The 72,089-nt window shown below is 43.9% G+C and overlaps 1 protein-coding gene across 3 annotated transcripts; it reads left to right on the forward strand.

Moving 5' to 3' along the window:
- Positions 1-17,912: 17,912 nt before the first annotated feature.
- On the forward strand, positions 17,913-53,664 carry LOC142483966 (Golgi phosphoprotein 3-like). Of its 3 annotated transcripts, XM_075583886.1 has the most exons (5): positions 17,913-18,452; positions 48,147-48,248; positions 49,395-49,526; positions 50,619-50,733; positions 51,741-53,664. In XM_075583886.1, exons 1-5 carry the CDS (start codon positions 18,270-18,272, stop codon positions 52,163-52,165), a joined length of 957 nt encoding a protein of 318 aa, XP_075440001.1. In that variant the 5' UTR covers positions 17,913-18,269; the 3' UTR covers positions 52,166-53,664. The 3 variants fall into 3 exon arrangements, with proteins under 3 accessions (XP_075440001.1, XP_075440003.1, XP_075440002.1); XM_075583887.1 differs by lacking the exon at positions 48,147-48,248 and having other exon boundaries at positions 17,915-18,452; XM_075583888.1 differs by lacking the exons at positions 48,147-48,248; positions 49,395-49,526 and having other exon boundaries at positions 17,914-18,452.
- The last annotated feature ends 18,425 nt before the right edge of the window (positions 53,665-72,089 follow it).

The raw sequence follows: 72,089 nt of genomic DNA on the forward strand, positions 1-72,089 counted from the left end.
ACTGCAGTCTAAAGACCTTATTCTACACACAGTATGCTAAGGTGGCCAAAAACGGGTGAAAATGGCCCAAACAGCCGAAATCGGAATGTATAGAATTACCCCCTAAGTGTCATCTATCTTTCTTCCTAAATCCTTGTGACGGTAGGGGCTAACCAGGCTATCTAATAAAGGTTAAGCCCTCTGGTAACCCCTGAACCTTTGGGGTCCCTGGTAGCTACATAAGCACCATAAGCCAGGGACCAGGGATAATACATGTAGAAAATAAAGTGGCCCCTGCTTTTTTCTGTTTTCATGTTCCCTTGGCCCTAGAACTGTGAGATTTCTTGTGTGTCAGTTTTAGGGGGGATATTTGGGTAGAAATACAATTATTTTGTTTGTAGGAGTTTGGCGGCTGAAGTTACCGGTAGTCCTTTAATTCTCCCCGGCGAGCAGGCATGATTTGCCGGTACGTGGGGTGAATTACACCGGGGCAGCCCAGACTCCTGGATTTCGAGCTCAAATATCCCAAATCCATTTCTCTTATAAGTATAAGGTTCACCAATATGTATACTGTATTAAAGTTTACTTTATAATGTTTTAGGCATTTACTATAAGGCTCTATACAGTCAGCCAGGGCATCAGCATAGACGCCGGCATGTATGTATAGATTCCATAATTCAAAGAGGAGAGAATGTCCAGAGGTGAGAAGACCGTTTGGTGGGCGAGGAAGGGCGAATTGCCAAGTCTGGAGAACAAAGGGCACCCTGTGGAGACACCTTTTGTATCTGCCAAACTTGGTGGTGAGTTAGCTGGGGTAGATACAGCTGTAGGCACTTCTCCCATTGGCTAAATCATATTTCCCGCTCGCCCGACTTTTCGAGCCGGCTTGGCACGCCTCCTCCTCTGATGTCAACCCAGAGACAAGCACCTATTTCTATTGGCTGGCAGGGAGGAATTCACACGCTCTGATTGGTCGCTCCTCCTTCCTCCATGCTGAACATAGTTCACCGGAATGTATGAAAGGAGAAGGCCCAGTCAGAGAACTCCAATCACATCAAGTTTTGCAGTAAGTGTGGTCTCCTAGGGAACAATCAAAAGAGGTATGAAGTTCACTGACAATCACTAGGGTCGGGAGCTACGCTCAATGTCATAAGGACACCCAACCAGTTAAAGCAAGACTTAGCAGAAAAGATTGAGCAAGCAGACAATTATACATTACAATCCGAGAGGGCACTTCTATAACCTAGCTACAGCTCTATCCCCTCCCTGAACCACTTCTATAACCTGGCTACAGCTCTATCCCCTCCCTGAACCACTTCTATAACCTGGCTACAGCTCTATCCTCTCCCTGAGCCTCTTATATAACATGGCTACAGCTTAATCCCCTCCCTGAACCACTTCTATAACCTGGCTACAGCTCTATCCTCTCCCTGAGCCTCTTATATAACCTAGCTACAGCTCTATCCTCTCCCTGAGCCTCTTATATAACATGGCTACAGCTCTATCCTCTCCCTGAACCACTTCTATAACCTGGCTACAGCTCTATCCTCTCCCTGAGCCTCTTATATAACCTGGCTACAGCTCTATCCTCTTCCTGAGCTTCTTATATAACCTAGCTACAGCTCTATCCTCTCCCTGAACCACTTCTATAACCTGGCTACAGCTCTATCCCCTCCCTGAACCATTTCTATAACCTGGCTACAGCTCTATCCTCTCCCTGAACCACTTCTATAACCTGGCTACAGCTCTATCCCCTCCCTGAACCACTTCTATAACCTGGCTACAGCTCTATCCTCTCCCTGAGCCACTTCTATAACATGGCTACAGCTCTATCCTCTCCCTGAGCCTCTTCTATAAGATGGCTACAGCTCTATCCTCTCCCTGAACCACTTCTATAACATGGCTACAGCTCTATCCTCTCCCTGAGCCTCTTCTATAACATGGCTACAGCTCTATCTTCTCCCTGAGACTCTTCTATAACCTGACTACAGCTCTATCCTCTCCCTGAGCCACTTCTATAACATGGCTACAGCTCTATCCTCTCCCTGAACCACTTCTATAATCTGGCTACAGCTCTATCCTTTCCCTGAACCACTTCTATAACCTGGCTACAGCTCTATCCTCTCCCTGAGCTTCTTATATAACCTAGCTACAGCTCTATCCTCTCCCTGAGCCTCTTATATAACATGGCTACAGCTCTATCCTCTCCCTGAACCACTTCTATAACCTGGCTACAGCTCTATCCTCTCCCTGAGCCTCTTATATAACATGGCTACAGCTCTATCCTCTCCCTGAACCACTTCTATAACATGGCTACAGCTCTATCCTCTCCCTGAACCACTTCTATAAAATGGCTACAGCTCTATCCTCTCCCTGAACCACTTCTATAACCTGACTACAGCTCTATACTCTCCCTGAACCACTTCTATAACCTGACTACAGCTCTATCCTCTCCCTGAGCCTCTTCTATAACCTGGCTACAGCTCTATCCTCTCCCCGAGCCTCTTATATAACATGGCTACAGCTCTATCCTCTCCCTGAACCACTTCTATAACATGGCTACAGCTCTATCCTCTCCCTGAACCACTTCTAGAACCTGACTACAGCTCTATCCTCTCCCTGAACCAATTCTATAACCTGGCTACAGCTCTATCCTCTCCCTGAACCACTTCTATAACCTGACTACAGCTCTATCCTCTCCCTGAGCCACTTCTATAACATGGCTACAGCTCTATCCTCTCCCTGAACCACTTCTATAATCTGGCTACAGCTCTATCCTCTCCCTGAACCACTTCTATAACCTGGCTACAGCTCTATCCTCTCCCTGAGCTTCTTATATAACCTAGCTACAGCTCTATCCTCTCCCTGAGCCTCTTATATAACATGGCTACAGCTCTATCCTCTCCCTGAACCACTTCTATAACCTGGCTACAGCTCTATCCTCTCCCTGAGCCTCTTATATAACATGGCTACAGCTCTATCCTCTCCCTGAACCACTTCTATAACCTGGCTACAGCTCTATCCTCTCCTTGAGCCACTTCTATAACCTGGCTACAGCTCTATCCTCTCCCTGAACCACTTCTATAACATGGCTACAGCTCTATCCTCTCCCTGAACCACTTCTATAACCTGGCTACAGCTCTATCCTCTCCTTGAGCCACTTCTATAACCTGGCTACAGCTCTATCCTCTCCCTGAACCACTTCTATAACATGGCTACAGCTCTATCCTCTCCCTGAACCACTTCTATAACCTGACTACAGCTCTATCCTCTCCCTGAACCTCTTCTATAACATGGCTACAGCTCTATCCTTTCCCTGAACCACTTCTATAACCTGGCTACAGCTCTATCCTCTCCCTGAGCCTCTTATATAACCTGGCTACAGCTCTATCCTCTTCCTGAGCTTCTTATATAACCTAGCTACAGCTCTATCCTCTCCCTGAACCACTTCAATAACATGGCTACAGCTCTATCCCCTCCCTGAACCACTTCTATAACCTGGCTACAGCTCTATCCTCTCCCTGAACCACTTCTATAACCTGGCTACAGCTCTATCCCCTCCCTGAACCACTTCTATAACCTGGCTACAGCTCTATCCTCTCCCTGAGCCTCTTATATAACCTGACTACAGCTCTATCCTCTCCCTGAACCACTTCTATAACCTGGCTACAGCTCTATCCTCTCCCTGAACCACTTCTATAACATGGCTACAGCTCTATCCTCTCCCTGAACCACTTCTATAACATGGCTACAGCTCTATCCTCTCCCTGAGCCACTTCTATAACGTGGCTACAGCTCTATCCTCTCCCTGAGCCTCTTCTATAACATGGCTACAGCTCTATCCTCTCCCTGAGCCACTTCTATAACCTAGCTACAGCTCTATCCTCTCCCTGAGCCTCTTCTATAAGATGGCTACAGCTCTATCCTCTCCCTGAACCACTTCTATAACATGGCTACAGCTCTATCCTCTCCCTGAACCACTTCTAGAACCTGACTACAGCTCTATCCTCTCCCTGAACCACTTCTATAACCTGGCTACAGCTCTATCCTCTCCCTGAGCCTCTTATATAACCTGGCTACAGCTCTATCCTCTCCCTGAGCCTCTTCTATAACATGGCTAAAGCTCTATCCTCTCCCTGAACCACTTCTATAACCTGGCTACAGCTCTATCCTCTCCCTGAACCACTTCTATAACATGGCTACAGCTCTATCCTCTCCCTAAACCACTTCTATAACATGGCTACAGCTCTATCCTCTCCCTGAACCACTTCTATAACCTGGCTACAGCTCTATCCTCTCCTTGAGCCACTTCTATAACCTGGCTACAGCTCTATCCTCTCCCTGAACCACTTCTATAACATGGCTACAGCTCTATCCTCTCCCTGAACCACTTCTATAACCTGGCTACAGCTCTATCCTCTCCCTGATCCACTTCTATAACCTGGCTACAGCTCTATCCTCTCCCTGAACGACTTCTATAACCTGGCTACAGCTCTATCCTCTCCCTGAGCCACTTCTATAACATGGATACAGCTCTATCCTCTCCCTGAGCCTCTTCTATAACCTGGCTACGGCTCTATCCTCTCCCTGAACCTCTTCTATAACCTGACTACAGCTCTATCCTCTCCCTGAACCACTTCTATAACATGGCTACAGCTCTATCCTCTTCCTGAGCTTCTTATATAACCTAGCTACAGCTCTATCCTCTCCCTGAACCACTTCAATAACATGGCTACAGCTCTATCCCCTCCCTGAACCACTTCTATAACCTGGCTACAGCTCTATCCTCTCCCTGAACCACTTCTATAACCTGGCTACAGCTCTATCCCCTCCCTGAACCACTTCTATAACCTGGCTACAGCTCTATCCTCTCCCTGAACCACTTCTATAACCTGGCTACAGCTCTATCCTCTCACCTGAGCCTCTTATATAACCTGACTACAGCTCTATCCTCTCCCTGAACCACTTCTATAACATGGCTACAGCTCTATCCTCTCCCTGAACCACTTCTATAACATGGCTACAGCTCTATCCTCTCCCTGAACCACTTCTATAACATGGCTACAGCTCTATCCTCTCCCTGAGCCACTTCTATAACGTGGCTACAGCTCTATCCTCTCCCTGAACCACTTCAATAACATGGCTACAGCTCTATCCTCTCCCTGAACCACTTCTATAACCTGGCTACAGCTCTATCCTCTCCCTGAACCACTTCTATAACCTGGCTACAGCTCTATCCCCTCCCTGAACCACTTCTATAACCTGGCTACAGCTCTATCCTCTCCCTGAGCCTCTTATATAACCTGACTACAGCTCTATCCTCTCCCTGAACCACTTCTATAACATGGCTACAGCTCTATCCTCTCCCTGAACCACTTCTATAACCTGGCTACAGCTCTATCCTCTCCCTGAACCACTTCTATAACATGGCTACAGCTCTATCCTCTCCCTGAACCACTTCTATAACATGGCTACAGCTCTATCCTCTCCCTGAGCCACTTCTATAACGTGGCTACAGCTCTATCCTCTCCCTGAGCCTCTTCTATAACATGGCTACAGCTCTATCCTCTCCCTGAGCCACTTCTATAACCTAGCTACAGCTCTATCCTCTCCCTGAGCCTCTTCTATAAGATGGCTACAGCTCTATCCTCTCCCTGAACCACTTCTATAACCTGGCTACAGCTCTATCCTCTCCCTGAGCCTCTTCTATAACATGGCTACAGCTCTATCCTCTCCCTGAGACTCTTCTATAACCTGACTACAGCTCTATACTCTCCCTGAGCCTCTAACATGGCTACAGCTCTATCCTCTCCCTGAACCACTTCTATAACCTGACTACAGCTCTATCCTCTCCCTGAGCCACTTCTATAACATGGCTACAGCTCTATCCTCTCCCTGAACCACTTCTATAACCTGACTACAGCTCTATCCTCTCCCTGAACCACTTCTATAATCTGGCTACAGCTCTATCCTTTCCCTGAACCACTTCTATAACCTGGCTACAGCTCTATCCTCTCCCTGAGCTTCTTATATAACCTAGCTACAGCTCTATCCTCTCCCTGAACCACTTCTATAACATGGCTACAGCTCTATCCTCTCCCTGAACCACTTCTAGAACCTGACTACAGCTCTATCCTCTCCCTGAACCACTTATATAACCTGGCTACAGCTCTATCCTCTCCCTGAGCCTCTTATATAACCTGGCTACAGCTCTATCCTCTCCCTGAGCCTCTTCTATAACATGGCTAAAGCTCTATCCTCTCCCTGAACCACTTCTATAACCTGGCTACAGCTCTATCCTCTCCCTGAACCACTTCTATAACATGGCTACAGCTCTATCCTCTCCTTGAGCCACTTCTATAACCTGGCTACAGCTCTAACCTCTCCCTAAACCACTTCTATAACATGGCTACAGCTCTATCCTCTCCCTGAACCACTTCTATAACCTGGCTACAGCTCTATCCTCTCCTTGAGCCACTTCTATAACCTGGCTACAGCTCTATCCTCTCCCTGAACCACTTCTATAACATGGCTACAGCTCTATCCTCTCCCTGAACCCCTTCTATAACCTGCCTACAGCTCTATCCTCTCCCTGAACGACTTCTATAACCTGGCTACAGCTCTATCCTCTCCCTGAGCCACTTCTATAACATGGATACAGCTCTATCCTCTCCCTGAGCCTCTTCTATAACCTGGCTACGGCTCTATCCTCTCCCTGAACCTCTTCTATAACCTGACTACAGCTCTATCCTCTCCCTGAACCACTTCTATAACATGGCTACAGCTCTATCCTCTTCCTGAGCTTCTTATATAACCTAGCTACAGCTCTATCCTCTCCCTGAACCACTTCAATAACATGGCTACAGCTCTATCCTCTCCCTGAACCACTTCTATAACCTGGCTACAGCTCTATCCCCTCCCTGAACCACTTCTATAACCTGGCTACAGCTCTATCCTCTCCCTGAACCACTTCTATAACCTGGCTACAGCTCTATCCTCTCACCTGAGCCTCTTATATAACCTGACTACAGCTCTATCCTCTCCCTGAACCACTTCTATAACATGGCTACAGCTCTATCCTCTCCCTGAGCCACTTCTATAACGTGGCTACAGCTCTATCCTCTCCCTGAGCCTCTTCTATAACATGGCTACAGCTCTATCCTCTCCCTGAGCCACTTCTATAACCTAGCTACAGCTCTATCCTCTCCCTGAGCCTCTTCTATAACATGGCTACAGCTCTATCCTCTCCCTGAACCACTTCTATAACCTGGCTACAGCTCTATCCTCTCCCTGAGCCTCTTCTATAACATGGCTACAGCTCTATCCTCTCCCTGAGACTCTTCTATAACCTGACTACAGCTCTATCCTCTCCCTGAGCCTCTTCTATAACATGTTACAGCTCTATCCTCTCCCTGAACCACTTCTATAACCTGACTACAGCTCTATCCTCTCCCTGAGCCACTTCTATAACATGGCTACAGCTCTATCCTCTCCCTGAACCACTTCTATAACCTGACTACAGCTCTATCCTCTCCCTGAACCACTTCTATAACCTGACTACAGCTCTATCCTCTCCCTGAACCACTTCTATAATCTGGCTACAGCTCTATCCTTTCCCTGAACCACTTCTATAACCTGGCTACAGCTCTATCCTCTCCCTGAGCTTCTTATATAACCTAGCTACAGCTCTATCCTCTCCCTGAACCACTTCTATAACATGGCTACAGCTCTATCCTCTCCCTGAACCACTTCTAGAACCTGACTACAGCTCTATCCTCTCCCTGAACCACTTCTATAACCTGGCTACAGCTCTATCCTCTCCCTGAGCCTCTTATATAACCTGGCTACAGCTCTATCCTCTCCCTGAGCCTCTTCTATAACATGGCTACAGCTCTATCCTCTCCCTGAACCACTTCTATAACCTGGCTACAGCTCTATCCTCTCCCTGAACCACTTCTATAACATAGCTACAGCTCTATCCTCTCCTTGAGCCACTTCTATAACCTTGCTACAGCTCTATCCTCTCCCTGAACCACTTCTATAACATGGCTACAGCTCTATCCTCTCCTTGAGCCACTTCTATAACCTGGCTACAGCTCTATCCTCTCCCTGAACCACTTCTATAACCTGGCTACAGCTCTATCCTCTCCTTGAGCCACTTCTATAACCTGGCTACAGCTCTATCCTCTCCCTGAACCACTTCTATAACATGGCTACAGCTCTATCCTCTCCCTGAACCACTTCTATAACCTGACTAGAGCTCTATCCTCTCCCTGAACCACTTCTATAACATGGCTACAGCTCTATCCTCTCCCTGAACCACTTCTATAACCTGACTACAGCTCTATCCTCTCCCTGAACCACTTCTATAACCTGGCTACAGCTCTATCCTCTCCCTGAGCCACTTCTATAACATGGATACAGCTCTATCCTCTCCCTGAGCCTCTTCTATAACCTGGCTACAGCTCTATCTTCTCCCTGAACCTCTTCTATAACCTGACTACAGCTCTATCCTCTCCCTGAACCACTTCTATAACATGGCTACAGCTCTATCCTCTCCCTGAGCCTCTTCTATAATCTGGCTACAGCTCTATCCTCTCCCTGGACCACTTCTATAATGTGGCTACAGCTCTATCCTCTCCCTGAGCCTCTTCTATAACCTGGCTACAGCTCTATCCTCTCCATGAACCCCTTCTATAACCTGACTATAGCTCTATCCTCTCCCTGAACCACTTCTATAACATGGCTACAGCTCTATCCTCTCCCTGAACCACTTCTATAACCTGGCTACAGCTCTATCCTCTCCCTGAACCACTTCTATAACCTGACTACAGCTCTATCCTCTCCCTGAACCACTTCTATAACCTGGCTACAGCTCTATCCTCTCCCTGAACCACTTCTATAACCTGGCTACAGCTCTATCCTCTCCCTGAACCACTTCTATAACCTGGCTACAGCTCTATCCTCTCCCTGAGCTTCTTATATAACCTAGCTACACTCTATCCTCTCCCTGAACCACTTCTATAACCTGACTACAGCTCTATCCTCTCCCTGAACCACTTCTATAACCTGACTACAGCTCTATCCTCTCCCTGGGCCACTTCTATAACCTGGCTACAGCTCTATCCTCTCCCTGAACCACTTCTATAACCTGACTACAGCTCTATCCTCTCCCTGAACCACTTCTATAACCTGACTACAGCTCTATCCTCTCGTTGAACCACTTCTATAACCTGGCTACAGCTCTATCCTCTCCCTGAACCACTTCTATAACCTGACTACAGCTCTATCCTCTCGTTGAACCACTTCTATAACCTGGCTACAGCTCTATCCTCTCCCTGAACCACTTCTATAACATGTCTACAGCTCTATCCTCTCCCTGATCCACTTCTATAACATGGCTACAGCTCTATCCTCTCCCTGAACCACTTCTATAACCTGGCTACAGCTCTATCCTCTTCTTGAGCCACTTCTATAACCTGACTACAGCTCCATCCTCTCCCTGAGCCTCTTCTATAACCTGGCTACAGCTCTCTCCTCTCCCTGAACCTATAACATGGCTACAGCTCTATCCTCTCCCTGAACCACTTCTATAACATGGCTACAGCTCTATCCTCTCCCTGAACCACTTCTATAACCTGGCTACAGCTCTATCCTCTTCTTGAGCCACTTCTATAACCTGACTACAGCTCCATCCTCTCCCTGAGCCTCTTCTATAACCTGGCTACAGCTCTCTCCTCTCCCTGAACCTATAACCTGGCTACAGCTCTATCCTCTCCTTGAGCCACTTCTATAACATGGCTACAGCTCTATCCTCTCCCTGAGCCTATAACCTGGCTACAGCTCTATCCTCTCCCTGATTAGTCATCCAAACAGAAAAAGAAGAGGTTAGACGCACACATATAATATAAAGGTCAACTCAGACCATTTATTAGTATAGTAAAATGTGCACAATGTTTCGGGATACAAACAGCCCCTTCTTCTGGTGCCATACTCTGACAATGTGTAACTCCAGGTGTATATATAAACCATATGCAATTCTCACACAGGGAGTGCAAGGCAAGTGTATATTTTTGGGGACTTTTCTCCCTCAACTGTAATGCAGGGACATGTTTGTCTATGCACTGCCCACTCCCATATCAACTGCTACAGTACAAAGAATAATCTTAAGCACTTCATAAGTGGTGTGGACCAAACGCCATGCTATCCAACACCCCCTAACACCCACACCCCCAAACCTTAATAGATCCAGCTGTGCGACTGCACCATACTCCATCCTGAAGAATACTCCATCCTCAAAAATACTCCATTCTGAGAGATACTCCACCCAGAGGCATACCCCATCCTGTGGCATACTCCATCGAGATTCAGCTGGCTTCTGGACACGTCTCCATGGCAACGCGGCGTCAAATGAAGTCGTGGGTCTTGTCGTCATATCACATGACCCCACGGCATCATTTGATGCCGCACTATGTTAGGGGGGGGGGGGGGGAGCGACCACCGGGGGAGACAAGGCAGGGGTTCGCAGCAACAAAAGTTCCCGCACCACTGCCTTATTCCCTCTAGATTGTAAGCTCTCAGGAGCAGGGCCCTCAGTGCACTCTGTATCTGTGCTTATTTGGTATGCCATTCTGTGTATGTAATATACGTAACTCTGTAACCCCTTTGTACCACGCTGCGGAATATGTCGGCGCTTTAGAAATAAAGGATAATAATAAGAATGCCTGCGGCTGCTTATCTTCTGCGGCTGCTTATCTGCCGTCTAATTAACCTGGACAGGATAGCAAAGGAAATGATGTAAAGAAGGGGGGAAATAACACATTTTGGGAATGCTTTAGAATATATAAGTGGATATCATCTCCGCTCTCCTGTGGTTTTAAACACAAACAAGCAGGGGCACAATTGTTCTCCAACTCTTAGTGGTTATGGATCATTAAGAAGGAAGTTTTCTCGGCTCACATCCTGATTCTCAATGATAACGTTTAGGCTGCATTTCAACAGCACAATAAGCCCTTTCCTTACTACTGTACATTAATGATAACAAAAGGTTTTACTATCAATGACTTACATACTTGAATGCAGCCTTGGGGTCAATATACTGCCTGGTGTTGTTATCTTTATCCTACTGTGCTACAGTATACACTGACACCTGCCCATGTAAGTATTTATGTAGCATTTTATTTCTATAGAGCCAACAATGTATGCAGCGCTTTACACAATTACAAGTTAAATCAATTACAAACAATGGAGATGTGTTGGTAAATGACAGCATAAGGCAACGGAAGACCCTGCTCTGAAGAGCTTACAATCTACGTGCAAAGTTAGAGGAGTTACAGACACAGTCGGAGTAAACGCGCGTTATTCAACGTTCCATCAAGGAAGGTCAAGTGCATCTGGAGTCGTTAGTAGAGTCGTACTGTAGATAATTTAATGAGATGCTTCTTCTAAGAGGTGAATTTGCTGCTGGGCTGTGAATGTGGAAAGTGAAGGCGCTTGCCAAATATTGAGTGGAAGAGCGTTCCATAGTAAGGGAAAGATTAGTGAGAGAGGTTTAAGATGGGAGAAGGCTGTTGATGTTAAAGGGGCAAAGATGAGACAACCTTGGGTTGAGCGTAAGAGACGAATAAGGTATTATGGGGTTTGAACAGCTCCATTCTTTTCTAACATACACCCCCCCAAACCTATTGGGACTAGTTATGCTGCTGAACCAAACTCCACACTATCTAATACTCCTAAATAGCCACACCCCCAAATCCTAATGAGACCAGCCGTGCGGCTATACCCAATTCCAATCTGAGGCCTTCTCAGTCCCACAATGAGCAGACACTTGACCTTTTGTTTCAACTTTGCACTTTATTCCCTCTAGATTGTGTAGCACTTTTTCCCCCACCCTAAATGAGATCATATAGCTACCAGTGTATTCTGGTGCGGTGCATACCTGTGAGGTTGAACAGAAGGCCCTGAGAACTCTGTGATGGCATGGGGAGCCATCTGGACAGGCTCTCAGTGATGATCCTTATAGCGCAGTGCCTCCAGCCGGTGCGGATCCTTGTACAGCCAGGACGGCCCTTACTGGCTACTCATATAGTGTTCTATTGATACAGGCCACAACAGATGTATACAATAGGATCTTTATTGGCATCATTCTGGTTACAGCATAGATGTTCCCTGGAGCAAACCCACCAGGCTTGAGACCCTGCAGGCCCTTCCTCAGCTCCCTTACCCTCTGATGTGATAAGGGTAAAACACATCAACTCCACTGGGGGAGGGAAGGAACCTCCTGACCTCTGGGAGAGTGCTAGCTTATGTACCCAAGGGGAGGAGCTTGCAACCCTGCCCCATAAGAGGGCAGGTCCAATACTGACAGGCGTGTGAACCCGCCAGTATCCTCCCCAGGGATGACACTCAATGGTTGTTGTTAGGCCAGCCCCTGGATACAGCAATAGTGTATCCAGGCTGCATCAACAAGCTAGGCCTCAATGAGAGAGCTTATCCCCCACAGTGCCTGTGTCTAACAGGACTTATACTGTTAGGACCACAAAAAAGATGATAGCCAGGGGATTAGGCTACAATTGTAGAAAGCTTTTTTTTCCCCGTCTTCTCTGATGTTTTTTTCTGAAGAAAAGCTGTTAACCATGTAAAGCCCATTCGTTTACTTTGATCCAAGGTCAGAGGGACTTCCCTTTTAAGTTCAATCATACTTAGCTTTGTCTAAAGCCTTCTCAAGAGAAAGTATTCCCCTGAGACGATGCACAAATTAAACACAGGTCAGGTTTTAAGGATATCCCTGCTTTAGCACAGGTGGCTCAGTCAATAACCTAAGTCACCTGTGCTGAAGTTGGGATATCCTTAAAACCCTTACCTTGTAAAAGGCTGCATTGCACAGCCAAAACGTTGAATCACTTGGGTCATTAAAAGTTTCCTGCTTAAGCCCGTGTGCCAGCTTCTTTGTGGAACACTGACTGCTACTGGGACCTTAGGATATCCTTAACACCTGACCTGCTGGGGGTCTTGAGGACTGAAGTTGACAACCACTGCGTTACCAGATGCAAATCAATGGTTATCCCAGTGTTAAAGAACCAACAGACTTTTCTAAAGAGAGACAAAACTAGGTGTGTCATTTATGTACACATACTAAAGGGATATTATTTGTGCATCTTAAAATTCTGGTCTATTTATCACACGTCTACCTATATGTGATTTCCATCAACAAAGTTATGGAGCAATATCCGCAATTATGCCAGAAATACCTTTTGTTGAGAAGATGCAGCTTTGAAATGGCACAAATAATGTAGGATTTACTTGAATTTGTATAACTGGCTGCAACTGTGGACAGGGAGTTGGCCACCCCTGTTGTAGAGTCTCTACCATGCTGTGCCATTAAAGGTTCTCTATAGCTACGGTGACCAGATGTCCCGGTTTTTAATGAGCTGTCCCAGTGCTCCAATAATTGTCAAGATTTCCCGGTTTTGCGAGGACAGTCCCGGTTATTAATGAGCCGGTCGGTGCACGGTGTCCTCCCGGTTTGAACGGGTAGGAGAAGAGCCGAGGTTGGAGGAGATCAGGGGAGGATGCTGGCTGCTGAGCACGGAGCTGATCATAGAACAGCTGTAGCCGGTAGGAGGGAGGAGAGCAGCGCTGTCTGACTGCTTATCCACTTCTGGGCAGCAGGTGACGCTGCAGAGCACAGCATAGCTACTCCTCTCTAGATCTCCCGGTTCTGTGTGTGTTGGTGTGTGTGTGACAGAGAGACCAGAACAGATGGTGGGGAGGGGAGAGGATGGGAGAGAGTGTCAAGGGGAGACTCCTGGAGTGGGTAGGACCTCGGTGGCCGGAAGAACAGGGAGCAGGCAAGAATTGTTGGGGTAACAAGCAGGGTTCGGTGGCAGGCAGCAAGCAGGATCGTCGTGGTCACAAGCAGGGTTTGGTGGCAGACAGCAAGTAGGATCGTCTAGGTCACAAGCAGGGTTCAGTGGCAGGCAGCAAGCAGGCTCGTCATGGTCACAGGCAGGGTTGATAACAGGAAGGCAGGAGCAGGGGAGCAGGAACTGGGACTGGGACTTGCTAGCAGGAAACAGACTGGGGCAATCTAGTTTAATAGCAAGGGCCTTTATTACGGAACAGATACAGGAACAAGCTCAAACATAAGTCAGGGAACACACCACAAAGCAAAGGCAAGAGATGAACATGAAACAGGAAACAATAAGGACAGAGGACAGGAGCAACAAGGAGACAGACAGAGGAACCCCAAAGCAGACCGAAATCAGGCGCACACCCGGTGGACAGAGAAAGGAACTCTGGCTGGGAGCAGGATGTCTAGGAAGACTGTGACAGAGAGATGATAGGGGAGAGGGAGAGAGACGATGGGAGAGAGAGGATGGGGAGAGGGAGAGAGAGGTTGAGGGGGAGAGGGATAGAGAGAGGATGGGGGAGAGGGATAGAGAGAGGATGGGGGGAGGGAGGATGGGGAGATGAAGGAGAGGATGAGGGGAGGAGAAGATGGGGGGAGAGAATGGGGGGAGAGGGAGGAGAGGATAGGGGGAGAGGATGGGGAGAGGGAGAAGAGGATGGGGAGGAGGGAGGAAAGCAAAAAAAGGGGGCGGGGCACAGTTTGACATTTAATTTGTTTTCTAAATATTTTTTTATGCGTCCCGGTTTTTACATTTCAAAATCTGGTCACCTTATGCATAGCTGCTTCTATTCTGGCTAGCAACAAACTTGGATTGGTTCTGTAGCACGATAAAGTTTGCACTGGATTCAGTTTTGTGTCTACTTCGCTCCCTGCTGCCTGGAACTGGATACCCAGACCTCCAAGACATTCAGTCACTGCACAAGACAAATGATGTCAGTTCTTTGAGGCAAGGGCTCGGAAGTACGTTTCATGCACTTGGCTCATTCCCCAAATGTGCATTATGTTTCCTATGAATGTGTCTTGTATACTACATCTGTGCAGCACTGTGCACATCATTGGTGCTATATTATTATAAACATACTGGGCAGTTCTATAAGATCTTTGAAGCAGGGACTCCTTCTCCTAAATGTCACCTTTATGTCTGAAGCACTTCTTCCCTTTGTGTGTTGTTTGTATTATTGTTATCTATATGATTGTCACGTGTATTACTGCTGTGAAGCGCTATGTACCCTAATGGCGCTATATAAATAAAGACATACATACATCTATGTGAGAGACTCCCTTGTAATTCTCAGAAAAACATATCATTTTCTTCCCACTTGTTTTTCTTTATTTTTATAACATACATTTTTAGTGGTTTGTATGACAAGACAATAATGCAGCATACATCCACTGTTTTCACGAAATTGCCAATAAACATCTTATTTAAAATCACTGGTAAACAAAAAATATTCGGGGACAGTACAAGGAGCTTTCAAAAGAACTATTCATCCCAAGGGCTGTACATTTGTTTAAAAAAAGTTGGACATCTTTTTAGAAAGGAAAGGTATACACGGATATACCAAATAAGTAAACATGGGAAGGATGTTTTTCCAGGGATTAATCCTATTGCCAATTCTTGGAGTCGGGAAGGAATTTATTTTTCCCCTTATGAGGTATCTCATTGGATGATATGACACTGAGGTTCTATGTTTGCCTTCCTCTGGATCAATAAGTAAGTATAGATATAGGATAAAGTATCTGTTATCTAAATTTAGCATAGGTTGAACTTGATGGACGTACGTCTTTTTTCAACCTCGTCTACTATGTAACTATGTAACTATGGATGGTGTTAATCCTTTTTGGGAATACCCGAAATTACATGAAAAAATAATAATATATATAAATCTATTGGTTATAGATACATTGAGTGCATTATTATTGAAGGCAAACTTCTTTAGCAGCACCTACCATATGAGCAAAATTCAGTGGCAGTGAATGGAGTTGATGGGAACGGAAGTCAGTGGTGACGGAAGTGACATCACTGCTGACAGAAGAGGCCATCAGCAACATTAACTGCCACTGAATTCTGCCAGCTTCCAGCAGCAGGAGGAACACACACACACACGTGAGCCGCCAAACATCCCCACAGAGTGAGCCGACGAGCACACCCTCCCCCCCCCCCAGTGACCTGCCGAGTAAACCCTCTCCTCCCCCCCAGTGAGCCGCCGAGCACGCGCAACCCCCTCCCAGTGAGACGCCGAGCACATGCAACCCCCCCACAAGCCGCCGAGTACACCCTCCCCCCCAGTGAGCCGCCGAGTACACATTTTCCCCCCAGTGAGCCGCCGAGTACACCCCTCCCTCCCCCCCGTGAGCAGCTGAGTACACCCTCTCCCCCCCCCCCCAGTGAGCCACCGAGTACACCTTTTCCCCCCCAGTGAGCCGCCGAGTACACCCCTCCCTCCCCCCTCTCCCCCCCGTGGGCTCTCACTAGCAGCAGGACACAGCTCCACCGGGGAAGAGAGTGAGGGGGGGGGGAGGGGCTGCTCGGGGGGGGGGGGGAGTCAGGAGATAGGGTGGCAGGACCCTGAGAACAACACACACAGACAGACTGACACACACTAACTGACTGACACACTGACACATACACACAGACTGACACACACAAGGAATTCAGTTACTATAAATATAGTGCAAATAGCTAAAACACGCGTTCTAAGTCAAATTTCCTTGCGTTTTGGCACTGATTGTGTTTTGATTAATTAAAAACATCACCATTACAATTTCCGTGACAACAGATAAAGAAGTTTCACTTAAAATGCGCGTGATCAGCACACACACAACTTTTATTATTTATCACGTGCCAACATATTCCGTAGCGCAGTGCAATAGGGTTGGAGGACGAAACCAGTATAATAACAAACATTAGCATACATTGTTACAGTAGGTAAGGAGGGCCCTGTCCCAAGGAGCTTACAATCTATAGGGAAAGTGGAAACATGGGGTACAGGGGGATAACATATTTTACCCAAGACCAATAACAGAGCAGCTGTAACATCAGTGAACTGCCACTGATTGAGCCACCTGTGCTGAAGCAGGGATATCCCTAATACCTGGCCTGTTGGTGGCCCTTGAGGACTGGAATTGGTCACCCCTATTTTAATTGTTTTATATAACATCTAAAAAAAATTTTTTCAGATACTCACAATAATGCCCCCTAGGATTGCCAGGTGTCCAGTATTGAACCAGACTGTCCTGTATTTGGACACTGTCCATTTAAAAATGATAGGTAATACTAGACATGTATTACCTCTCTGGACAAAGCGACCTGATCAGTCCTCCGAGCCGCGGGATTTCCCCTAGCAGGGAGAGAGCAGGGCTATTGCTAGGGAGCTGGACAGCTAACTGATTGGCTGCAATACCCAGCAGCAGGGGCCAATTAGGAGGAGGTGGCAGGAGCCTGAGGGTGTGGCCAAGGAGAGGAGGAAACATCATGGAGCAGAGAGGCATGTGTCTCGAGTGCGTCACACCTTTCACCATTGTGTCCGGCATTTTTGGAGAAGTCACCCGGCAACCCCACGTTCCCCTGAAAAAACTCTCGGTGCTAATGTATGCATGTACAGCACCCCCACCCAACTCATACTACGCTGACATGTATGTGCTGAGGGTGCTCCCGTTTTATTGGAGGAGCGGCTCAGTGAGTAAAGACACTGCCTGACAGCGAGTTTGGAGCAGGGGAACCATGTGACCTTGGGCAAGTCACTTTATCCCCCTGTGCCTCAGGCACCAAAAACATAGATTGTAAGCTCCACGGGGCAGGGACCTGTGCCTGCAAAATGTCTCTGTAACACGCTACGTAAAACTAGCAGCGCTATACAAGAACATGCTATTATTAATTTTATTATTATTATAACCACAGCAGAGACTTTCCTTCACACCTCCGCCTGCTGCCAGGCTTCCCTCCCACTGCACATACCCCCTCAGCCCCCCTCTCCGCGCAGCGTCACTTCCGTCTCTGGGCTCCCTCTTCCTCCTCCCTCCCGTGCCACATCCTCCGGTGACGTCAGCAGGAGCCGCCATCTTGGAAAAGGGTCCCTCCGGCTGCCTCCCTGAGAGAGGAGCGGATAGGCAGCGGGGGGAAGAGCCTGCGGTCCCATGAACGCACCCCGGGACGGCAGATAGCCCCCTCCCTGACCTTTCCCCTCCTCCCCCCGGTGTGTGTCTGTGTCCCGGCTCAGGTTACCCGGTGTCCACCCCCCCCCCGTGTGTGTCGGTGTCCCGGTTCCGCTTACCCTGCCCCCCCCCCGGTGTGTGTCCCGGCTCGGGTTACCCGGTGATCCCGGCGTGTGTGCCCCCGCTCCCGGTGTCGTCCCCCTGTGATCCCGGTCCCGCCGCCATGACGTCCCTGACACAGCGCAGCTCGGGGCTGGTGCAGCGCCGCACGGAAGCCTCCCGCAGCGGGGCCGAGGGGGAGGCGGAGGAGAGAGAGCAGGAGGAGGAGGAGGAGAGGGCCGGGGACAAGGAGGCCAGGCTCACCCTGATGGAGGAGGTGCTGCTGCTGGGGCTCAAGGACAGGGAGGTGAGGACAAGGGGTGTGTTTGACTGTGTTTAGGGGGGTGTGTGTGTGTTGACTGTATTTAATTTACATGTGGCAAGAGTTTTATATACACCTCCAATATGTGTGTGTATGTATATAGCTCTGTACCATATGTGCATCTGCTTTATGTATGCAGGGTGTGAAATCCCCAGCTCCGTTACATATTGGTGAGGCTCCTAATATTCCGTTGCCTATCCGCATGCAGCACATCAGGATTGCTGGCAACATGTGGGTATGTAAGGATGTGTATCTAAGGCAGGGATTATGGTCCCTGCGCGGCCGCGTGAGAACGAGCGCACACTCCTGCAGCCCAAGCCATTTGTGAACTTGGCTGCAGGAGAACGTAGACGCGTGGCGGATGCGTCACAAAGCTGGTTCGCCCTCATTGGCCGACATTTGTCGTATTTTCAAAACACTGCTGCGTCAACGCGCCTCTCCGCCTGTAGGCGCACAGCCACGGGGATAGTTTACATAAGAAAATACAGCGATGAGATTATGGTGACGGCGTTGCTGTGTGCATGCACCCGGCAACCTCTCTGCTGTATTTTCTTATGGGCGCTACCCCCGTGCCTGCGCGCCTACAGGCGGAGAGGCGCGTTGACGCAGCAGTGTTTTGAAAATAGAACAAATTTTGTATTTTCAGGCGGTTGCTGCGTGACGTCAGCGCACGTGAGCTGGTTCGGCCAATGAGGGCGAACCAGCTTCGTGACGCGTCCGCCCCGGCCCCGCAGCGCGTCTACGATCTCCTACAGCCAAGTTCACAAATCGCTTGGGCTGCAGGAGTACGCGCGGTGGTGCGCTCGTTCTCACGCTGGTTCTCACGCGGCCGCGCAGGGACCATTATCCCCGACTCAGACTGTGGAAGAGGTACAGACACTGCATCGTATTTGTGTATCTGTAAGGGGATATGTTAGTGTATATACATAATATGTACATGGAGCTATATGCACACCTAGTCCCTGTGTATATCTATAATAATGGTGTCTGCACCATATCTATTCAATGCCGATTCTTTTGATGGATACTTGTGTGTGTGTGTGTGTGTGTATATATCTCTATCGCTATCATGTCTCAGTTAATTGGATGAAAGTTTGGAAAAGCGACATTAATGTTGCCAGTTCTTATCCCTGCCCATTTCTGTTTCTTCTACCCAATCAAGTTTATGAAACCACAAATCGTAGCCATTCCGTGTTTTGTGTGTTTGGGAATTTATAATTTTCCTATTGGCCTATGTATAAAATAATGTATTTATCCTCTAGTGACATTATTTGATTCAATCCACTATCAATGGTATCTTAAAGTATTTGTGGAAAAACATTTTTTGTGTGTGCAAAATTAACATTGTGGAATTGTGAATATTTGAAGCATTAAAGGACTTAAGCAATAAATAGAAAGTCAGTTCAGTTTATTTGGTACAAGAATTAATAAAGACGTACTTCTTTGTACATATAACGTTTTACGTTCTGTAAATCTCACTGTAATTATAATACCAATACAATATTCTGTGTGTTTATGTATTTCCACTCAGATTTGCATTACAATAATCAGTCTCTGACAGTGGCGGTTAATCCCGCAACCACGTACACACAGGTATCAACCTGCCCCACTCACTGTGTGTGTGTGTGTGTGTGTGTGTGTGTGTGTGTGTATCTACTGAACAAAACAAGCGAATATCTTAGGCCTAAATTCACAAAGCTCTGTTAAGTCACTTCATGTCGTATTACGACTTTATTTTCAAAGGACTGTAACATAACGTTAAGCCAGAGATTCACCTGTAACGAGCATAGTGTTAACTATAACGTACATTAGTGATGACATGCAAACAAGGGATTATCATAACATTGCATATCCGCTAAACTCCGTTAAGGTTTATGCAGGGACTGAGCGTTACAATAGTTACGTTGTACCTAAACTTGGCGTAACTCCCAACCAGACACTGAAATAGGGATTTTGTAGTGTCTAGATGGCTGTAACGCCATAGTTGGATATAATTTAAATAACATTGCATTATTTTCCTTTCCCCTCTCTCCACTACAGCAAAATCCCTATTTCGGGGTCTGGATAGAAGTAAAGCCAAGACTGGAATAACGTCACACTTTTTTAATGTTAACGCAATGTTATGTTACAATAATGAACTGTTAAGCCTGTGCAAATGGGATGTAGCTTGGACGTTGTTTTTACTCATGGATCTTTACGTCCGTTTCTCTTGTGGGTAATGTCACATTATGAACTCTGGTTTAACTAAGCTTTGTTGTATGGAAGCAAGCACTAAGTTTTGTATACATATAAATGATCCTTCTAGTAAAAACATCTTGATGGCCTATTTTCTTATGTTGATATGTGTAAAAGTGTCTGTCCTGAAGACGGTTTAGTTTTATACCAAAACTTCGATATATTTTTTTCCCAATATTTTTATTGTAAGACTGGTGTGTGGTTCTCCCATTTTTGTATTTAGAAGTGCCTACCTAGATATCTGTGTATTCTGATATCGGGTATTCAGCTATAGGAGGTTTTTGTTCCCCACAGCAACCTTTTGTAGGTGTTATGTATATATCGAGTTGGGTACATCATAGACCTCCTTATACCTAACTTTCTTTTGTTTATGAAGGCCTGTGTAAATGTCTGAATAAGGAACAAACATTGCATCATTTGCATATCTTATTGGCTAAAGATCATACACTTTGCGGCGCATACTTTTGGAAAGTGCTTATATTTTGCACCTGACGTATCTACGAAAGGAGCAATAAGTACGGATGAGCTACTGCAGACTTGTTATCATCAACTAGACACGGTGAGTGAAGCAACACAAGGCTCATACCGATTTTAAGTTAATTTAATTTATTTAGAGCCATTACACAATGATTCGACCCTTGGGTCTTTATCCAGTGAAATCAAGTGGCCATTTGATAGATTAACTTAAAATCCGTTTGTGCCTTGTGTTGCTTCACTCACTGTACCCATTGGATTTACTGCAGGCTATCCTTCAAACGCAGGAGCACCGGGTGTAATTGTATCGCTATCATTATTTTTGTTTCTTGGTGTGCAGCACTTGTCTCTATTTTAAATCATATTGAACTATCCATGCACAGTATGCTTGCGTAACTGGATAGCATATGCAAAACTGAAAGGGCTACCCATATACACTGCCTCACTTCATTCCCTTATTTACCTACATGGAGAACCAAGATGATAATTGATAGTGTAAGGAGACCATATTTAATGAAATGGAGTATTTGTGTGTTTCAAGTGATTCAGTCCCTGGCAATGTCTTAGCAGTGCCCCAAACCATGAGGCGTTAAAACCACACAAGTGTACAGTATATGCAGTCGCTAACGCAGAATGAACTGAAAATGTACACAATGGAAAGAGGAATGTATTGGAAGGAAAATATTTTTGTGCTGCTAAGCCTATTTGATGACATTTGATCTGTCAAGTTTCTTACATGTGATCACTACGTGATTACCTTTTTCTCAGATGTCCATCTCCCTCTTGTGCAAATAAGGGGTCTATTTCCTTCAAGTCTTGTTGTCATTTATGAAAGTCCAAAGGGGGCTTTTGCACAAATTGCATTTACATAGCAAATTGTGTCCTGCTGATGATATACACTTCTCCAGTACACTTATGTTAGGTTTAACTCTGATTATTGAACTTTTAAAACTATTGCATTATTATTGTCCGAGAATATGTTTTATTTTTTAGGCTACCCAGCGAAAAAGGGCATTTCCTTTCCCTTTTATTATTATTTATTATTATTTACCTTATTTACCTTCATAGCAATACAATTATCTAAGCTGCCGATCCGTGAGTGATCAGTGAAGATCCTACATGGCAAGGAACGCACTAAATATGGCTGCCTATTTCAGTAGAGGAAGTACTGTGGCTTTCTAAATAGTTGCTATAGCAACCTGAGGTGCAATGCATTAGAAATAATTACAAAGGGTAAAACAAAATGCAGTAAGTATCATCTAATTCCACACAAGTGATTTATTAAAAAAAACACCAGATTTTGAATGAAATGCAGCCAATATTATGAAAAATAACTTTTCAATAGAATTTTAGATCTTTTATTGATTGCTTTCACTTTATTGTACCACCGGTATGTACTTTTCTAATTGGAGCCGAGTAGTTTTCTTTCTTTTATTAGGCTGCGGACATGGTGCCGCAGCCCGCGCGGAGGCTGAGGGAAAGCGGGTGCTTTCCCTGACCATGCACTTGGGCCGTGGCGGGGCGTTCCTAGTGACGTCACGGAGCTGGTTCGCACTCATTGGGCGAACCGCTCACGTGACCGCCCTGTCAAACAGATTTCTCGCGCATCGCACGCTGCCTCCGCGTGTACACGAACACTGCCTTAAGGCAGTCTTCGGTCAGCGTGCGGACGCGCCTGCGCGGTCTGAGGTACCATGGACGCAGTCTAATCTAGCAGCATGAACTGACCAGGCTTCTTTGTAACATACAGTAGTCACAGTTGATCTGAAACGTATAGTAAAACTTTGTAGAAGGGCGGTAGCGGACCATGTTCGTGGTAATCTGACATGTTGGCTAAATATGCTAAAACACAGCGTTTATTTGTTACAAGAAAATGCCAACCTGTGTATCCCTTTTATCTGGTTATATAGGTTGGAGTGTTGCTTTTTCCTGTCTAGGTGTCGCATTTTACTCTGCAAGTTCCACGACCTAATACTTTATAAATGTAGCAATTCCTTGTGGTCCCTTGATAAGGTGGCACAGTTGGCAGCGACTCGTGCTAGACCGCTTTGTCTGCATGTAATTGCGCCTGTTTTGTTGCGGAGTAGAGGACAAAACTATTAACTTCGGAGCCAGCTACAGTTTATAGGGGCCAAATATAATTTTTTTTTTTTTGGTGTGGTGGGCGAGGGGGTCTTTTCAGTAATGGCCCTTTCCGTCCCTTCCATCTTTCCCCCTCCTGTCGGTGGCGCTGTGTGTGTGTGTGTGTGTGTGTGTGTGTGTGTGTGTGTGTGTGTGTGTGTGTGTGTGTGTGTGTGTGTGTGTGTGTGTATCTATGACACGCACACAGCACACTAACAAACCATCTTACCTCCGCTGACATAATTTGATATCGGGTGGACAGAGACCTGGAGCTCTCCGCCTCAGTCCCTTCCCCAGCACGCGTGCGGCTCGGACACCTGCACCCCACACTAAGTGGCACAGCCTACGATTTAACCCCTGGCACCTGTTATGCGTCTGACCACTCAGCCACCTCTGAAGCTGGTCACATTGCACCCGATCCTGCTGCACTGTTGCACTAAAAGCAAGATTGTGCTCCCTATTACTGGTCGCAGTGGTGATTGACATGTCAGTCACAACCACAACATAGGTGCCAAAGGTTAAAGCAGCAAGACTTTTAAAATCTAATGTGTTTTTAATCAGTTGTGTAGTATTAGATATTCAATTTTTTTCATTTTTTTGTCCCAACCCTTAATGCCTTGAGTTTTAATGTACTGAGCATCCTCTACCTGCTTAGCATTTAGAAAGTCACATCCACTTCCTATTGTGAAACAGGCTCTGCTACACACACTCTTTTGAAGCTTTACCCTTTGGCAGCAAAGTATCACAACCAGATACATTGCAGTGTTCCCAGCTGCAGTTGCTGAGCTGAAAGCTGTGACAATGTGTTGCACTTAATAATATAATGTTAAATTGTCCCTGTAGCATTTCATAGACTGCAGTTGCTGAGCTGAAAGCTGTGACAATGTGTTGCACTTAATAATATAATGTTAAATTGTCCCTGTAGCATTTCATAGACTGCAGCTGCTGTCTGACTTCTCAATTTCCCCCTTTCCTCTCTCTGAGAATCTTCTCATTTTCACTTCTCCCTTTCTCCACCTCCCATGTACCCCTCGTTTCTGAAGAAACCTGTGTTCCATTAACCACCCTGCTCTTGACTCTACTTTGCGCTCCTCCCTCTCCTCTCTCGGCCCTGCTACAGATTCTTACAACCTGGGCAGGAATTTCAACTCTGCCCTATCCTCTTCTCTTGATCTATATGCCCTTCTCGTTCTCTCCCGCTCACCCTTCTAACCCCAGACCCTGGCTAAACTGCCACACATGTAAGCTCCACTCCTGACTAGCTCCTCTGAACGCCCCTGGATGAAATGTCACACTCTCACAGACTTCCTTCACTACTAATTTATCCTATCCTGTTTCAATTCTGCCCTCTCCAAGCTAAACAAACCTACTTTTCATCATTAATCAACACAGACAAGTAACTCACGGAGACTCTGTCATTGACTCCTTACTCAGACCACCGTCTGTTAGTGGTATTTCTTACTCTAATTCACCTCAAGACTTTGCTGACTATTTCAAGACTAAGGCTGTGCTTATAGTGACAGCGATAGCGCCGCATTGTTGCGTCAAAACAAACGTATTGCCGCCGCTGCGTGCACTTATAGTAAGCGCGATGCGACTTCTTGGTCGCGATCACGGTAAGTCATCTCAATTTGATTTTTCCAGTGACCGCAGCCTGACGTCGCGTCACCGGCACTGTAAGCGTAGCCCAAGGGGGATTCTATACGGCAAGACATCCTCACATTCTACACGTCTTCCTAACTCACCTGCCATCCTTGACTCCTTTTCCTCTGTCACAGAGGAGCATGTGTCATTACTGATTTCTTCTCCCTAGACCACCTGCTTCCTGACCCATTGCCTCCCATCTCCTCAAACCTCTTGCTCCTACTATAATCCCTACACTTAAACATATTTTCATATTTTACCATCTAATTTAACCAAGTAACAGTTATACCTTTACTCAAAAACAGCAGGCTTGACCCTACCTATCTAATTATCGCCTTGTCTCCCTCCTGCCTTTTGCCTCCCTCCTGCCTTTTGCCTCTAAACTTCTTGAACGCCTTGTGTTCTCTCGCTTGCTCCACTGTCTCACCACCTAGTCTCTCCTATACCCTCTACAATCTGGCTTCCGCACTGCTCACTCCACTGAAGCAGCCCTTATCAAAATAACTAATGACCTCCATGCTGCAAAAGACAAATGTCATTACATTTTACCCATATTACTCAACCTCTCTGCAGCCTTTGATACTTTGTACCACCCTGTTTCACATTCTCCATAATCTTGGTATCTGTAACAGAGCCCTATCCTGGATATCCTCTTACCGCTCCTTTGGTACTTTCAGTGTCTCGTTTGCCAACACCACCACCTCTGTCGATCTTTCTCTCTGTGAATATTCGGCGCAGGGTTTCATTAAATGGCTGTCAGTGCAGCAGAAGAGGACCCAAGATGCAAAGTTCTGTTAGGAAGATCATGTGGCCAGGTAGTCACCAGATACAATTTGTTCACTGCTAGAGAGGGCAGGGCTACAAGTATTTTCTCATAGTACAGACTGATTTATTTAAAAAACCACATGTAGGTTATTGCTTGGTCTGCAGCTTTTAAAATTAATCGCTGTGCCTTTTTGTGTAGACTAAGCCCATTGAGGCTAATGTGATACAAAGCACACAAGTTTACTATTAAAATTGGTTGCCATTTTCTTTTATTATTTTCCATGATGTAATAGTTTAAAAGGAGGATCACAAAAATGCCTCTATATTGCAAATCTTTCCCAGCTGTTATAAAATAAATAAACCTGCTCAGGAAATTAGTTGTCATCCCAGTTTAACACTGCAAAGCATCGACCGCCATTAAAGCCTTACTCCTTTTGTATTTTAAAGCGGCTATTTGTGGGAAAAGGTGACCCATACTGAAGGATATAACTGTGCAGTATTACAGAGCATTGACGAGGATATAACCGTGCAATAGTACAGAGCATTGACGAGGGTATAACCGTGCAGTATTACAGAGCATTGACGAGGATATAACCGTGCAGTATCAGAGAGCATTGACGAGGATATAACTGTGCAGTATTACAGAGCATTGACGAGGATATAACTGTGCAGTATTACAGAGCATTGACGAGGATATAACTGTGCAGTATTACAGAGCATTGACGAGGATATAACTGTGCAGTATTACAGAGCATTGACGAGGATATAACTGTGCAGTATTACAGAGCATTGACGAGGGTATAACCGTGCAGTATTACAGAGCATTGACGAGGATATAACTGTGCAGTAGTACAGAGCATTGACGAGGATATAACCGTGCAGTAGTACAGAGCATTGACGAGGATATAACTGTGCAGTATTACAGAGCATTGACGAGGATATAACCGTGCAGTATTACAGAGCATTGACGAGGGTATAACCGTGCAGTATTACAGAGCATTGACGAGGGTATAACCGTGCAGTATTACAGAGCATTGACGAGGATATAACTGCAGTATTACAGAGCATTGACGAGGATATAACTGTGCAGTATTACAGAGCATTGACGAGGGTATAACCGTGCAGTATTACAGAGCATTGACGAGGATATAACTGTGCAGTATTACAGAGCATTGACGAGGGTATAACTGTGCAGTATTACAGAGCATTGACGAGGATATAACCGTGCAGTATTACAGAGCATTGACGAGGATATAACTGTGCAGTATTACAGAGCATTGACGAGGGTATAACTGTGCAGTATTACAGAGCATTGACGAGGATATAACCGTGCAGTATTACATAGCATTGACGAGGATATAACTGTGCAGTATTACAGAGCATTGACGAGAATATAACCGTGCAGTAGTACAGAGCATTGACGAGAATATAACTGTGCAGTATTACAGAGCATTGACGAGGATATAACTGTGCAGTATTACAGAGCATTGACGAGGATATAACTGTGCAGTATTACAGAGCATTGACGAGGATATAACCGTGCAGTATTACATAGCATTGACGAGGATATAACTGTGCAGTATTACAGAGCATTGACGAGGATATAACCGTGCAGTATCAGAGAGCATTGACGAGGATATAACTGCAGTATTACAGAGCATTGACGAGGATATAACTGTGCAGTATTACAGAGCATTGACGAGGGTATAACCGTGCAGTATTACAGAGCATTGACGAGGGTATAACTGTGCAGTATTACAGAGCATTGACGAGGATATAACTGCAGTATTACAGAGCATTGACGAGGATATAACTGTGCAGTATTACAGAGCATTGACGAGGGTATAACCGTGCAGTATTACAGAGCATTGACGAGGATATAACCGTGCAGTATTACAGAGCATTGACGAGGATATAACTGTGCAGTATTACAGAGCATTGACGAGGATATAACCGTGCAGTATTACAGAGCATTGACGAGGGTATAACTGTGCAGTATTACAGAGCATTGACGAGGATATAACCGTGCAGTATTACAGAGCATTGACGAGGGTATAACTGTGCAGTATTACAGAGCATTGACGAGGATATAACTGTGCAGTATTACAGAGCATTGACGAGGATATAACCGTGCAGTATTACAGAGCATTGACGAGGATATAACCGTGCAGTATTACATAGCATTGACGAGGATATAACCGTGCAGTATTACAGAGCATTGACGAGGATATAACTGTGCAGTATTACAGAGCATTGACGAGGATATAACCGTGCAGTATTACGGAGCATTGACGAGGATATAACCGTGCAGTATTACAGAGCATTGACGAGGATATAACTGTGCAGTATCAGAGAGCATTGACGAGGATATAACTGTGCAGTATTACAGAGTATTGACGAGGATATAACTGTGCAGTATTACAGAGCATTGACGAGGATATAACTGTGCAGTAGTACAGAGCATTGACGAGGATATAACCGTGCAGTATTACAGAGCATTGACGAGGATATAACTGTGCAGTATTACAGAGCATTGACGAGGGTATAACTGTGCAGTATTACAGAGCATTGACGAGGATATAACCGTGCAGTATTACAGAGCATTGACGAGGGTATAACTGTGCAGTATTACAGAGCATTGACGAGGATATAACTGTGCAGTATTACAGAGCATTGACGAGGATATAACCGTGCAGTATTACAGAGCATTGACGAGGATATAACCGTGCAGTATTACAGAGCATTGACGAGGATATAACTGTGCAGTATTACAGAGCATTGACGAGGATATAACTGTGCAGTATCAGAGAGCATTGACGAGGATATAACCGTGCAGTATTACATAGCATTGACGAGGATATAACCGTGCAGTATTACAGAGCATTGACGAGGATATAACTGTGCAGTATTACGGAGCATTGACGAGGATATAACCGTGCAGTATTACAGAGCATTGACGAGGATATAACTGTGCAGTATCAGAGAGCATTGACGAGGATATAACTGTGCAGTATTACAGAGTATTGACGAGGATATAACTGTGCAGTATTACAGAGCATTGACGAGGATATAACTGTGCAGTAGTACAGAGCATTGACGAGGATATAACTGTGCAGTAGTACAGAGCATTGACGAGGGTATAACCGTGCAGTATTACAGAGCATTGACGAGGGTATAACCGTGCAGTATTACAGAGCATTGACGAGGATATAACTGTGCAGTATTACAGAGCATTGACGAGGATATAACCGTGCAGTATTACGGAGCATTGACGAGGATATAACCGTGCAGTAGTACAGAGCATTGACGAGGGTATAACTGTGCAGTATTACAGAGCATTGACGAGGATATAACTGTGCAGTATTACAGAGCATTGACGAGGGTATAACTGTGCAGTATTACATAGCATTGACGAGGATATAACTGTGCAGTAGTACAGAGCATTGACGAGGATATAACCGTGCAGTATTACAGAGCATTGACGAGGATATAACTGTGCAGTATTACAGAGCATTGACGAGGATATAACCGTGCAGTATTACAGAGCATTGACGAGGGTTTAACTGTGCAGTATTACAGAGCATTGACGAGGATATAACCGTGCAGTATTACAGAGCATTGACGAGGATATAACCGTGCAGTATTACAGAGCATTGACGAGGGTATAACTGTGCAGTATTACAGAGCATTGACGAGGATATAACCGTGCAGTATTACAGAGCATTGACGAGGATATAACCGTGCAGTATTACAGAGCATTGACGAGGATATAACTGTGCAGTATTACAGAGCATTGACGAGGGTATAACTGTGCAGTATTACAGAGCATTGACGAGGGTATAACTGTGCAGTATTACGGAGCATTGACGAGGGTATAACTGTGCAGTATTACGGAGCATTGACGAGGATATAACTGTGCAGTATTACAGAGCATTGACGAGGATATAACCGTGCAGTATTACAGAGCATTGACGAGGATATAACCGTGCAGTATTACAGAGCATTGACGAGGATATAACTGTGCAGTATTACAGAGCATTGACGAGGATATAACCGTGCAGTATTACAGAGCATTGACGAGGGTATAACTGTGCAGTATTACAGAGCATTGACGAGGGTATAACTGTGCAGTATTACAGAGCATTGACGAGGGTATAACTGTGCAGTATTACAGAGCATTGACGAGGGTATAACTGTGCAGTATTACGGAGCATTGACGAGGGTATAACTGTGCAGTATTACAGAGCATTGACGAGGATATAACTGCAGTATTACAGAGCATTGACGAGGATATAACCGTGCAGTATTACAGAGCATTGACGAGGGTATAACCGTGCAGTATTACAGAGCATTGACGAGGATATAACCGTGCAGTATTACAGAGCATTGACGAGGATATAACTGTGCAGTATTACAGAGCATTGACGAGGATATAACCGTGCAGTATTACAGAGCATTGACGAGGATATAACCGTGCAGTATTACAGAGCATTGACGAGGAAATAACTGTGCAGTAGTACAGAGCATTGACGAGGATATAACTGTGCAGTATTACAGAGCATTGACGAGGATATAACTGTGCAGTATTACAGAGCATTGACGAGGGTATAACTGTGCAGTATTACAGAGCATTGACGAGGATATAACTGTGCAGTATTACAGAGCATTGACGAGGATATAACCGTGCAGTATTACAGAGCATTGACGAGGATATAACCGTGCAGTATTACAGAGCATTGACGAGGATATAACTGTGCAGTATTACAGAGCATTGACGAGGATATAACCGTGCAGTATTACAGAGCATTGACGAGGATATAACCGTGCAGTATTACAGAGCATTGACGAGGATATAACCGTGCAGTATTACAGAGCATTGACGAGGGTATAACTGTGCAGTATTACAGAGCATTGACGAGGGTATAACTGTGCAGTATTACAGAGCATTGACGAGGATATAACTGTGCAGTAGTACAGAGCATTGACGAGGGTATAACTGTGCAGTATTACAGAGCATTGACGAGGATATAACTGTGCAGTATTACAGAGTATTGACGAGGATATAACTGTGCAGTATTACAGAGCATTGACGAGGATATAACCGTGCAGTATTACAGAGCATTGACGAGGATATAACTGTGCAGTATTACAGAGCATTGACGAGGGTATAACCGTGCAGTATTACAGAGCATTGACGAGGGTATAACCGTGCAGTATTACAGAGCATTGACGAGGATATAACCGTGCAGTATTACAGAGCATTGACGAGGATATAACCGTGCAGTATTACAGAGCATTGACGAGGGTATAACCGTGCAGTATTACAGAGCATTGACGAGGATATAACTGTGCAGTATTACAGAGCATTGACGAGGATATAACCGTGCAGTATTACAGAGCATTGACGAGGATATAACTGTGCAGTATTACAGAGCATTGACGAGGATATAACCGTGCAGTATTACAGAGCATTGACGAGGGTATAACCGTGCAGTATTACAGAGCATTGACGAGGATATAACCGTGCAGTATTACAGAGCATTGACGAGGGTATAACCGTGCAGTATTACAGAGCATTGACGAGGATATAACCGTGCAGTATTACAGAGCATTGACGAGGATATAACCGTGCAGTATTACAGAGCATTGACGAGGATATAACCGTGCAGTATTACAGAGCATTGACGAGGGTATAACTGTGCAGTATTACAGAGCATTGACGAGGATATAACCGTGCAGTATTACAGAGCATTGACGAGGATATAACTGTGCAGTATTACAGAGCATTGACGAGGATATAACCGTGCAGTATTACAGAGCATTGACGAGGATATAACTGTGCAGTATTACAGAGCATTGACGAGGATATAACCGTGCAGTATTACAGAGCATTGACGAGGATATAACTGTGCAGTATTACAGAGCATTGACGAGGATATAACTGTGCAGTATTACAGAGCATTGACGAGAATATAACTGTGCAGTATTACAGAGCATTGACGAGAATATAACTGTGCAGTATTACAGAGCATTGACGAGGGTATAACCGTGCAGTATTACAGAGCATTGACGAGGATATAACTGTGCAGTATTACAGAGCATTGACGAGGATATAACCGTGCAGTATTACGGAGCATTGACGAGGGTATAACCGTGCAGTATTACAGAGCATTGACGAGGGTATAACCGTGCAGTATTACAGAGCATTGACAAGGGTATAATTGTGCAGTATTACAGAGCATTGACGAGGGTATAACTGTGCAATATTACAGAGCATTGACGAGGGTATAACTGTGCAGTATTACAGAGCATTGACGAGGATATAACCGTGCAGTATTACATAGCATTGACGAGGGTATAACTGTGCAGTATTACAGAGCATTGACGAGGGTATAACTGTGCAGTATTACAGAGCATTGACGAGGATATAACCGTGCAGTATTACAGAGCATTGACGAGGATATAACTGTGCAGTATTACAGAGCATTGACGAGGATATAACCGTGCAGTATCAGAGAGCATTGACGAGGATATAACTGCAGTATTACAGAGCATTGACGAGGATATAACTGTGCAGTATTACATAGCATTGACGAGGATATAACTGCAGTATTACAGAGCATTGACGAGGATATAACTGTGCAGTATTACAGAGCATTGACGAGGATATAACCGTGCAGTATTACAGAGCATTGACGAGGATATAACTGTGCAGTATTACAGAGCATTGACGAGGATATAACTGTGCAGTAGTACAGAGCATTGACGAGGGTATAACCGTGCAGTATTACAGAGCATTGACGAGGATATAACCGTGCAGTATTACAGAGCATTGACGAGGATATAACTGTGCAGTATTACAGAGCATTGACGAGGGTATAACCGTGCAGTAGTACAGAGCATTGACGAGGGTATAACCGTGCAGTATTACAGAGCATTGACGAGGGTATAACTGTGCAGTATTACAGAGCATTGACGAGGATATAACTGCAGTATTACAGAGCATTGACGAGGATATAACTGTGCAGTATTACAAAGCATTGACGAGGATATAACTGTGCAGTATTACAGAGCATTGACGAGGGTATAACTGTGCAGTATTACAGAGCATTGACGAGGGTATAATTGTGCAGTATTACAGAGCATTGACGAGGATATAACCGTGCAGTATTACAGAGCATTGACGAGGATATAACCGTGCAGTATTACAGAGCATTGACGAGGGTATAACTGTGCAGTATTACAGAGCATTGACGAGGATATAACTGTGCAGTATTACATAGCATTGACGAGGATATAACTGTGCAGTATTACAGAGCATTGACGAGGATATGACTGTGCAGTATTACAGAGCATTGACGAGGGTATAACTGTGCAGTATTACAGAGCATTGACGAGGATATAACCGTGCAGTATTACAGAGCATTGACGAGGATATAACTGTGCAGTATTACAGAGCATTGACGAGGATATAACCGTGCAGTATTACAGAGCATTGACGAGGATATAACCGTGCAGTGGTACAGAGCATTGACGAGGGTATAACTGTGCAGTATTACAGAGCATTGACGAGGGTATAACTGTGCAGTATTACAGAGCATTGACGAGGATATAACTGTGCAGTATTACAGAGCATTGACGAGGATATAACCGTGCAGTATTACAGAGCATTGACGAGGGTATAACCGTGCAGTATTACAGAGCATTGACGAGGATATAACTGTGCAGTATTACAGAGCATTGACGAGGATATAACCGTGCAGTATTACAGAGCATTGACGAGGATATAACCGTGCAGTAGTACAGAGCATTGACGAGGATATAACTGTGCAGTATTACAGAGCATTGACGAGGATATAACTGTGCAGTAGTACAGAGCATTGACGAGGATATAACCGTGCAGTATTACAGAGCATTGACGAGGATATAACTGTGCAGTATTACAGAGCATTGACGAGGATATAACTGTGCAGTATTACAGAGCATTGACGAGGGTATAACCGTGCAGTATTACAGAGCATTGACGAGGATATAACTGTGCAGTATTACAGAGCATTGACGAGGATATAACTGTGCAGTATTACAGAGCATTGACGAGGATATAACTGTGCAGTATTACGGAGCTTTGACGAGGGTATAACCTTGCAGTATTACATAGCATTGACGAGGATATAACCGTGCAGTATTACAGAGCATTGACGAGGGTATAACCGTGCAGTGGTACAGAGCATTGACGAGGGTATAATTGTGCAGTATTACAGAGCATTGACGAGGATATAACCGTGCAGTATTACAGAGCATTGACGAGGATATAACCGTGCAGTATTACATAGCATTGACGAGGATATAACCGTGCAGTATTACAGAGCATTGACGAGGATATAACCGTGCAGTATTACAGAGCATTGACGAGGATATAACCGTGCAGTATTACAGAGCATTGACGAGGGTATAACCGTGCAGTATCAGAGAGCATTGACGAGAATATAACTGTGCAGTATTACAGAGCATTGACGAGAATATAACTGTGCAGTATTACAGAGCATTGACGAGGGTATAACCGTGCAGTATTACAGAGCATTGACGAGGATATAACTGTGCAGTATTACAGAGCATTGACGAGGATATAACCGTGCAGTATTACGGAGCATTGACGAGGGTATAACCGTGCAGTATTACAGAGCATTGACGAGGGTATAACCGTGCAGTATTACAGAGCATTGACAAGGGTATAATTGTGCAGTATTACAGAGCATTGACGAGGGTATAACTGTGCAATATTACAGAGCATTGACGAGGGTATAACTGTGCAGTATTACAGAGCATTGACGAGGATATAACCGTGCAGTATTACATAGCATTGACGAGGGTATAACTGTGCAGTATTACAGAGCATTGACGAGGGTATAACTGTGCAGTATTACAGAGCATTGACGAGGATATAACCGTGCAGTATTACAGAGCATTGACGAGGATATAACTGTGCAGTATTACAGAGCATTGACGAGGATATAACCGTGCAGTATCAGAGAGCATTGACGAGGATATAACTGCAGTATTACAGAGCATTGACGAGGATATAACTGTGCAGTATTACATAGCATTGACGAGGATATAACTGCAGTATTACAGAGCATTGACGACGATATAACTGTGCAGTATTACAGAGCATTGACGAGGATATAACCGTGCAGTATTACAGAGCATTGACGAGGATATAACTGTGCAGTATTACAGAGCATTGACGAGGATATAACTGTGCAGTAGTACAGAGCATTGACGAGGGTATAACCGTGCAGTATTACAGAGCATTGACGAGGATATAACCGTGCAGTATTACAGAGCATTGACGAGGATATAACTGTGCAGTATTACAGAGCATTGACGAGGGTATAACCGTGCAGTAGTACAGAGCATTGACGAGGGTATAACCGTGCAGTATTACAGAGCATTGACGAGGGTATAACTGTGCAGTATTACAGAGCATTGACGAGGATATAACTGCAGTATTACAGAGCATTGACGAGGATATAACTGTGCAGTATTACAGAGCATTGACGAGGATATAACTGTGCAGTATTACAGAGCATTGACGAGGGTATAACTGTGCAGTATTACAGAGCATTGACGAGGGTATAATTGTGCAGTATTACAGAGCATTGACGAGGATATAACCGTGCAGTATTACAGAGCATTGACGAGGATATAACCGTGCAGTATTACAGAGCATTGACGAGGGTATAACTGTGCAGTATTACAGAGCATTGACGAGGATATAACTGTGCAGTATTACATAGCATTGACGAGGATATAACTGTGCAGTATTACAGAGCATTGACGAGGATATAACTGTGCAGTATTACAGAGCATTGACGAGGATATAACCGTGCAGTAGTACAGAGCATTGACGAGGGTATAACTGCAGTATTACAGAGCATTGACGAGGATATAACCGTGCAGTATTACAGAGCATTGACGAGGATATAACTGTGCAGTATTACAGAGCATTGACGAGGATATAACCGTGCAGTATTACAGAGCATTGACGAGGGTATAACCGTGCAGTATTACAGAGCATTGACGAGGGTATAACCGTGCAGTAGTACAGAGCATTGACGAGGATATAACCGTGCAGTATTACAGAGCATTGACGAGGATATAACTGTGCAGTATTACAGAGCATTGACGAGGATATAACCGTGCAGTATTACGGAGCATTGACGAGGGTATAACCGTGCAGTATTACAGAGCATTGACGAGGATATAACTGTGCAGTATTACAGAGCATTGACGAGGATATAACCGTGCAGTATTACAGAGCATTGACGAGGGTATAACTGTGCAGTATTACAGAGCATTGACGAGGATATAACCGTGCAGTATTACAGAGCATTGACGAGGGTATAACCGTGCAGTATTACAGAGCATTGACGAGGATATAACTGCAGTATTACAGAGCATTGACGAGGATATAACTGTGCAGTATTACAGAGCATTGACGAGGGTATAACCGTGCAGTATTACAGAGCATTGACGAGGATATAACTGTGCAGTATTACAGAGCATTGACGAGGATATAACTGTGCAGTATTACAGAGCATTGACGAGGATATAACTGTGCAGTATTACAGAGCATTGACGAGGGTATAACCGTGCAGTATTACAGAGCATTGACGAGGCTATAACTGTGCAGTATTACAGAGCATTGACGAGGATATAACTGTGCAGTATTACAGAGCATTGACGAGGATATAACTGTGCAGTATTACAGAGCATTGACGAGGATATAACCGTGCAGTATTACAGAGCATTGACGAGGGTATAACCGTGCAGTATTACAGAGCATTGACGAGGGTATAACTGTGCAGTATTACGGAGCTTTGACGAGGGTATAACCTTGCAGTATTACATAGCATTGACGAGGATATAACCGTGCAGTATTACAGAGCATTGACGAGGGTATAACTGTGCAGTATTACAGAGCATTGACGAGGGTATAACCGTGCAGTATTACAGAGCATTGACGAGGATATAACCGTGCAGTATTACAGAGCATTGACGAGGATATAACTGTGCAGTATTACAGAGCATTGACGAGGATATAACTGTGCAGTATTACAGAGCATTGACGAGGATATAACCGTGCAGTATTACAGAGCATTGACGAGGATATAACCGTGCAGTATTACAGAGCATTGACGAGGATATAACCGTGCAGTATTACAGAGCATTGACGAGGATATAACCGTGCAGTGGTACAGAGCATTGACGAGGGTATAATTGTGCAGTATTACAGAGCATTGACGAGGATATAACTGTGCAGTATTACAGAGCATTGACGAGGATATAACCTTGCAGTATTACAGAGCATTGACGAGGATATAACTGTGCAGTATTACAGAGCATTGACGAGGATATAACTGTGCAGTAGTACAGAGCATTGACGAGGATATAACTGTGCAGTATTACAGAGCATTGACGAGGATATAACCGTGCAGTATTACATAGCATTGACGAGGATATAACCGTGCAGTATTACAGAGCATTGACGAGGATATAACTGTGCAGTATTACAGAGCTTTGACGAGGGTATAACTGTGCAGTATTACAGAGCATTGACGAGGATATAACTGTGCAGTATTACAGAGCATTGACGAGGGTATAACTGTGCAGTATTACAGAGCATTGACGAGGATATAACCGTGCAGTATTACAGAGCTTTGACGAGGGTATAACCGTGCAGTATTACAGAGCATTGACGAGGATATAACTGTGCAGTATTACAGAGCATTGACGAGGGTATAACTGTGCAGTATTACAGAGCATTGACGAGGATATAACCGTGCAGTATTACAGAGCATTGACGAGGATATAACCGTGCAGTATTACAGAGCATTGACGAGGATATAACCGTGCAGTATTACAGAGCATTGACGAGGATATAACCGTGCAGTATTACAGAGCATTGACGAGGATATAACCGTGCAGTATTACAGAGCATTGACGAGGATATAACCGTGCAGTATTACAGAGCATTGACGAGGATATAACCGTGCAGTATTACATAGCATTGACGAGGATATAACCGTGCAGTATTACAGAGCTTTGACGAGGGTATAACCGTGCAGTATTACATAGCATTGACGAGGATATAACCGTGCAGTGGTACAAAGCTTTGACTCCTTTCTAGTTCCTTCATAGAGAGCATTGCATTGACAGATAAAACAGTGGATGAAGAAGGTTATGTATCAAGGCAATTTTGGAGCAAGAAGTGTTTTAAAGCATTGTAATATTGAAGGGAGAATTAGTAAAGCACAGAGGTGTATAATTTAAAAACTCTCTTTTCTGTCTGCTTATGAATAGTTCCTATTGACACAGCTCATTGAAAGATGGCAAATGTGGGACAAAATATGGAGCCAACGTGCTTGATACATTGCATAAGGGTGCAAGATGAAAATGAAGCAATTTGCAAGAATCTGTATGAACTGCCATTTGTATTGGATCTGACCGTTCTCCCCTTTGAAACGTGGTGGTAATTATAGAGGCGTTCATACCCCAATTGTATTTTTTTTTTCTTCCCCCTTCTCTGTTGCAGTACGGTAGAGCTTAGCAGGAAATACGAGTGGGCAGTGGTGATCCACACAACCAGGAATAATCATGAGGACTGAATAGACAAAATCATTCTTGAAACGAAACCTTTTACATTTCTGTAAGCGTTGTTGCACTGTAGCTTCTTAATATACAGAATATGACCTTTTAGAGCAGCAAAACATGAAAAATAGTGGGGGGTTGTTAAGATAAATCTGGTCTATAGCATTGGATAATATTAGTCTGCATTTTTTTTTAACTTTATGCCATTTGAATGTTTTTAATGTACTGATATAACCTTTTGGTTGCTACAGCAACCATTTAGTCATATCCACTTCCTCTTTTGAAACAGGCTCTGACTCACTTTTGTGAATTCTGCCCTTTTGCAACAAAGTATCACAAGCAGATCTGTTGCTTTGTTCCGAACAGCCTTCTGTCTATTACTCTGAAAGCAGTAACAATGTGTTATGTAACAATATATTACTAATACTATATCAGCTGTAACATTTCAGACAGCAGCACAAAGTTTGAAGGTGGCCATTTCATTAGGCACACAATCAAGATTTATAATAGAAGCACCAAACTATTGCCAGCTTAGGTAAGAATGTAGAATTTTATATATAGTCACATGCTTTACATATAAAAATTTGGAAAAAAAGGGGCAGGTGGTATTTCTGCTTTAAACATGAACTGCAGTTGTAAATGCTATTGTCATGTTATACACAAGATGGGTTTTTACTTTGGTTGTTCAGCCCTGCATTATTCATCTGATTTGCCAATGGCATTAAATATTTCAAGAAATTTGAAAGCGCATTTCAGTTCTCACGATTTCTTAAAGTCTTAAATGTTATTAAAGGTTACATTGTGCTGCTAGTATCACATGAGATAATGAAAAAGCACAGCTTTACTTCTGTATACATATTTTCATTAAGACTGGATGCAAGTATACAAAGGGGTGGTATTTCCACCCATACCTCTGGGAACCCCAGACAGAGTATGGACCTAGGATTTAAGAAGCATGACCGTACATTACATACATGTACGTAGTATTGCTTGGTTATTGCCAAAACACGATTTTGTGAGGAGAGGTCTGAAAACCACACTTGTATAGTGTATTTCAGGGATGCATCATTCTAGCTGTCAGTACATTTGGTAGATGGATAGTTTGTGTAAGAGCAAATAAGCATACTGCATTCTGTGCACATTTTCCTGATTCTATCTGCGCATCTTCAGACAGTGGAAAAACTGACCCATTTATTAAAAAAATAAATATGAATAAACATATTATACGGTATGTTTACTGCCTTTTTTATTCTTGTAAGCCGTGTAGCTTTTCATTCCTGTTTCCATGTGTTTCCCGTAGTGCACTGTGCCCCAAGGTTTGTTGTTACAGGCTGGATATTGGATGTTTTCATGGTGATGGTACAGAGTGTTTTGTGCCTGTTTCTTCTGCAATGAAATGCTAGACATCAAAATACTTGGGTTTGGGCTGAGGGTTGGTACGCCAAGGTACATCATAGAATACTAGTTTTCCTGGGGCAGATCACTGCGCCATCGGAGGTGAATGGGATCGAACGGAAAAGGAGCCTCCTCCACCTTTTTGTTCACGTCATCAATTGGCCAGCCCACAGTCGTGATTTCTATTCAGATGAGCAATGGCGCTGCTGGTGTTCCGGCATTGAATGGGTTACATAGACCAAATGTCAAAGCTATGGGGAAAAAAATTGCTTGCTGGTGTCTTGAGGAGTTAAATGTCGGCCATTACCAAATTTTCCTCAGGGAATACCAGGGTTGGGTGCCACAGAACACTTTTAAACAACAGTATTCCCCCTCCCCCTTCTAATTGTCTGCTGGAAATGGTGTGCATGTGTAAATCTGGTGGTCTTATCATTTCATTGGAGCAAGCATGTTTGCAGTCACACTTCCCATTCACAGTCCCTATTGTCAATGAAGTAAAACAGAGCTGATACTTAAGTGACTTTTAAACCATCAAACCTATTGGTGTCATTGGTTCAAGTTGGTACTAGGCCTACATCAAACTGCTCTTTATTTTTTTGACAACCGGTCTTTGCATGGCACTGGCTTTCATTATAAGCTGTGAAACGGCAGACATATGTTTTTAAGGCATCCACGTTAAAGTGAATAAGAAGCAAAAATGTAGCACTTTGTGCTCATTTGTATTTCATAACACAGAGCCATTGCTGCAGTTTGAAGCCCTGTAAGCTGTGTGTTCATGGGGTAAGGCATGTTTGGGAGAATGTCTAATGTGCTCATACAGTTGTGTGAAAAAGAAAGTACACCCTCTTTGAATTCTATGGTTTTACATATCAGGATATAACAATCATTTGTTCCTTAGCAGGTCTTAAAATTGGGTAAATACAACCTCAGATGAACAACAACACATGACATATTACACCGTGTCATGATTTATTTAACAAAAATAAAGCCAAAATGTAGAAGCTGTGTGTGAAAAACTAAGTACTGTACACCCTTACTGCTTCCATAGGAATTAAGATGCCAATTAGCAGACAGGTGCTGCTAATCAAATGCCCTTGATTAATTGATCAGCAAGTGTGACCACCTCTATAAAAGCCGAAGTTTTAGCAGTTTGCTTGTCTGGGGCATTCAGGTGTGTGTTAACACAATGCCAAGGAGGAAAGACATCAGCAATGATCTTAGAGAAGCAATTGTTGCTGCCCATCAATCTGGGAAGGGTTATAAAGCCATTTCCAAACAATTTTGATGTCCATCATTCTACAGTGAGAAAGATTATTCAAAAGTGGAAAACATTCAAGACAGTTGCCAATCTTCCCAGGAGTGGACATCCCAGCAAATTCACCCCAAGGTCAGACCGTGCAATACTCTGAGAAATTGCAAAAAAACCAAGAGTTACATCTCAGACTCTACATGCCTCAGTTAGCATGTTAAATGTTAAAGTTCATGACAATACAATTAGAAAAAGACTGAACAAGTATGGTTTGTTTGGAAGGGTTGCCATGAGAAAGCCTCTTCTCTCTAAAAAGAACATGGCAGCATGGCTTAGGTTTGCAAAGTTGCATCTGGACAAACCACAAGACTTCTGGAACAATGTCCTTTGGACAGACGCGACCAAAGTGGAGATGTTTGGCCATAATGCACAGTGCCACGTTTGGCGAAAACCAAACACAGCATATCAGCACAAACCCCACATACCAACTGTCGAGCACGGTGGTGGAGTTGATGATTTGGGCTTGTTTTGCAGCCACAGGACCTGGGAACCTTGCAGTCATTGAGTCGACCATGAACTCCTCTGTATACCAAAGTATTCTAGAGTCTCCTGTGAGCTGTCCGACAGCTAGAGCTTGGCCGAAATTGGGTCATGCAACAGGACAACGATCCCAAGCACACAACCAAATCTACAACAGAATGGCTGAAAAAGAAAAGAATCAAGGTGCTGCAATGGAGCCAGTCAAAGTCCAGACCTCAACCCGATCGAAATGCTGTGGCTGGACCTTAAGAGAGCTGTGCATAAACAAAAGCCCACAAACCACAATGAACTGAAGCAACGTTGTAAAGAAGAGTGGGCCAGAATTCCTCCACAACGATATGTGAGACTGAAAGTAATACAGAAAACGATTACTTCAAGTTATTGATGCTAAAGGTGGTTCTACAAGCTATTGAATCATAAGGTATACTTAGTTTTTCACACATGGCTTCTCAATTTTGACTTTATTTTTGTTAAATCATGACAGTGTAATATGTCATGTGGTGTTGTTGTTCATCTTAGGTTGTATTTACCTAATTTTAAGACCTGCTATGGAACAGATGATTATGTCCTGATATGTAAAACCATAGAATTCAAAGAGGGTGTACTTTCTTTTTCACACCACTGTAGGTGTTCTTTTATTACAGAGGCATAGGGAGTCTAAAGTTTGTGGGGCACGATGGATTTTGTTTGCTTTTGCAGAGTATAAGAGTAGTATTATGTCAATCAAATAGTTTCTGTGTTTTTTTTCTCTTGTGATTGGTCAAAGGGCACCTTTGCTTGTAGCTATACAATGTGAACAAAAAGCTCTGCACCTCTTAACCTATACACATAAAAGGAATTGTTATTAATATGCTACCAATGAAACTGTGCTGCTAGATTACCTACAGGGCTGTGCCTCTTGAAGTCAAGTTAATGACAGATCTTGGCTGCAGTTGGAAAATCAAATAAACAACCTCTCGGGCAACTACCATCACTTTTGCAAGAATTTTAGAAAATAGTGTCATCCAAACTCAAAACTGCATACATGTCTACATCTCTGATAAATGTATATACAATATGTGCATACAAATATCATTATGAATTAAGCAAACAATGAGAACATGTCCATATGTAATGTCCATGGTATAAAAAGATAACGTATACCAAACTGGCACAATGTCCCGTGATCATGGAGAAAACCAATAATATACACAGGGGTCTCCAGCACGCAATAAGAAGAAACAGACAAAAATGTTAATGACAAATTAAATTTTTGTTTTTCTTATTGCGTGCCGGAGACCCCTGTGTATATTATTGATTCCCTTGGGGGGTATAAGGTGGTTCCCTGCTCCTGTGCACCTGATCATTTATTAATACATTTGCTTTGTGTTGGAGTGCTACCTAGCACACATACGTATCATTTATTTTTTATGGAGAAAACCACTTCCGAGGAGGGGGACCAACTCTTCTAAGGAAGTATCACTTACAAAAATACAGATCTATAAAACAGAACGGAAAAAGCGCACAACTCTAGTGCATTACCATAACAAAAAAATAGACCGTTTATTAAAGTGGAGACAGATGTCCACTTGCAAGATGAATAATAAAAACAAGCATTGGATATAACACCCGGTTACTGGCTGGAGACTCCGCAGTCCACTGGAGGAAGATTTTGATCCGTACAGACCTGCAGCAGCAATGGGGATCCACGAACCTCAGCTTCCGAATGGAGCATAAATGTCTGCATGTAAACGACACAATCCAGCGCAGTATAGTCATCACCCGCATTTAAAGGAAATCCCAAAGGTAACGCAGATCAGCTGCCTACTATGGGAGTATCATGCACGGCCCGGCGTTGCCGGTCATGGCTGCGAGATGCCGCAATAGCCCTACGTGTTTTATCGGGTAACAGCCGACTTCTTCAGGGATTTACCCACCAAGTGTGGAGGACCGCACATAAACAGCGTAGTTTGAGCTGACTTGGCGAATAGGAAGAAACACAGCAGACAGGAGATTTGCCCAAAGTGAGACATATACACCTAACATGGAGAAACTTAACTCATGATGCAAAATATAATTATAGATACCCTCAGTCTAAGTTATGCACTGATCTATATCTAGAACTACTGTAAATAAAAATACTAGTGTTTAAGAAAGATAATTCTCTATAGAGTATAAAACAAATAAAACTAATATTGGCACTAGATTATTAATAGTGAATAGAGAATAACAATTATTTGTAATAACATATACACAACTATATAATGGACAATACCACAAAATATATCAATGAAAAAAAAATATATATTAATGGAATACCATAATGATATGAATAGTGACCTAATGACATCTACTAAATTCTAATTTGTAGATGATATATCAAAGATTTTCATTCAGACAATATTGTAATACACGGGCGCGCAAATTATTATTATATTATTATTTTTTTGCTGCCCTCTCTCTCTCCCCCCCCCCCATATGTGCTGGTTCCAGCGCTCGTGCCCCCCACTCCCCAGTAACCTTGTGTCAAATGATGCCGAGGGTCACGTGACCCCGCAATGTCATTTGTCCCGCGTTTCAATGAGGACACGTCACATGACACCACGTTGTCATGGTGATGTGGCCAGAAGCCGGCTGAATCCCAGTAAATTTAAGTTGCAGAGATCTCGCGCGGTCCCCCGACATTTAATTTAAATGCCTCTGGGCAGAGCACGGGGCCTAAGCAACTGCACGCGCCCCTCCAGAAAAATCCCATGCCCCCAGTTTGCGCACCGCTGTAGTAATAGACGTTTAACGTCAAGCTTAGTTCGATCCATCGCTAGAACCGAGAGGGGAAATTAATTCTAATCCCATCATTTTAAATTCTTCCGGATTTTTATTATGAGCTAATAAAAAATGTGTAGAAACAAAGTGGTTGGTGGCCCCATTAATAATATTTCTTCTGTGCTCTAGAAACCTCGTACTTAGAGGTCGGTGGTCCGACCCACATACTGGGGACCGCAACTACAGGTCAATAGGTAAACAACAAATGCTTTAAAACAATTGATGAACCCCTTAACGTTAAATGATTCACCATTGGAGGAAGATGTGTACTCCTTCTTGGGATCAAAAAAGGTGCACATTAAACATCTCCCCCCTATTGCACCTGTAATTGCCTGATGGCCTGAAACTAAATGTGGGGCCCTGACTAGATCTAAGTTTACAAGAAGCCACTATGTTTTTATTACTGTTTGCTTTCCTATAGATGGGAAATGTTCCAGGTTTCCTTATAAAGCTGGATCACCCTTTAATAAACCCCAATGTTTCTTCATTATAGCTTCAAGTGACCTGGAGGACTGACCGTGGTGGAGACCGTCCGACTGTCCAAAAATCCTTCGTTTTTATCTTTATTTAAACGGGTAACCAGCCTCTCTTTTTAGATGTCTGAAGCAGATCGCCACGGACCTCACTCTTCCCCCTCCCCCCTCTCTCGCTGACCCGGACCTAACGTTTACCTCTTTCCCCTTCCCTCGCTGACACGGACCGTATGTCTCCCTGCTCCCGTCTTCCACACGGAGAGCAGGGGCGGGCACAGAGCTGATGCTCTTCGATCCAGAAACCCTCTCTCCTGCGGTACACACTGAGCGGAGCAGCTCCAGGTGACCTGTCACCTGTCGGCACCCGATCCTGCTTTCATGTTGCACTACTAAAGCAGGAACGGGTGAGCGGCTGTGGCACAGTTACTGACCACAAAACCCAGGCGCCAGGGTGAAAATTTTAGGTGCCCGGGAAAATTCTGTATGTCAGTGGGTATCCAGGATAGACTCGCACTAACACCGACACACACCTCCAACTAGCTCTGCCCCCTGCCCTTGCGTGGCCTCTGCCTTCTGCTCTCTGCTTCTCCCAGCTCTCCTCACTGCGCGGGCGACCTGTCAATCGCTGGTGCCAGCGCACCAGATCCAACTTTGAAGTTGCAGCTGTGATTGATGGGTCAGTAGTTGCGCACAGGACAGACACCAAAGGTGGCATTTTAAGGGACCAGGTGTCCGGTATTTTTACATCACTGTTATTTTGTGTGTGTTGTATAATGTATACATGCGTTATTTGGCTGCTTTTGACGGCTCCATTTTATAGTACTACCGGTTCGGAATGAGACGTTTGCCCGCGACCAAAACGCTGACTGTCCACTGCATGTCATGCCTGCCTGCCTGGGATAGCACAATATGGAAGAATAGAATCAGGTCAACTTCAAAATGTTATCTGATGTTCCTGCCCGTGTAGAATAAGTAGGTTGGACTACACAACCCAAATGATATGGGAAATGGAAGACATGGCATTAAAAGTATTGTGAACCACAGCTGGCAAGGGATACGATAGCGGTGCTACCACATTAAGGAAAGAGATGTTCCAGGGAGAGGCTCAGGTCAGTAAAGACACTGACTGGCACTGAGTTTGAAGCCGAGGAACCTGGTTCGATTCCTGGTGTCGGCTCCTTGTGACCTTGGGCAAGTCACTTTATCTCCCTGTGCCTCAGGCACCAACAACATAGCTCCATGGGGCAGGGACCTCTGCATTACGTAAAACTAGCAGCACTATACATCAACATGCTAAATAAATAAAAATAAATAAACAAGTACACACGGTTACTCTGCACCTGTGGTTCTTTTTTGTACCTACAGACACAGATGAAAAAGGCCTAAAAAACAGGAGGCATAAAAACAATTTAATAAATGAAGAGAACAGACATAGCCCCCCACAGCAGCAGCAGATGACACACCTATGCGTTTTGGGCCGTGTGCCCTTTATCAAGGTGTACTATGCTCCAAAAATAAGCCGGTATATAAATACAAGCGCCGTTCGCGCTAACGAGTGATGTCACGATCTCTCCTCCAATCCACTAACATCCCCTACGTGTATACAATTTGATAGGCTGGAGAAATGGTGTCTGTCTCAACAAACTTTATTGAGACCCCAGCATGTCCATCTGCATCACAACAAGTGTGTGCAGGCTCTTGGATAGGGACTCTGATTGGTTGGTGATGACAATATTGAAAATAACTTTAATAAGAACTCACAAAAATACAATAAAAAGAGGATAGTGACGTCAGTCATTCGGCTAATCACCCAGTGCAAGAAAAATATCCCAACAATACAGAAAAAAAATAAACTAAATATTAAAAAGGAGAAATCCTAAGAACATTTAAAAAAACAATATTTGAATAAAGCACAAAACAAAATAAAAAAACACACACAAAAACAAATTAATTAATTAACATCCCCCAAGATCCTGAAAACACATCAGTGCCTATATAAACCAACATCTTTATTACTCATGGCAAAAATAGCCCAATATGCACTGGTGTGTACCCTGGAACTCAGGGGGATGTGAAAGGCAACATATGATTTTCATGCATATACTGGAAAAATTACATATACTACAAAAATTACAGTAATTTCATTAAATCCAGGTCAAACATATTTTGCATAAATCAATACTTGTAATTTGTAAGAAGATGTGCAATGCGTAAAGTAAACATACTTGATAACAGCAGTTGATAATCATAGAAACAAATCTTCATAAACTTGAGGAGCAAAAAATAAACTTGAAGAGCAAAAAATAAGATATCAATAAATGAGTATACAAAAATATCTAAAGAAATTAAAATATCAGAATTGTTTGAAATATCTGAAATAATTAGAGGGGTTGTATCAATAAGGTACTGATTGAGGCAAGATAAATCAAATATTATGAAGATATCTATATTGATATTATATTAGGGGGGGGGGGGGTCAAGAGCAAGACCGTAGAGAGCCACCAGATCAAAGGAAGTAACCCAGGTCCCAATCTGTATTGAGTCCGAAAGGGACCTGGGTCTTCAACATGAAGATCCAGTAGGCCTCTCTATGGTCAAGCCTCCTGATCCGATTCCCATCCCTCACATGACAAGGGACAGATTCAATACCACACACCTTAAGTAATCGACCATCCCCCCTGGGGCAGTGCTATTTTTGTCATGATTAATAAAGATGTTGGTTTATATAGGCACTGATGTGTTTTCAGGATCTTGGGGGATATTAATAAATTTGTTTGTGTGTGTCTTTTAATTTTGTTTTGTGCTTTTATTCAAATATTGTTGTTTTTTTTTTTTTTTTTTTTTTTTTTTTTTTTTTACATTTTCTTAGGATTTTTCTTTTTTTCTGTATTAGGATATTTTTCTTGCACTGGACAATTAGGCGAATGACTGACGTCACTATCCTCTTTTTATTGTATTTTTGTGAGTTCCTAATAAAGTTATTTTCAATATTGTCATCACCAACCAATCAGAGTCCCTATCCAAGAGCCTGCACACACTTCTTGTGATGCAGGTCTCAATAAAGTTTGTTGAGACAGACACCATTTCTCCAGCCTATCAAATTGTATACACGTAGAGGATGTTAGTGGATTGGAGGAGAGATCGTGACGTCACTCGTTGGCGCGAACGGCGCTTGTATTTATATACCGGCTTATCTTTGGAGCATAGTACACCTTGATAAAGGGTCCCGAAACGCATAGGTGTGTCATCTGCTGCTGCTGTGGGGGGCTATGTCTGATCCCTTTATTTATTAAATTGTTTTTATGCCACCGTGAGCCTCCTGCTTTTTAGGCAGTGCACTGCCTTTTTCATCTGTTCCTGTTGTCCTGCCTGGTGGATTGCACGCCGCTGATTGCTGCTTTGAGACCGCTCTATGGATCCTGGAAGCGAACTGTGAGTTGCACCTGTGGGTTTCCATACCCTTATCTCTCATTGTATGGGACAAACTATGTACTGTTTATTGGTGCTCAATAGCACCAGGTACTAGTCCCCTATCCCTATTAGGGCATACATTAGCACATTTGGAGTGGTCCTAGCGCCGACTCATATTAAAGGGACTGGCTTATTCTGAAGCACTGGTTTTCCACACATTTGTACCTACAGACCCCTAGAGCTTCAACTATTTACCTATGTACCTGACACTCTTAAATACTATATTGTCATAAAAATGCGTTACAAATTAGCTAAGAAAAGTATGTACTCTGAATAGGATATAGTTTACATTTTTTTATTTTTCTGGTTCTGTTTTAGGCAGTACTTTAAAAATATATATATTGCAAGGACCCCCTTGGTGGACGGGGTGTGGGGAGCATGGACCACAAGTTAAGAACCCCTGCTCTACAACAATTATGTGCTAAATGAAGTTTTTTCTGCAGAAATGCTTTTCTCTGCTGCTGTGCCTAGGTGCTGCATTCTTATTTTCACAGCCAAAAAAATTGCACAATTTCAAGGGTACGGATATGGGGCCTCACCACGCCCAAGTATGTGTAAATGCTGGGCTTAGGATGGCTTTCTGAAGTCCTATCAATTCCTAACTTGTAGAACACCTACAAGCTCATATTGAACCCCCAAAATACCCACAACATATATATAAGCATATAAGTTTCACAGAGGAGTGCTACTGAGCATGGCAATATATATATATTTAAAACCAGAGACTTAACATAAAACACAGACAAAGCTCAGTGCACATCCAGAAAAACTTATATACGGTACAGTGCCTTTGTCTGTGTTTTATGTTATGTCTCTGGTTTTAAATACAATTCCTAACTTGTACAGATTCTATTGAGTTACAAAATGGTTGTGTGCTGATCTATAGTGTATGCTGTCTGTTCCCACTGATCATCTAGTGAACGGTTTAAGTACTTGAGAGATCTGCAGAGCATTGTCAGTATGCACTCCATGTTTGGGCAATCTCATACTGTGGTGTGCATGGGTGCTTGGTTTGTTAGGATTGCTATTGTTTTGTACCAGTGCATCCTGTCGGGACCTGGCCATGCAACGTTTAAACAGAATGCCCGGGTGATTGTTTCCTTTCAGGGTTACACATCCTTTTGGAATGATTGCATTTCCGCTGGTTTACGTGGCTGTATGTTAATCGAACTGGCATTTAGGGACCGGATCCAACTCGAAGCTTGTGGTATGAGGCGCAGAAGTCTACTAGCAAGAAAGGTAAGCGAACACTACCTGGTGCAAGTGTTGGACTTGAGACCTGTTTTTAAAGTCCTAAGTGAGACCAAATTGAACTGTGTGTTATGGTTGAATAGTTAAAACGGTATTTTTGAAAGTTTATTTTGTTAGTGCTTGGAGAAATGTGTAAAAAGATATTTAGTATGGATTTTGACCCTCCTTTGTCCAGTCCCCTTTTCTAATTGTCCTTTTAATAAGGAGGGCATGTGTCTTTAATCTGCTGTGTCCTACACTGGTCATCTAGGGGAGACATAGCGTTCGGATTTTGCCACCCACTTTCCTCTTCTGCCCCCGCTGCTGATCTTCTAAGGCATGCTGATTTTGGTGCCCTCTGTTTACTTCCTTACTATGGATGTGGAACAACCAAAATAAACATTGACCCCCTAAGGCTGCGCTTATAGAGCCGGCGACGGTGACGTCACGCTGCGGTTGCTGGAAAAATCAAATTGAGTCATGACCAAGCCGTCGCTCCGTCCTTACTATAAGCGCACACGACGGCAGCAATGCATTTGTTTTGACACGAGTTCGCCGGCGCTGTAAGCGCAGCCTTATTCAGTGAACGAAAACACTAGCATATTTTAAGGCCATATTCTTAGTTTTTTGGGGGGGGGAGGGGCTTTGAATATAGGAGCAGTGGTGTTGAGCTTTTGAGCAATACTCACCATGCTCACTTGACCTATACATAATATGCACCTTGGCTGAAGGCGTATAGACCGCGCCTCTTTTGTATTGCATATCCAGTTGTCCATGCACCTTTAGCAGAGGTGCACATGTCAAGACTGTTGAAATAAATTCGATACTTATTAATGCAAACGGGTGCGCTTTTTATGTGGAATGTCAAAGACTTGTTCTTCACACCATAATTAAACTACAAAGTGCTGCATCTTGCTCTATTACTGCGTGCTGGATGCATTGGAAGGGTCTGAGCTTTTAAATATGAACATTCTGTAACTTATTGGCTAATAAGTTTGTGAATAATAAGTGGGTCTTCATCCTGCATCACAGATGAGACTCAAGGCTGGTTGTATTACTGAGAGTAATGTAATGCCAATTCTGCAAACCTCTCTTCCATAGGTTATCTGTAAGTCTGAAGCTCCCACAGGCGATGTAATGCTTGATGAAGCCTTGAAGCATATAAAGGAAACCCCAACACCGGAAACTGTGCAAAGCTGGATTGAACTTCTTAGTGGTAAGTGCAAATGTTTGTTCCCAAGTATAATAATTTGTAAGACGTATTTGAGGAGGGGAGTCGGATGCCAGAGGAGCTAACAATGCATTCTGGTAAGTATGTTTGCAAGGGGCCAAGGTGTATAGTATCAGCCACGGAACTACTCATATGCTTCGTTAAGCAGGTGTGTTTTAAGGTGGCTCTTAAAGGTGGATTGAGAGGATGCTAGTCGGATATCTTCACCTTTTTGGTGCACACAGATCTACTAAAATCTACAGTTGACCATCTTCAGCTAAGAAGCGGTTGGGTCTTAAAAGCTCATGTTCATCTTTGAAGAACTTCATGGTGTATCATTAAAAGATGTTGCAGAAAATTGTCCTTGAAAATGATACAAATTTATAACTGTAGGCCACAGTATATTATATCAGATGTTTTGAAGTTTGATTCCCTCCAATGGCTAATATCAAAGATCTCCATAGCTGACAGAACGTTATTATTATTATTTATAATGCACCAATATATACCGTAGCGCTGTACAATAGGGTTGGAGGACAAAAAAACAATAAAATAACAAATATTAACATACATTGTTACAGTAGGTAAGGTTCAGTCTTTTAACAATACATCTGTTTTTACATTTGTGGTTGCATACAATTTTATTTTTTTGTATTCACAGTCTTGCAATATTGAGACACTATTATTCACTTATCACTAGTGTTCTGCTTTTCATAAGATTTGGAATTGAAAATAAACTTTACTACGGGGTTACCGTCGATAATGACATTGCCTGTAAGTTTTTCAAACCCTGCCCCTCGGTGAAACACACAACCATAAAAACTTAAGTTTCATTCAGGTTTTTTTCCCCGCACCATTTTGTTGGAGACGAGCAGGACCTGATGCATGCACCATGTGAACCGGCAAAATCAAATAATTTTATATATCGTTTCGATTAATTTTGTCCTGGCGCTTCAACTTGCTGGTAATCTTCTACACATGCTATAATTAGAAATATTTGTAATTTATTTTAGGTGAGACATGGAATCCATTGAAACTACACTTCCAGTTACGAAATGTGCGTGAACGTTTAGCTAAAAATCTTGTGGAAAAGGGTGTGCTAACTACAGAGAAACAGAACTTTCTTCTATTTGACATGACCACACACCCCCTCACCAACAACAACATCAAGCAACGTCTCATTAAGAAGGTGCAGGAAGCGGTTCTTGACAAATGGGTGAAAGATCCGCATCGCATGGACAAGCGTTTGTTGGCCCTGATCTACCTAGCCCATTCTTCCGACGTCGTTGAGAACGCTTTTGCCCCGCTTTTGGATGAACAGTACGACTTGGCCATGAAAAGAGTGCGGCAACTGCTCGATCTAGACCCAGAGATTGAGTGCATGAAGGCAAACGCCAATGAAATCCTATGGGCCGTGGTTGCCACCTTTACAAAGTAAATACAGTGGACTGGAGTGTTCATGGTACATAAAACCAGTTGTCTCTGCTTCTATTGACCTTTTCAGTGATTTGTACCTTTTTGCTTATAATGAATCGGCTCAGAAGACATTTATTTGTGTCTGTATGCAGATTCTGCCGGTACGAGACACCTTCCTGTTGAGAAACATGTTTTTCTTGCCATATTGGCATTCCACTACTCTTTAAACTCGTGTAACTGTTGTAACCTTGTTTTCTAGTTACCGCAAGGGTTTATGTTAAATAACAAATAACTGGCAGCAAAAAGCATGCATGCAGAGTTGGATTAGCTTTTTCTCAAGTTTCTCCAGAAAGGCTTGTTGCAGCAGTTACAAGTTGCAGACTTGGGAGAACATGTCACAAAAAGGCCTTTGCATCACCAAAGTTAAATAGCGTTGTCCCAATTTCTCCATTTTATTTTTAACACTCATTGGTTAGTGCTTATTAAAACTGTTTTAGCATAAATGTATCATTTTAAGCTGCTCAGTAAAAAAAATTCTCCATAGGTTTGCTTTTTCTGTACATTTAGTGTACACTTCTACTAATCATAATTTTAAACCTTAAAGTATTAGGTTAGTATAGAGAGGTCCCATGGTTTTTGAATGCCATTTTGGGATGGCTTACATTCCATTATATAATGTAAATAGTTTCAGTTGTATAGTAATTCCCCCTTTTCCTCCCATCTTACTATTTTGCAAGATCTGATGAGTTGTACACCTAATGTCAGAACCCACATGCGAGATTACATTTCAGCCTCTTATTTGCAAGCGGTAAAGGAAGTCCTACAGTGACATTTGGACCGTGCAGGTGCTCTGCTATGTATACCCTTTAAAATAATGTGTTACACATGACGTGATTTTGTTTTATCATCTTTCTGTTTTTCTGTGCGAGATGCTTTTTTTGGACCAGTACACACGTTGGGTGCAGTTTTTAATTTTCTGTGTATTCACCTAGGTTAACATGTTCCACTAGAAATGTCGACTGTCTACGTCCGATCAAACACCGACTGTCAATCCTAAGAAATGTTGCATGTATATGATAGCAAAGTAATGACTGCGGCTCAGATGACGACAATTTCTGTAACGAGAACTCGAATACATTTTTATAAATAAAATTATGCAGGTTAACCCATTAATGTTTAAACTCTAAATGGTGACTTTTACAAGTTTGTTAACGCTGTACCACTGTGGGTTACACTTCTGTTGGCTTCACTCTGTACATATAATACATTGCATAGAAATCATCCCCTTCAGTGCCAGAGGTACCTGAAAGCATCGGCGTCAGTTGCAGGGCCAGGCCGCACAGGAAGGGATGACCGTGGGGCTTTATAGGTGATGAAACATTAACATTTTTTTGTTGGTATACTGAGAGCAAAAATCCTAGATGGTGAATAACTATAGTTGCTATTATCAGATTCCCTCTAATCTGTATACTAGATTTTTATTATACAGTAAATAAACTATGATCTTTAAAGTGCCTGAAACAGCGATACTATTGTGTCATTTTTACCAGAAAATTGTGACTGCTATAATGCACAATTGTTTTATTTTGCTAATTAACTTAATAGCTGGAAATGTATGGGCCTACTTGGCAACTTTTAGTGATATGCTGAGTTGGTGGGACTGCCTGAAATACACAACCACACACTGGGGCATGTAACCACAAACTATACGAACCAGAACATTTCTGTAGCTTAACCACTTTGATGCAGCAAAATCCTTAAGTGTGAAATGAATGCCTGAGGGAAAATGTACCTGCATGTTTCACATTGGTTGGGCACCTTATTCCCTGTGTGCATGGAAGCTATGTAAAACAAAAAACACATGTTCTAATGACTTTCTTAATGTATTGATTATCCTTTTGCTGGCTGCAGCAACCATTTAGGAAGTCTTGTCCACTTCTTCTTTTAAAACAGGCTCTGATGCACACCTTTTTGAGCTCTTCCCTTTGACAACAAAGTATCACAAACAGATCTGTTGCTGTGTTTTCAAACAGCAGGCTGTCTATGACTGAAAGCTGAAACAATAATGCAACACTTAGTAATATATTGTTACATATCAGCTGCAGCATTTCAGACTGCAGCACAAAGTTAGAAGGCAGCCATTTCGTTAGGCACACAATCAGGATTTTTACAGATTTATAACATGAGCACCAAATGATTGCCAGCTTTAGTAAGAATGTAGAAATATATATTGGCACATGCTTTACACACAAAAAGTTGGGGGAGCGGGGGAGAGAAATGTATTGCTGCTTTAAAGAGAAAAGAGGATTTAGCACTTCAAACACATTAATGCTTTACATAGGTTATCAAATGGAACCTTCTAGTGCTACAAAACAGATCATGCAAGAACGTGATGGATTCATGGAAAATACTCTCCATTTGATGGGCAGTAGGTGCATGGAACAATCTCCGTGGAAATAGTGAGGTCAAATATTGCACAAGTATGTCTTCATTTCTGTTTGTCATTGAACAAGTGCCCACATATGCCACTTGGGAGCATTCCCATGTAGTATATTTAGAATTGAGAGAACTTGAAAGCCTGTAGCAACCTTTCCAACAGTTTTTCCTCCCATCTATATTTCTCTAAACCAGGGGAAAACTAATAAACAGTGTGGGGATGTCACTTTTAGTGGGTGAATGGGTTATGTGTCAGTCTCCTGCCTGAAGAACTGGGGCAAAATGTGGTGCAACAAATGGCACACGAGTTATCATGGGGGGAAAAACAATTAAAAGCAATTAAGAGTTTTCTTTGAAAAATATGGTGCTATTTTCTTTCTTCTACTTTTTTACAGCTGGTTTACTTAAATACATAACCCCCGTCAATATTATCTTTTATTTGTATTTCGCCAACATCTAATGCCACGCAGTATAATGTGTGAGGGAGGCCAATAACATTGTATGACCAGAATACATATATGTTATGAACTGAGACAATGTCTTCATTGCATGTCATTAGAAATATAGGATGATGCTAATTTATGTTAATTCAACTTAAGAGAGGAATGCCTAGTGCAGGGGCCGGCAACCTGCGGCTCTTTCCGCTGCTACAGTACTTGCGGCTCTCTGCAGGTTGCAGACCCCCAGCTGCTGCCTCTCCCTCACTATCCTGCAGGCAAACCTCCATCTGGCCTGATCCACAGAGGTGGCCTGCTGGAAGGTGTCTTTGGAGGTGCCTGTCCAGGCAACTTGCTGTAGACTGGTAGAAGGGACATTCCACTGACAGACACCTTTCAGCAGGCACATCGGCAGGCCCCCTCCACAGGTTTCTAACAGAATCCCTCAATCCTCCGGGGCAGCCGGTAGGCAGAGGGGCACACTCAGAACCTCTTCCAATATCCCTGTCCCCTCTCTCTCACTCACACTCTTATCTCTTGCCATCTCTCCACAGGGGGGCTGTCTCTTTCTCCTTTACATCCTCTTTCTGTCTCTCCTTCATTCTCTCTCTCTCTCTGTCTCTCTCCACACCCTCTCTGTCTCTCCACACCCTCTCTCGTTCTCTATCCTTCCCCCTCTCGCTCTCTATCCTTTGCTTTGTCTCTAGTTCCCGCCCCCCTCTGTCTCTCCCCATACCTCGTTCTCCCACCCCTAAGGAACACACAATACGTTGTGTGGGGTTTAATGGGGGGGAGAGGGAGATAACAAGGGGAAGATGGGGGGATTAATCAAGGTGGGCTCTTCTCCTTTAATTTGAACTGGACCCCAAGATTTCTATTGGCGTGCGTGCGTGTGTATATTCTCACAAAAGAAGTCTCAAGAATGAGCACTCAAAACATCCCTAGAAAATAATCACTTTAATGTATTCAATTATAACAATATAAAACATAATTAAAACCAATGAGGTGGTACCCCATAATAGAGAAGGTAAGTGCAAACTGTAAACTGCAAAGACATAGGTCTAAACCTAAAAGAATGAGGGAGCGCAAAGACCATGAAAAATAAGAAACATATACAACATAGTGCAATATGTCTGAAATATTCAGCCGGATCAAAGAGGGAGGCTCCACACAAGAACAGCTGTCAGGCCCGAGATACCGCAAGAGTTTCGCGCCCGAGAAACCAACCCGGAAGTGCGGGAGAGGGGAGACGCGACCGCTCCGTGTATTGAGCTGAGAGACGGCTCAGGGACCTCCACTGTGGGCGCAGATCTTATGATCCAATTGCTATTATGATTTGGAAACCATATACCCTAAGACATATGCGGAGGCAGTCTCTATATGGGAGACCATTGCAGCATGGGGTGAAAAACGCCTGTGACAATGTGGCTGTACACATTTGATATTATAGAAGTGAGCGTTCCAAGCGGCAAGCGCGCTCAGCGCCAGCGTGGCCGCAGCCTAAGTACTGTATATGGATTGCAAACACTACAGGGATTGCATATTTGGTGTTGTAATTCACTAAATGACCGCTGGGTGGCAGTGTAGTCCTTTAAAAATATATAAGAATACATGCCTTGTATATTATGTCCAAACAATCCATATCAAAATTGTCTAGTGTGACTTATTTATTGTTACACAAACAAATGCTACCAAGCACTCGTTGGTCAAATGACAAAGTCTCTTATTGTGTATCAATTTTTTTATTTTATTTATAACACATCTTTGGAAAGTGGGGTGGGGTGAGCTTAAACCCTGGGGGGGGGAGCACTTGCCTCCAAACAGTATGTATTTTGTCACTTTGGATGTAGCGTTGGGCATTTCTGTCTTTTGTTGTATGCATTTGGCCACGCTGAGTAGCTCTCCTTTTTGACACTATATATAGCCTTTATAAATGATGTGGTGGGTTTTGGGGTTCTTGAGCTAGCTGGGATATTGTGTGTTTATTACTTTTAATTTGCAACTGGTATCAGTTGTTTGGAGGTTAGTGCCCCCTCCCTCCCCCCCTGCACCACTTTCCAAGTAACAGTTTTTTTCATGTTCCCGTGTAGGACAGACCCAATGTGGTCATCTCCCTCCAGCAGAGGTAAAAGAGAATGTTATCAGGTAGTGTTAGGATGTGCTTCCTGGTCATGCCGTGGACGTGGCTGCAAACTTATAATGCTTTGGCCAAAGGGTTTAACTAAATGACCTTTACTCACGAGAATATCAGCACTGCAGTATTGCAGTATGTATTTTGTCACATTGGATGTAGCGTTGGGCATTTCTGTCTTTTGTTGTATGCATTTGGCCACGCTGAGTAGCTCTCCTTTTTGACACTATATATATGCGGTGGGGTTGGGGGTTCTTCAGCTTGCTGGGACTTTGTGTGTGTTTAATGTTAGCTGTGATACTTGTGTGCTTTCAGTTTAATGCCGGTCCAATAAATTAGAACTGGTGCTTTGTAACCTTGCGGGAGCAGCAGCATATTTCTCCAGCACCGAAGGGGTTAACTGAGTTGAGCTAGTTAGATGAATCAAGGGAGAAGTTTCCTCTGCAAGTTAACGATGCAGCTAAGTAACCCAGCTATGGCATTGTGAATAGGAATAATTCCCCCGGGAGTTTACCAGGCCAACTAAGGTTTTTATGGTTCATACTGAAATCTTGTTTTCAAGCAAGAACTGTGCAGAAGAACATTTCATTATTAATGCTTCGCTGCATACTTTGGATATGCTGTATATAAGCCCGCTGTGCCCTGCAGTCATGAGCTCAGTTAATTAATACATTGCTCTATATTTATCTTGCTCTAATTATACTCTTGACTTTATGACAAAACTAAATGCATGTTTTCCATCAACATCATTTAGGGTTATTTGTTCTGTGGTCAAATACCAGGGGGCTCTAAGGACAGAAACCAGTGAGATTTGGGGGTTCTGGACTAATATATGGCTTGTTACTGGAAACGTGCTGAGACTATTAAAGTTTATGAGACTGCTTATTCTAAAATTCAGTGAAACTTGCACACAACCAGTGACAGTCGACTTGTCTGGGTATGGAGTAGCACCATTTTTATTATGTGCAGACTCAGTACACTTTTAGTTCCACTTTCTTCTTAAAGTAAAGGTTTGTTTTTTTTGTGATGCTCTTTTTCTTTCTGTTTTTACAATGTGTGTGTGTGTGTGTGTGTGTGTGTGTGTGTGTGTGTGTGTGTGTGTGTGTGTGTGTGTGTAGCCGTGGTAAGATTAGGGGCTATATTTCTATCCTCCTCCTGTGCGTAATCCCTGTTAAGGGCAGGTTGCCAGGAATAATGGATTTTCGCTACTTATGACACTGTACTGAGTCAGTGAAGGTAGGTTACCTGACCCTGTGTCCAATCAAGAGACACAGGGGCGGTGCCTACTGGAAGCTACAAAGAGCAGTGTCACTTCCTATTTAGTGTGGCTAGTCTAGTGATGAGGGTTGTCAAGCCTGACACTAGTCTGTGAGGAGTTATGAGTTAGCTAGAGAGAAGAGAAGAGTGAACAGCCTATGAGTAGAGCTGATAGTGATGTGGATCAAATACCTCTTACCCTGCTTAGGGGGTAAGGGAAGAGCTAGCCCCACTCTGGATGGCCCTAGGTCCAGAGTGGAGGCAGGGACATCCTACAGGAGTACAGCTGGCTGCTGGTTCTTATGCGATACCTGATTGTATGCTGTGGAGAATAAGAGAAATAAAGAGCTGCTGCTAATTGGAAAAAGACCTATTGTGTGAGACTGGAATCTCTCATCCCTGGGAGGGGGATTTCTGCGGTAGGGATTCCACCCCGTATCCCTGGGGTTTACTGCAGATGGAGGCGCTGTACCAGTAGAAGGAAAACGAAGGCATTCACCCCATAAACCTGTCCTGTTGTCCCCCATGTCATCGCGGGAGACTCAGGCCCTCCTGTTGCCAGCAGGTATGCCCCACACAGAGACATGTAGCCAGACCACAGAACACCTTAGGGGACCTGATCTGCGATTGGGTGGGGATCGATGGGTTACATACATATATACGGCTTCCTCAGTGTATTACCTTATCAGGATGCTGGGTGATGATGTAGAAAGGATGGGCGCCAGGAACTCTATAGTTATGAACAGAGTCGTCTTTATTTACATTTATATGGTGATCCCAAAATGGGGTTAAATATATCTTTCTATCATATACTCCAAAGAGCTTTGCCCCAGTTTTAGAACATATAGAATTGTTTATTAAATCAGGCACAGCATTACTTTTTCTAAGCTACTTTAACCCCTGGAATTATTTAGAATGTTATCTGCTTTCTATTTGTGCAGGAGTCAAGTTGCCAACTGTCCCAAATTTAACGGGACGGTCCCATAATTGTAGGGGATGTCTGTACGTATGCTCGCTGGCTGTAACAACAATATGTGCCTCATTTAGAGACAGCTGTATCTTCTCTGTTTTTAAAGCAGCAAACCTGCCATTTTTGTATATTTCCACCCATGATTGGAACCAAAGCTAAACCCAGGGAAATATCAACTTTTTTTTCTACCCAAATTTTTTTTTATTGGTTTTCATTCATTTTATAAACATTGACAGATGTTACCCCCATTCCCCGGCTATGAATGGAGCCACATCAGATTAGTCCATAAAACATAAGTGCTCAATCTCTCAGCCATATAGATGGTGTATGGGTAAACGCACTAGAGAAATATGGGCCAGTAACTTTTATTCAAAAAACGTGTTCAAAACAGTTCACATATACTGATGTAGCCAGGCGGCCATCTTATTACACCCGGCACATGCGCAGAGTATGAAGAAGAGGCGGCCATTACACCCATAGCTCCGCAGGGGAAATTTAAAACAGTTCACATATACTGATGTAGCCAGATCTTACCTCCGGGCTGCGTGAGGGGGATGTCTGTAAGGTTGTTGCGGGGCAGGGAGCAGGTGAGCAGGTTGTCGGTATTCCACCGAGGGTGCCACCATCTTGGCTGAGTGTCGCGTATGCGCAGTGGCAGCTCGCGCATGCGCGGACGACATCTAGAGTTGCGGCGGCCATCTTATAACACCCGGCACATGCGCAGAGTATGAAGAAGAGGCGGCCATTACACCCATAGCTCCGCAGGGGAAATACAAATCCCATGAGCCTCTGGGAGAACAGGCACATGGGCGCAAACAGCCAATTGGGCTGCCAGGATCTCGGCAACCTAGGAAGATACATTTGGCGTGCTTCAGGGACCACGCCAGTCGGAAGAGGGAGCTGAATCAAGCAGGTAGTGTATCAGAGTCAGTGACTCTAAGAGTAGGCCTAGTTTATACCCACTTAGGCCCGACTCACAGTAGCTTGTGGTTGCTTCAGGGAAGGCCCCGTAGATAGGGATGTATCTTCCCCATTGACTGTCTTGTGTCAGGGATACAGTGAAGACTCCGCCCAGTGATTGTGGCTTGTGGTCTGGGACCAGACCACCTCCGTGTAAAAGACTCTGTATGGTGATATTATCCACAATGGAATTCACCCCACGTGGAGGCGGACGCCATTGCGGATGACGACATCGTTGTATCAGACGAATCCCCTTTGTTAATCTGCATTACCCGGGGCTGGAGCCCCAGGCAGGTATCCAACTAAGTGCACCAACACTTCACGGGATAGCGCTATCTCCTACGCTTTTGGGTGGGCCCTGACCTTGGAGGAAAAGGACATCAGTGTATTGGTGCTAAGCACACCATGTCCTTTGGGGACACTCATTGGTGGTACGGTGCTGGGCCTATTATACTGTGTAGCACAGGGCACTGTTATAGTGTGTTCAGTAAAGGTTGTTAGTATATACTTGAGTGTGTATTATTGGTATTGTTCCTGTAAGGGGCTTATCCCACCAAGTTGGGATCCCTTGCAGGTGGAGGCGCTGTTATCAGACGAATCAGGTGCACCCCAGGCTCCCAGCGGCGGAGGTTCAGGCCCCTGTGAGCCACAGGTAACGCACCACACACACCATAGCCGCCATATCACCCAGGGGGTGGGGGAAAGTGGCTACACTGACATAGGAGATACTGTGACAAAACTCATGACAAATAATACTTTCGGGGGATTAATTCTCTCAGAGGCATAGCTATATATGCGTGGGCCCCGGGCAAAAATGTTCTAGTGTTGGCTGCGCATTCGCCATCGGCACTTACCAGTTGCTAGTGTGCATGCGCAATCAGCACTTGCCGACTGCTTGTGCGCATAAGTGATCGGCACATGCGCAGTTGGCAAGCGCCGACTGCGCATGCGTGACATTTGTCCTGATCTTTTCATGGACAAATATGGCTTGCTCACCCTAGAGAGCGGGCCCCCAAGAGTGCAAGCCTGCAGGCTTTGCCCGGGCTATAGCTACCCCCCTGTATCCTCTACTAGGCTCCTATCCTAGCCAGAGGAGGTCCTTGGCTTGTGTTACCCATTGAAAAGAATGAAGTGGAAACAGCATGCAGAGATTCTGATGCATTGAGAACCTGCCGGTTGGGCAGATTCAAAGTGAGCACAGGATGCAGCATAGGTAACCCTGTAAGGACAGTAAGTTCAGGCTGCGGTTGGGGCAACCCTATGAGAACAGGACAGTGTTGCATCTTTTGCTCACAAACGTAGGTTTCCCTATCCTCTAACAGGGGCTAGCTTGAGATGGTGCATGTTACCAACTTTAATATAACAAACAGTGAGAAGACATCTCATTTCCTATCACTAACACTTGAATACTATTTACAGGACTTACATTGAGGACCACAGTCAGGACTCTGAAGAGCCTGCTTCCAGAATAAAGTGTGTGACTATATATACCCTCTGTGTTTCATATAGTGACATCACTGGTCACAGGATAGAAAGGGGGGGCAAACCCTGTGTGATCCCACCCAATTAACCCCTTAAGGCAGTTAACCCTTATATAAATAGTAGACATCCAAGAGGGGGCTGCATAGGAAAAAGGTAATAAATATATTGTAATCCAAAGTGAAAATGCATTCATAGAAATACATTCAATATGTAAAATAAGTCAAATACAATTTATACCATCATCTATGAAAATACCTTTTGAAGAAGGAGAGAGATGAAGAGAAGAAAACAAAAAAAAAAAGGAGGAACATAGTAATATTCCAGAGCAATTCAATTACGATCAATCGAGAGATACTGTAAGTTGTCATTATTTGTCAATCAATAAAGGGGTTGAAACATTTCCATGAAAATCTAACAAAGGGGCCAGATTAATAGGAACTTTTCCGTTGAGTCTTTTATTATAATAATTAGTAATGATTGCACATGACCACCAGATGAGCATCATGGTACCAGAATGTCCACGATTCCTCCAGCAAAGACCCGATGCCGTAGGATAGATCTTCCTCAATCTGGAATGGGTTACATACCACCTCATTAGAAATGTAGACGTATTCTCTTGAATGTGAGTGGATATAGAACTTCTTTTAGCTTTTGACTATACCCGTGTCCACTCTTCAGTGGTTAATTCCATCCCCAAATCCCTCTCCCAATGAATGGCATAGCCTGGTTTGATAGAGTCCTGCATTGATAATAGAAGCTTATAGATCAACGAGACGCTATGACCCTGTCCAGCGTAATTCAAATGGAAGGCTTCAAAGTGAGTCTTTCCTGCATGATTCGTCCCCTTGAACATAATAGAATGTGCAGCATTTCTTAATTGTAAGTATCTCTAAATGTTCTTCCTTATCTAGTTTATATTTCATTTGGAAATCTTTGAAAGAGAGGACAGAGCCGCTGGAAACCAAGTCCATCACTCTACATATGTTATTAGTTTTCCAAGTTAGGAAGGAATTGGCGTGATGTCCTGGAGGAAATAGGGGGTTACTAAACAGTGGGCTCAATGAAGAGGGGCTTGCAATAAGACCTTTAATAGTACATAATTTGTCCCATATATGTAGAATATTGTTTGTTAGAGGTTTATATTATCAATGTGAGGTCTGTATTTTTTGGGAAGCCAAGGTAGCAAGTCCAAGTCAAGGGGGCAGCTTCCCACAGACACCATTCAAACCCAGTGCTTCAGCTGTGCACCCACCCAGCACTCACATCGCATTCAAGCACGTCGCCTCATAGTAATCCTGAATTGATGGTAGGCCCAGACCGCCCATTTCTGTTCTACGATATAGTGTCGAAGTCATAGTTCCAGGCATTTTCTTCTGCCATACATGTTGTTTTATAATCTTTTGTATCCAAGTAGTTGGCAGATTAATTGGGAGATTTTGAAATAAATATAAAATCCTTTGAAAGATATTAATTTAAATGGAGTTGATTATTCCAAACCATGAGATAGCGCATTGTTAGATTAGTATATTGTATATTCTGTATTGACTGCAACAATTTCTATACACTTTTGGATGATGTCATCAACTTATGGTATATAACGAGGACATTTACCTGGGACAATCACAGCCCATGCCGAAACTCGGAGTGAAACGCGCCAAGCAATCTGGATTCTGCAGACTGCCTACATTAACAAGCGCATGGGATCATCGGAGTGTCGTCACATTCCGGAAGTGACATCACGTGAGTCAGAGGAGGAGCCTGGCGCTTGGAGTTTGTGAAGTGCAGACGGCAACGTTCCATCTAAGACCCGACACTGTGGTCCATATGTGAGCTGTTCTTTGGTGAGTATGCGAGTGCATGTCTACCACATGTTCATCCTTTTTCATTTAAAGAGTATTACACTATACAGTAATAAAACAAATATGGGAATCAGCAAACCAAAACAGAAAACAAAACTAGATAAAGTAAGTATGTAAAAGTGTGTGGGAACCAAAGGGGCCCATAAGTCCCTTAAATAAACATTAGGGAAAACGGTGGTAACCAGCACGCAAATGAGAAAATACTTTATGAGATGCAGATTTTTAGAAAAATATGATTTTACTCATAGTATAATATATACAATAGGTTGCAAAAGAGTAAGTAGAAAATGCTCAAAGAAACAATGGAAAAATAAAAAAAAGGTAAAGAATACTTATTAAAAGCTCCAAACCTGGCATACACAGAAACATAAAAAGCTGGCAATAAAGCTTGGTGACACAAGAGCAAGCTAAAAAAAAAGCATCAAAACATGTTCCAAAGAAAAAGCAAACAATAAAGAAAAATCTAGTGAAAAAACAGGAAAATCGACACAAAAAAAGAAACAATGCAGGCAACGTTTTGGAGGAAGACCCCATCTTCAGGTCCCTTCTCACTGGTTCTAAATAACCATAGTACTGCCCTTAAACAGAGAACATAAACACAGCCTTCTAATGTTACCAGCTAAGCTCAGCACAGGAGAAGTCCAAAACGAATCAAAGGGAATCAGAAGTCTGTAGTCTTAGGCCGCGTCCAGGGTGATTGCACGCAAGTACGCTCTCGGGCGCCGCAATGTCACGCTCGGGTGTAGCTGGGGTGATTCCTGCCCTGCAGGGTTGCGTGATGGGGGGGCGTGGACGTGATGTCACGTGAGTTGTTCGCTCTCATTGGCTGAACTGCGCACGTGACCAGGGCATAGCACGACAAAGGCAAATTTTGGTCTCTTCACGCATCGCAACTACCCACGCTACGGACACTATATAATTCAGGTACTGTACATTGATTTGATCGCGCTGCTCGCTCGCGCGCGAAATCACCCTGGATGCGGCCTTAGGAGCGTCCGTAGCTACTGCTGCTCAGGAGAGTCCCATCTGGGAATAACATCACATTTTGCCCACATCTAACATCTAGAAAAACATGTGAAACAGACTACAAAACCATGCACTAGTTAAAAGAAAACATCAGGGGGTTTATGTCAGCTTTTCAAACTTCTTTATGAAACCCTTGAGTTCCTCAGGCAGTAACCAAGAGACAAATATTCTGCGAAGGCTGATATTTTTCTTTTTAATCACGATAAATGTGTTTGCCTATATTTCATGCAATTTTTTAATTAAACAATTGTAGCCGGGAACCCCCCCCCCATTCTTCTCCCTTGTTGTTGTTGTTGGGGGCGGGTACGTTGCAGTAGGGAGCGCTCCGATACAGAGGCTCTGCGTCGTGCAAGACGCCATGTTATGGTTGGCACCAGTGCAGACTTAACCTAGCCAGAGGTTGCGCATGCGCAGGCAGGAGTAAGCAAAGCCCGCGAAGGAGGAGAGTTCCGATTGGAGGGAGGTGGCGAGACACGGGTCCCATCAACCCCGCGGGTCCCCGTGATAGGGCTGAGCCAAGGGGCTGCGAGGTTAAGGAGGAAAAGGAGGTGGTTGCGCGCACGTTGCTCAGAGCTGGCTGGAGAGGAGACGGAGCTTCGGTGTGGGGAGGCCAACCGCCCCCTACGTAGGCCGCATGCCCCAGGCCCAGTTAGGCCCTGAGTCCCAGTAGAGACAAGCGGAGTTAGGGACTTGCCATAGTGAGGTTCCGGTTCCCTTTATTGCCGCACTACTATCACCAGGACAATTCTAAGTGGCGGGATGTCTGGGCTCAGACCCCGCTAGCAAACCGCAGCGTGTCCGGGTGGGATCGCCCTGGACATCCACGGCTGACGACATCTGTACCTCGCTGACCCTTTGTGAAGATTGTAGCAGCACCGGGTACTGGAGTACCGGCAGGTAATTCTCCAAGTGCACCAACGGTACCATCGTTCATTCGGGACACAGTGGCTGCGCAGTCACACTCATATACATATATAGATATCTGACTCACTTGAGGGTGGGAGGATTATTCCCAAGGGAACAGGACACGGGGTGGGATCACCCGGTGGAGGGAGACGGGAGGGTCGGCGTTCACCGTGACGCTGATTAGAGTGTCTCCTCTAGGGAGGGACACCTGTGGATATATGTGTGAGAATATTGCAAGTAAAGTTGATTGGTTACGATACACTGGTGTGTGTTTAAGGTATATAAGTCCTGCGAAGACCCACTTCCCCTCTGGCGGAAGCTGTCGCAGGTGGAGGCGCTGCACCAAGTTATAAGTAGTGTGTGTCCCCCAGGCTCTCCGTGGCAGAGGCTCAGACCCTGTGAGCCTACAGGTAATACAGCATATGATAGTGGCCTGCGTTCAGTAGGATGCAGGGCTACACAATATTATTTAGTTTTATATTGTAACGTTATAAAATTGATATATGATGTGAGACGATGATAATTAATATAAAATAAATACAGTATTTAGCCAAAATATTTAGTCTGGTGTTCTGAGGAAATGTAGGATTTTGCAAGGGTTCTGTGTTCGTTTAAATGTTAAAAACTATGGAAAGGGTGATGGATTCCTGGGACAGTCTCCCCACAGGGGTGTTAGAGACGGTGAGACCGGTGCATCGGCGCTTGGCCAGGTCTGGCAGTGCTCAGAAAGCCTATCCTCATGAACTTTGTTTTGGCTGCAGTGCTGCAGTTATCCACCGGGCGAAGCCCAGAGGCATTGCAACCTAGGACTCACCCACTTCCTCTCTGTCCCCTAAACCAGGGGGTGCGCAAAGTCTCCACCCTGCGCCCCCCTCTCTGCACTCCCCCCTTCTCGTGCCCCCTCCTTACCATGTCTCCAGCGTCAAATGACGCAGCAGGGTCATGTGACATCACATTGCCATGGCAACGTGATGTCACGTGACCCGGCGGCGTCATTTGACGTCGCGTTGTCAAGGTAAGTGAAGTAGAAGAGGCCTCACGCGATCCCCTGGCATTTAATTGAAATGCCTTGGGGAAGAGCGCGGGGCCGCTGCAACCGCCATGCCCCCTGAAAAATCTTGCGCCCCCCTGCCCTAAACTCCAGGAAGCTACTCTTTCCTGGTGTTTTCAACTCTTTGTTTTCTCTCCAGTCCCCGGCCCTGTACCTGTTACCTCTCCGTGCCCTAGTCCTGTCCCTGTTTCAATGTCCCTGTTTCCCAGTCCTGTTTATTTGACCTTGCCTGTTAACCTGTTTACCCAGGATTCCTTGTATCTGCCCTTATTAAACCCTGTTTGTTATTAATTTCCTTCCTGCGTATCTATCTCCGTGTTCTCAGAGAGACTAATACAGTAAGAGACTAATGCTTGGCATAGTCATAAGGCTGTCCTAAATATGAAAGAAAGACAAGCGTCAAATAGAGACCGAGGTCTTGCAAGAGATAGGATAATAGGCTGACCAGGTGGGACAATTGCTTCTTACCTGCTGTCAAACTCCATGTTTCTATACTGCTATACCGGAAGATGTCGGCACAACTGAAATTGCATCACTTTTCTTTTTGATATCATACTGTATATCCTAAATTAATGCAAATAATATTTAAATATTATTTAGAAATATAATTAGGTCATAGGATATATATATATTTTTTTAAAAGGACCAATCCAAATGGGCCGTTTTAATATTATTATTTTTTTTTACAGGTTTGAAGCAGGGGCTCTCCAGTGCTGAGCTCCATTAATGTCAGCTCCGGAGACCCCCTACTTCCCGAGATACTTTCCTCCGAAGGTATCCGCGAAGTTTAAAGCTCCCGCGTCACGCTGGCCAATAGGAAGCCTCACCTCATGATGTCACGGCTTCCTATTGTGCCACAAGGCACAGGAGCTTTGAAACTCTATCAGTACATGAACCCAGCTGGCGATCCGGGACGGCTACCGACACCCCTTACAGAGGTATGTATCTCCGAAGCAGGGGATCCCTGTAACTGAAATGAATGGGCTTCAGCTCTGGAGACCCCCTGCTTCAATCCTACATGTACAGCACGTAAAAAAAATGTCCCACTTGGATTGCCGCTTTAACAACCTATCACCATAATTGTCTTCCTTAGAAAGATGCAATCACCCTTTAAGTAACTCTTACTTATTTCTATCTCATGAAAAAAAAACTATCTATCGCTTCTTGTCAGGAACACCAGATCTAAGCACATCAGCAGCAACAATTTGGATGAATACCTAATGTCTTTTAGTGATAAGATTGTTTCCAAGGATTGTTATCAAAGGCGAGAAGAGTGTTTTCACATCATTTATTTAAATCCGATACTTGTCAGATCTTATAAAACGCTACATTTAGCATATTAAGCCACTGTGCTTAGTTCACATCATTTTAAATATCAAGGTGATCGTGAACACAGGATTAGCTATTCTAGTGACTATTTTGCATGATAACACTAAGGAGACAATGTAGTGTTTGTTAAACCATTTCGTGCCCCTTACCTGTGCAGGCATCATAAATTAGGTTTCTTATTGGTCCAAGAGTATTAATGCCATACTGACCCTGTTATGCCCTTTACCACTGGAGCACCTAGTACTGATTTTGCATGAGAACACAAGAATAAAATGTACAAATTGGTTTTCGTTGGCACATCAGGTGTTTTTTGTTTTGCCCCAGAATAGCGCCACGTCTCCCATGGCGTAAGTCTTCTCTATTGAGGGGTCTTCTGTATACCCCAGGAATTCATCCAAATGTGGGACCTCAAAATATATTCAGCCTCCTATCCACACTGGGAAAGAGAAAGAGAAAAACAATACTCAGCCTCTTCAGACAGTGCTGCATACAGATATTTTCAGACACAGTGCTGCATACAGATATTTTCAGACACAAGCCCCTGCCCTGCAGATGTAATTTTGATGTCTGATACACAGGGAGATAAGACTTGCCACAGGTTAAGAGAAAGGAGCTATCATTGGGATTCAGATAGGAAAAAGCAGGCACCGGCAGCCACACAGGATCAGCAAATAAGGATTAATAAAGAGAGCTAGTTCCCATGCCAAAATTTAATGGATACTACAAAAAAAAATACAACAACATTGTGGGGTACTAAGCCCCCCCACCAACGATAAAGAGCTAGCGCTCGAAACGCGTTGGTGGGGGGGCTTAGTACCCCACAATGTTGTTGTATTTTTTTTTGTAGTATCCATTAAATTTTGGCATGGGAACTAGCTCTCTTTATTAATCCTTATTTGCTGATCCTGTGTGGCTGCCGGTACCTGCTTTTTCCTATCTGCATATTTTCAGGACTGATGAAAAAACGGATGCACACCCCCCTCAAGTGGATGAAGATACATCTACAGGGATGAGAAGGAGGACAAGCTGACTCTGAGTGAGTAATTACTTCAATTCAATATTTGGATATTATCTGGTTATTCTCCATTCCGACACTCATATGCTGGTTCACATGTATGTGAGGTCCCTTACTGCAGTGATTGTGGGGACCCTAGTCCGCTAGTCGGTTCATTATTGGAGCCATATCAGCAGCTTTCACCTATTCTGTTTGGGCTTATTCAGCCATTCAACCACAGGGGGGTTGCACCTCAGGATTCTCCTATCAAGTTATCCTTTGTTTCAAAAGGCTTTTTTTTTTGCAGCACCACACATTTGCTTTTTTATCATTGGGATTCAGACCTTGTTTACTCACTTCAGACGCTGTGACGGCATATAGTCTCTAACTTGCAAAAAAAAATAGCAGTACCAATTAGTGCCTTTTAGTTCAGCGAGACTGAATAGTCACAGACAGAAGGAGCAGAATAACAGGGACAAGAGGTTCAAGCTAATTTTAGTGCATGACTTCTAATGTTGCACATACTGTCTCACGTATGTCTATAAAATAATAAGCTAAAACTGTGTCATGCAGACTTACTTATGCTCTTATGAGTCATATGTTCTAATTTTACTGCTTCAATACTTAAATGCAAACCTAAAACAATTTTTAACCATTTTTATATTTTCTATTTTTAAGCATCAATCACAAGTCTCACAAAAGAGCATTTTATTTTTTTAAAGGCCATATCGATGAGATATTCCAGTTCTAGCGAGTCAGGAACCATTCAAATGTAGGAGGTTGAAGGAAATGAAACTTTTCTTTGATGGCCATGCATAGTGGGGAATAGGGCCCACCGAGGAACTTGATTATAGGTCTCCCCTGAACCTCACAAGGTCGTCGAGCAGTGGGGTGGTCTGGGCGTAGTTGTGGAGTGGATGAGGGACCACAGCTCTGCCAGTTGGTGCCTATGTGAAAGGAAATGGAAGGGGAGTCTGCCAGAGGAAGGGAACCTGGACGGCTAAGCCTAGAAGTCAGGGCAGGACTTATGGGTAGGCCATCCAGCGCTCTTTTAGGGATCCTCACATACTTTGCCTGCTTTAGGGATTTCCCCCGTGCCCAGACGAGTCAGTCCGACACAGGGCATTTTTTTTGCTCCACAAAAGGCAGTCTCTTATCTCTTTTCCATCCTCATTACATACGTCATAGTTATCCCTGTATACACAATATATAAAATAACACTAACAATACAGTACATGTGTTGTTGTTTATTAGGAATCAACAATAGTTCTATTCTCAGACCTGCATATTCTCTTCACAAGAGCAGTAAGTACTCAACGGTCAGTTTCTGATGGTAACAAGGTGTCACGGGAGACTCCTGTGGCGGGTAGGATCTCGGTGGCCGGAACAGCACGAGCGTAGTAGGGGTCACAAGCAGGGGTCCCAGGCAGGCGGCAGGCAGCGAAGTCAGTTAACAAGCAGGGGTCTGAGGCAGGCGGCAGGTAGCGAAGTCAGGTAACAAGCAGAGGTCGGCAACGAGCAGACTGGAACAGGACAGGCGGGGCAGGACAGGTCCGGGAGCAGGGACTGAGAACGGGGAGCAGGGACTGAGAACGGGGAGTAGGGACTGAGACCGGGGAGCAGGGACTGAGACCGGGGAGCAAGGAACAAACAGGGACAAGCCAGATTACTAGCAAGGGCTTTTACTGTGAACAGACTTCTATGGTACAGGTACAGAAAACAGATCAGGATCAGAGGCATGTGCAATACTGAAGGAGTCTGACTTCAAGCAAAGGCAAAAGCAACAGACAGGAAGCAGAGCTATAAAAGGACAGAGACAGGAGCAACAAGAAGACAGACAGGCAGACAGAGGAACCCAGAGGAAACAGAAGGCAGCAGCACACCCAGTGGACAAAGAAGCTATGGCTAGGCAGGAGGTCTAGGCGTCCCTGACACAAGGAATATTTCATTCCACTTATATATTTTCACAGTCTCAATTACACTCTTTAAAGGTGCAATGGCAAAAAAAAAAACTAAAGTGTAATTCGCTCGCTTAGAAAAATTAATTCCCCTATAATCAAATTTTTTCACTTTTTTTTTTATATAAAAATGTTTTACCCGGAAGTAATACATTGAGAGTTACCTCTCGTTTTCAAGTATGTCTTTGGCACAGAGTTATAAAAATACATGGTTACTGTAACAGGGGAGTTATCCCTGTTCAGGAAATGTGCCTCTAATCCATCAGTGTGGTGGTTAACTGCTGGTAGTCAATTAACCAACACCACCTGGCTGATTAGATTTCTTAGAAAAGCCTGTCTTTGAGACAGGAAGTGAGATTGTTCCTGAGTATCACAAGTTGTGGGACTGACCATATGAACAGATGTCTTGAGCCTGCCAGAAGAAACTGCACGCTGCTTTCAAGACACAGGGGAAAGCACTTCTGAACCTGAATGCTGATATAGCCTGAGGAAAAAGGCAGCAACCCAGGAACAGAGAAGACTTTCCCTCCAACTACAAGAAAACTGATAAGACTTTCCTTTATAAGACTTTGTATCTGCACATATCAAGATATATGTTTGGGGCTGGGAGACATGCTAATCTAAAGGGAGTTGTGGACTGCATAGGTTTCACTAGAAATACTCCCAAGTGGAACAGAAGCTTTGTTTGACCCCTTTTTTTGCATATGTTTGGATGATTTTCTTATGTTAAAGAAACAGGCGCAATAAAAGCCTTATTTAATTTCACCTTAAAAAGTCTCCATTGCATACCTCTGCGCATGTCCTCCTACAGTTACATTTAAAGAACAGGGTAATACAGTCAATTCACAGACATTACATGGACAGATAAAGTTGGAAAATTGGGTACAGGGGATAAATGGCTGGCGAGTTTCAGATTGAAATAGAGCAGCTTTAACATCACCAAACATCAGCGAACTGCAGCAAATGGCTCACAGCCTTTGGCTGCCTTTCAGCTGCACCAAAGGCTGTCCGTTTTTGGGGCAACACAGATGTGCACACAGATGTGCACTGGGGTGGTTGAGATTCAATGCAACTGAACAAAAAGTTATTTGTGTCCTCTTGGCTCATTAACATTCCAGTGGGTGGGGTTGACGTTCCACAAAATACAAGC

Source organism: Ascaphus truei, unplaced genomic scaffold, assembly GCF_040206685.1.
Source record: "Ascaphus truei isolate aAscTru1 unplaced genomic scaffold, aAscTru1.hap1 HAP1_SCAFFOLD_404, whole genome shotgun sequence".
In the NCBI taxonomy this organism is placed as follows: domain Eukaryota; kingdom Metazoa; phylum Chordata; class Amphibia; order Anura; family Ascaphidae; genus Ascaphus; species Ascaphus truei.

Bases quoted from the DNA above. Each gene is read 5' to 3' on its own strand.
- LOC142483966 (XM_075583886.1), top strand. From the start codon at position 18,270: ATGACGTCCCTGACACAGCGCAGCTCGGGGCTGGTGCAGCGCCGCACG. The intron at 48,249-49,394 runs GTGAGTTGCACC...GTTTCCTTTCAG, and splicing joins ATGGATCCTGGAAGCGAACT to GGTTACACATCCTTTTGGAA. The intron at 49,527-50,618 runs GTAAGCGAACAC...TCTCTTCCATAG, and splicing joins GAAGTCTACTAGCAAGAAAG to GTTATCTGTAAGTCTGAAGC.